This window comes from Apodemus sylvaticus, chromosome 2 (assembly GCF_947179515.1).
Source record: "Apodemus sylvaticus chromosome 2, mApoSyl1.1, whole genome shotgun sequence".
NCBI lineage: Eukaryota > Metazoa > Chordata > Mammalia > Rodentia > Muridae > Apodemus > Apodemus sylvaticus.
Genome location: NC_067473.1, coordinates 148,509,140 through 148,581,228, shown reverse-complemented (window position 1 = coordinate 148,581,228; position 72,089 = coordinate 148,509,140). Strand labels below are relative to the sequence as shown.

Here is a 72,089-nt window from a genome sequence, read left to right as displayed (position 1 = left end):
TTATAAATGGATCCGTGTCTAGTCCCATTCTCTCTACCCCTTGATGCACCACAATATGAACCGCTATTCTCCACGCACAGAGTCCTGCTGACATGATGTCCCACGAGTGCATGGGGCCAGGCACCCGAGGACTGAAGTTTCTAAACCATGAACCAAAATAAAACCTTCCTTCCTTTTCCAGAAATTGTGGTCATATCAACGTCTAGGTAACTAATACAAGTAGCTTCTGGTGTGCTTTGCTCCTTGAAGGTCAGTCCTTGTGCCAGATAAAAGCCTGTGCCAAGAAGGCAATGCCCAGAAAGACCTCAGAGGACTTGTCTCTACAGGGAGTGGCTGGTGTTCATTTGTTCTGCAGAGATTTTCATGAGAAGACAGTTGTTAAACTGATTACTCTGCCTATGTAGAAAATTAGACCATCTACCCATGTGTCTATATCTCACTCAGCTAGGGAAACAACCCTCCTTTTTCTCAAGAGTGGAGAAACCAATCTACCTCTCTGACATCACAAACCTGGAGTTCTGAGGAACCAAAGACACATCTCACTGCCAAGGCAGCCGAGTCTGAAACCCTCCTCAATTTGTACAAGTTACGGGGAGTGCAGAGGAATTGTAGCTTCCCTGGGCACACCTGACACCTGCAGCTGTCCTCTGCAGCCTGTGCCTGGGGACCGAGTATCTAACGCCTTCATCAGAGGCAGGTGTGGGTAGTCTTTTGTTTTGTTTGTGCTTCCCCTTCCCCCCATTTAAGGGTTTTAGGATTTTAAACTATCAGTAACATCAAGTTTTGGAGAAAAGGAAGTACCAGCCCTGACTTCCACACTGACTGGTGTTTTGCCCATTTCCTCCAACTACTGAGGGGCCCATCCCTTCTTTCCATGCCTGACTTCGTTTTCCCGATCCCTCAGATCATGAAGATGGCTCACCAAGGCACTGTTAGGCCTCCATAAGCTAAAGGAAATGCTGTCACTGTGTGTACCTGTGGCCTCATATCGGTGTGTAGCTCCCACAGGCTCTCCCGTTCGGTGCTGTATCGATTGGCTTTCCTCCCTTCCAAGTACACAGTACACTCTCTGAAGACCTTTACATACTTACTCATCTTAGCATTGTGCCTGGTGGTTACTCTGTTCTGAGACTGCAAAGGAGCCAGACTACAAGTAGGGTCAGATCCCAGCCCCCACCCCACCTCACTGGCTTTTCAGGGAAGGAGCTGCAAACTCTCTGTGGCTGTGAGCTGCTTCTGAGTCTGTGCAGTGAGACCTTAGGTAGCAGCTCACACTGAGAACACTTGTTAGGGCCTTGGGTGTGATCCTGATACTATGGACTCTCCCACCATGAATACCTACCTATAAGTGCTCACCCGAGTGCCTCGGCTCCTCTTATAGCCTGTGGTCGGCGTGCTGTGAAGGGGTTGGCCTGCACCCCAGATCCTAAGGTCAGCTCTCATTAGCTTGAGGTAACTGCAAACTCTCAGCTGGTTTAGCACAGACATTGACTGCAGAATAAATTTGACCCGAGCCAGCCCCTCCTCCGGTAGGGTTTGGAGAAAGCCCGAGTACCCCACATTTGATCCCACAAGCAGAACCAAGACTCATTGGTGGCCTGAGAAGGTCTCATTTTTTTTCTGCATTGTTTGATGTGAAGCTAGAACAGCAGCAGGCAGCTGGTTGACTAAGGGACAAGAGTCTGAAAACAAAGCCAAGCCCTAGAGGAGAGAGCCAGAAAACCAGTGACGGTCCCAATCCAGCTGCCAGTCTTCGCGTCTTTATTACCAAGCCGCTGTGACTTCTGTTCTCTGTTTACTTGAAACAAAAAGCTGTGAGGAGTGTCTCAGCCCACAGTCCAAGAAGCGACCACGCTGAGTTTTGAAATCACCAGGGTGGTAAGGGACTTGGAAGAATTAGTTTTAGAACGAGGGAGCGAAGGGAAAGCCCAGGGATGAACCAGAGCACACCGGGCCTCTGCCGCCCTCTAGCGGACACTGCCGCCGCCACAGATCTGCAGCCTAGCTCAAAGTTGACCAAAGCCCTGTTCTTCACAAGTACAACTTTGCAGACCTGGGCCCTAAGGAATTATTTAAGTATCCAAGTGGAGTGAGCCTTGTTTGTACAGTAGGAAACATAAAAGCCCCTGTTACTTGTAAGATTTTAATTAGGTTAAATAGTCAATATGAGGTTAAAAGGACCTGTCTATATGAAATAACAGAAGGGGAAAATAAATGAATTGCTGAAGAAAGACGTTTTGAAAAGTAGCACGGACAAAGAGCCGTGTGATTGATCCATGTCGCTGACTAGAGAGGATCCAGTCCATGCCTTAGAAAGTGTAACTGTGACGAGAAGCTTCTGGCTGAGAAAATCAGAGCACTCACCCAAGCAGGGTAGGACCCTGGAGAGAAGGAGCATTGCTTGTTCCTAGAGATGCAGAGGCCCCTGTGAGCCTCAGAACGATCCACAGATGTGAATGTGGAGACAACCAGGAGAGCTACTGGAAAGGACCGAGGCAAAGAAACTCTGCATTTAGCCAGACACAGAAAGCCAGGGCAGGAACTGAGGTCCTCACCATTATCAGGGCCTCTGAACCAGCAGGAATCCTTGCTTCAGGCAAGGCAGATAGTATTTAGAGTAAACACAGATCCCCCTCAGGAAGTGGTTCTCAACCCCCCCTAATGCTGCAACCCTTTAATACACAGTTCCTCATGTCATGGTGGCCTCCCAACCATAAAATTATTTTTGTTGTTACTTCATAACTATAATGTTGCTGCTGTTATGATAGTGATGTACATATGCAACCCCTGTGAAGGGGGTCACTGTGAAAGTGGGTCACTCCCCAAAAGGGATCACGACCCACAGGTTGCAAACTGCTTCCCTAAGACCTCTTCTTACAGGGAGAACCTAGATAGAGCCATCTTGTCTGCAGCCAGGACAAGAGTGAAGCTCACAGCAAGCTCAGAGGTATATACAAGGAAACAAAAAGTCACCACAAAATCAGAAAAAAAGTAATAATGTATAACACCCAATAAAAAGTGCCTGTGCCTTCCAACAGGCAGGGTGAGACAGATGCCCAGTAAACTGACTGCCAGAGCGCCACGGCACAACACAGTCGGGTGGGAAACAGACCTTGGAAAGAAAGCTCTACCCCAAATTAAGTTCAAAAGCAAGAATGGTCTCCAGTCTATGACTTCAGCTTCCCTTTTAGAAACCAAGACTAAGAACATCAAATTAGAATATAGAAGACACAGGAGGGAAAGACAAAGCAAAATCAGATAATAAACTACTATAGTAGAAGACAGGAAAATAAAAAATTAATAGCTGGAAAATTTTTTAGACAGCCAATAAAATTGACAAACCACAGAGCATGGTAGTGCACACTTTAATCCTAGCCCTCAGGAGGCAGAGGCGGGAGGATCTCTTTGAGTTCGAGGCCAGCCTGGTCTACAGAGTGAGTTCCAGGACAGTCAAGGATGCACAGAGAGATTGTGTCACAAACAAACAACAAACCCTGATAGGCAAGTGGTCAGATTGTTGGAGGAGAGAGAGGGGCAAGGAAGAGGGCAACGGGAAAGGATGGGGGAGAGTGGTCCAGCTGCTCACAGAGCGAGTGCCGGCAGCCTGCAGCCTCTACAGATGTTCAAAGGAAAACAAGACAATGTTATCAAAAAGTTAATATATTGATAAGTTAAAGTGCCAAAGTCCTTGAAGGTAATATGTGTACTTAAAATGAAACACACCGTGTTAAATTATTCTATCTCTGTTCTTATATGTTGTACTTTAAAAAAAATCCCACAAAGAAAATCTCAGCCTCGGGTGGCCTTGTCATCTAACATTGAAAGGATGATTCATATTGATTCCAGTCTTCCAGGAAATTGCACAGAATGCACTACTACTCCTCAGATTGTTGCAAGAAACCATTTTATCCTATCACTCAATCAAAAGTGTTACAAGTAACAGAAACTACAGACAGACACCCCTGGACACAGGCACAGACACATGTGCACAAACACATGTGCATATACAGGTAAAGCCTAATATTATCACATCAAATCCAACACACAGTGCATGATGACCAGCTAGGGTACATCCCAGAAAGCAACGCTGGTTCATTAATGACCTGGAAATCCATCAGTGTCTTTCCCTATGTTCCTCTACTTAAGGAAAAATCATACATATCGCAATCATACATTTGAAGATGAAGAAAAGCATCTTCAAAACATTAACAGCTTTTCTGACAAAAAACAAAAACAAAAGCAAAAAAACAACAACAACATAGGGCTGTCCCTAGTAATGTTGTAGGCGTGGCTGCTGTGTCACGTTCACATTGTCAGTAAGTGGCAGAAAGAGAGGCTGTCTGTATTCAGTGTTCTGACCTATGAATATCTGAATGATAGCCTAATGGTCCCTGGAGGCAATGGGGGGGTGGGGGAGAGTTACAAACCAAAACCCTGAGACAGAGTCCAAGACCATTTGCTCAGACAGGGAGCTAGCCGGAGACAACCACCAGTCTAGTGCCATGCACGCCCTGAGGGCTCCCAGGACTGGGAGCAGGCTGGAGACCTGGAGATCCCTGCCTGGGACTGAGGGCTCAGGAGGTAGTGACCCCGAAACAGATGACCCTCACTTGGGGCCACTTGGGCAGGCTGGATGATGAAGGAGCCAGCAATGAGCACCAGACCAACCAGCGTCATGGGGTCTGAACAGGGAGCTAGCCTAAGACAATCACCACACAGGCCTAGGGGGAGGGGCGGATCATGCCCAAGATGACCCCTGCAGGGTTTAGCACTCTTAAGACCACTCTTGAGATGACCCCAGACGCTCAGAGACTCTAAGTACCTCTAAGAAGAGCAAACAAGTGGTGGAGAAATAGAAGGGAAAGAGAAGCAGAAGGCTGTGGGCACACTGAAGAGGCAGAACTGGAGACTCGAGCATTACGGAAGAACAGCCAGATGTGAGGAGCTGGTGATGCCACCTGGGACCATGGTGGGGTCCTGGCCTGTGCTGCCACAGGAGGGGTACAGGGGCACGTCTAAGTCTGTGACCCTAAAGCATCAGGGTTCTGTTACCATCAAAGGTCAGGCGGATATCTCTGGCCTGGGCTGCCACCTGGAGACATACATGCCAATGTCTGTGGGCTGTGCAGATCTGGCCCCACCCCTCACCTGGGCATCCCAGGAGAGCTTGTTCCAAGGGCATGGGAACAGGAGAGTTGCCCCTGCCCCTTGCCAGCTGCAGTACTCAGGAGAGAGGGGGCCTTAGCAGGGTTGAGTACAGACAGACACATGGGCTGGGGCATGGGGGAGAAGACAGGCAAACCAACCTTAGGGCGTGCGCACAGGAAAGCTGTCCCTACCACTTGTCTGCCATGTGGTGTGACGTGGACACGGACAAGAGAGAGATGACCTCCCACCCTTGACTCTTGCCACCAATGGCAGGCAAAAGAGCTGGCTCTGTCCCTCACCTGCTGCAGCAATTGCGATTGTAGGCTCTCTACTTCACCTGAACAACAGGATAGAGAACTGGCTCTGGTAATGGGACTTGCTGGTGAGCAGGGCTGGTAGAGCCACTAGGCTGACCAAGCAACTCAAATACTTCTCTATTGGCTCACCTCAGCATCTACCCCATTGATGAACTGCTGGAATGCATGAAGAGGCTGGTCCTGCAGACCCAAAGCTGCAGGATCTCCATGACACAGGGCAACCACCAGATATCTGAGAGGAGTCCCAGTATTGAGGGAGAAGTGAAGCCAGAGGCCTCAGACCAGACCAACAGGTCATTTGCAAGCAAAGCAATGCAGACAAAAGAGTATACTGTGGACACACTATGACACACTACTGTTTTCACATTGAGAAAAATTTTTTTTCTCTGTTGCAGGGAAGATTGCAAGGGTGGTGGGGGGCAGGTACAAAGGGGAGGGAGGCTGATCAGGAGTGTGGTGCATGGTGTGAAATTTACAAAGAACCAATAAAAAAGATTTTTAAAAAACTAGAATTAAAGAAACTTTTTGAGCCTAATAAAAACGATTTCTAAGAAGGATCTTTCCAAATTATAATTATTTGTAAAAACAAACAAACAAACAAAAAACTGGAATGCTTTTCCTCTAAGCAGAAGAATAGGTGAGAAGGCAACACCTGCTTTCTATTTAAATCTTGCTGAAGGTTCTAGGACATCAGCTTGGGCTCTCAGTCCAAACTCATGCATTGCGCTCACGTTTCAGATATATCAGAACTGCACATTACACAGGCGTTAGGGAGCAGGAAGGGGCTGGCATCTCTGGTTTTGCTCACGCTCCTCTCTGCTTACCTGGGTAAGCACTTTCTGCCAAGCAGGAGACAGAAAACTGCAGCTTGCCACACTTTCTAACAGCCCTAGCACTATGCATCGTTACTAGTGTCTCCGACAGACTGTGGAGCCTTCGCTCCTTCCTTTCTCCCTTCCTTCTTCCTTCCTCCCTTCCTCCCTCCCTCCCTCTCCTTTCTTCCTTCCTTTCTTCCTTCCTTCCTCCCTTCCTTTCTTTAGGGTATTTCCCGAATCCTGAACTTAGCTCCTTCCTGAAATAATCATCCTGATTGGCTGCAGTTGGTTGTGCTCTCTCTGCTACATTACCATATTCAAAATGAACCAGAAAATAGTCACCCAAACACCAGTGAGCAATACTATCTTCTCGGCGTGCTTCCATGATTAAGTGAAGCCACAGCAGTCATGGCTACACTTCCTGAGCACATACCACAAATCTTGCAGGACTGGCACTTTGAAGAAGCCTCCTAGAACACAGGCATGGTATTACACACCTGTTGGGCCAGCCCTCAGGAGGCTGAGGAAGGAAGACTACAAGTTCAAGGCCTGCCTGAGCAAGTAGCAAGATGCTACCTGAAACAAAGCCAGAAAAAGAAAACACAGAGCTCCACTGACAGGGAAACACAGTTGGTGTGAGATAACTGACTTCCTTGAAGCCATACAGAGGATAGCAACATAAGAATTTCCATTAAAGCCCATCTGGTTTTTCCCTGCCCATTGAAAGCTAGAATTTTTCAATAAAGAGGCTTTAATGAAAAGGAATGATCTACAACCAAATAACTGTTGAAATCGGTTGTATCCATGAAAGGCCAAATCCCTTATTAATTCTCTAAGCCCTAGGTTGAAATTAATTTCCATGTTTGCACTAATTCCTGCCTGTGGACAGCAGCCAGTTGAGGCCCAGCTAGACTCATGTCATGAATTTGAGCTTAGGCAAGTAAGGAGATCTCAGAGATCAGAATCTCATGTTGTCTCCAAAGATCTCCAGGGAAACAGAGCTCCTGGGAAATTCTTGTATGCATTGGGAAGAAAGGAGATGGAGGTGGGGTTACGCACTGTTGGGTCTGGCAAGACCTTGTGAAGCAGAGGACTGGAATGGAGGCTTTGGCAGGAAGTTACCTGCAGTCTTGAACTCCAGGGCAGACTGGGGCAGAAGCCTAGAGGACCACCTCACTTCTGTTAAGTCCTTCCGTGGACTAGACGGGCATTATAAAAAAGTTTTTCTTTAAATCTTAAAAATATATCTTCACAGCAACCTATAAACCAGTGTTTGACCCATCACTAGGGCATTATATCCTAGCCATTTTGATTCATAAAATTATGAATCATCATGCTATCAGAGCCCAGGAAGACAGGGTGGTAAGACCCCTACTCCAGGTTTAACCCACTGTGTACTAAAAATATGTATTTGAAAACCATGTATGTTCTGAGCATGCCCTAGATAATAGAGTACAACTATTTGCATGGCACCTGTATCACATTAGATTATAATTATGATTATATTCAGATGATTTTAAATGTGCATGAGAGTCGGCATGGTTACATTCAAATGTGACGTCATTTTATGTCAATGACTGGAGTCTCTGTGGTGCTTTGATGATAAATGTCCCCCTGGAACTGGGTATTAGAAAACTTGGTTCCTAGTTGATGGTGCTGTTTGGGGAGCTTCAGTGGTCCAGCTTTACAGGATGAGGCACAGCACTGAGTATAGGCCTTGCCCTGCCTCCAGCTCCTTCTCTGCTTCATGCTTACACTTAGAGACGTGAGCTCCCTGCTTCCAGCTCCTGCTCCTGCTCCTGCTCCTACTCCTGCTCCCATGCTTACCCTTTGCTGCTGTGCCTCCCACCATGATGGGTTCAAATCCCTCTGGAACTGTCAGTCAAATGAACCCTTCCTTCTGCAAGGTGCTTTGGGCCATGATGTTTTATCACAGCAACAGAGAAGTAACTAACACAGTGTCTTTGGGTTGGGGTGTTTACTTTCAAGGTCTGAAAAACATCAGAACCAGTCCCCCACAGATACCTAGGGCTGGCTTTATTCCTTTAGCAGCAGTCGTCACATTGAGCTTATATCACACCGTCTGGAGAGCTCTATCCCTAACTTCTGGAATAGATAAGCAGGACAATCTTGGCGAAAAGTTCTCTGTGATGCTTATGGCCTTGGACCAGTGGCTGCACTGAGAACATTCACTGGGTGACATCATCACTCCCTTATCCTGAAAGATGGCGTGCAGCATTATGAACACAGATGCATGTATTTTTATTTGTATCCTCTTTGTGACAGTCTGAAGATTGTCTAACTTCTAAGTTACTAACAAGAGGCAATCTTAAAAAAAAAAAAAGGCAATTTTTTGAGCCCTCGGAGAAATATCCATCCAGATTTGATCTTCTTGAAAGGTTATATTTAAAAAATACTTTTAAAATATATTTTTATTTTCTCTATTCTTTGTTTACAATCCAAAAGCTTTCCCCTTTCCCAGTTCTCCCCTCCCCATATGCCCCATAAGTCCTCTTCTCTCCATCCATTTTCCTATCTTTCCCCCTCCCTTTTCTCTGTCCTGGTATTCCCCTACAATGCTGGATCAAGCCTTTCCAGGAATAGGGCCCTCTTCTTCCTTCTTCATGGGAATCATTTGATATGCTAATTGTATCGTCAGTATTCAGAGCTTCAGGGCTAATTAATATCCACTTATCAATGATTGCATGCCATGTGTATTCTTTTGTGATTGGGTTACCTCGCTTAGGATGATATTTTCCAGTTCCAACCATTTGCCTAAAAAAATTTATGAATTCATTGTTTTTAATTGCTGAATAGTACTCCATTATGTATATATACCACATTTTCTGTATCCATTCCTCCACTGAGGGATATCTGTGTTCTTTCCAGCTTCTGGCTAATATAAATAAGGCTGCTATGAACATAGTGGAGCATGTGTCCTTATTGCATGCTGGGGAATCCTCTGGGTATATGCCCAGGAGAGGTATAGCAGGGTCCTCCAGAAGTGTCATGTCCAGTTTTCTTAGGAACTGCCAGACTGATTTCCAGAGTGGTTGTACCATCTTACAATCCCACCAGCAGTGAAGAACTGTTCCTCTTTCTCCACATCCTCACCAACACCTGCTGTCTCTGGAATAGAATTGAAGACCCAGAAATGAATCCACACACCTATAGTCACTTGATCTTCAACAAAGGAGAGGAAAGCATCCAGTGGAAAAAAAGATAACCTTTTCAACAAATGGTGCTGGTTCAATTGGAGGTCAGCATGCAGAAGAATGCGAATTGATCCATTCTTATCTCCTTGTACTAAGCTCAACTCCAAGTGGATCAAGGACCTCCACATAAAACCAGACACACTGAAACTAATAGAAAACAAACTGGGGAAAACCCATTAGTTATTAGGGAAATGCAAATCAAAACAACCCTGAGATTTCACCTCACCAGTCAGAATGGCTAAGGTTAAAAAATACTTTTTAATGCATTTAAGTTATACCCCAATGTAATAGAGACATGCCATCTTGGTCTGATTAGGAGAGGTTGAATATAATACGTGTCTCTAAGACTTGGGCCATCTGGGTTGGGAGAGTTCTTGATTCTCATAATTGATGCATGTAGGCAAAGTCAGAGCCCTTCATTCCTTTATTCCTACCCATCAGCTGTCAGTATTCACACCTGTGAGATGGGGGCATTAGCTTGAGTTCTTTCCTGCCTAGTTATTCTTCTACATGGGTCTTTTTTTCCTTGTTTCATTCAGTTCCACACAGAACATGTGGACAGTGCTGTCCAAGAATCAAAAACCAGCTGTGTGAGTCCATGATGGGAAAACCGCAGTGGGAATTTCATGGAGAGTGTGCAGTCATTGAGCCCCCACTGTGAAGTTCCATAAGTCCCAAATTGTAGACAAAATCTTTGAGAAATACCTGATGGTGCTATTGTCAGGGTAACTATTATGAACATCTGTTGTGTAGCAATTACCCCTATGTGAAAATTTCCTGAGCTGTGTCATTAAGGTAATTTTGTGGTTTCAGAAAATAAAAGAATGAATAAATCAATAAATACACAATAAAACGGAAAGTCTCTTTAACTTCAGTAAAACCATTCCCATGTCAGTTAATCTGGAACTGAATGTCACCTTGAATTCTTCCAAGCCTGGCAGGGCCCCACATAAGGGATGATTTGCATTCCATGGAGAAAAGCAGCTTTGGGTGCTAGAGAATCAGCCATCTTAGAGCAAAGATCACATGGGATATGAGCTCAGATGGTGCAGGTAAGTGGAGAGTCGCTGATCAGGAGTTCAAAGGCCCTGCTCATTCCTCCGTCAGTAAGAAATGCCACCAGTCTGTGTAAGAACAAAAAACATCACCTCTATAGGCCATGAGACTGATTTGAATCGAACCAGTCAGGACTTAGATCAACGCCAATATCAGTTCTTATCTGGGAGTTAAAGTTCTAAAAATTGTAACCTTCAACTTGAAGTCAGAAAAGAAAAGAGGAGGGCTCTCTACCCTGAGGGCTCTATGATAAGGGGGGACAGGTCTCTGTACTGTATTCTGAGGGCTCTGTGATTTGGCCGGATCTAATTCTTTCTAGAACCTTGATTTCTCCTCAGTAAACAAGGTTACAATTCCCAACCTTGCACTATTATTTTTGTTTAAAAAAGGACCAACAATAGACAAATGGGACCATATAAAATTGAAAATACGTTTCTGTACAGCAAAATACATCCACATAGTCCTATAGCCTCCTAAAGAGGCAGCCTATCTAATGTTAAAAAAAAGTCTGACTAGTTATACATATGTCAAAAAAATCTAAAATATACAAAGAACTCAAAGCACTGGATATCAAAAAATAAACAGCCCACTGTGTAAATATACCACATTTTTTTGTATCCATCCCTCCATTGAGGGAAACCTGGGTTCTTTCCAGCTTCTGGCTACTATAAATAGGGCTGCTATGAACATAGTGGAGCATGTGTCCTTATTGCATGCCGGGGAATCCTCTGGGTATATGCCCAGGAGTGGTATAACAGGGTCCTCAGGAAGTGTCATGCCCAGTTTTCTGAGGAACCGCCAGACTGATTTCCAAAGTGTTTGCACCATCTTGCAATCCCACCAGCAGTGGAGGAGTGTTCCTCTTTCTCCACATCCTCACCAACACCTGCTGTCTCCTGATTTTTTGACCTTAGCCATTCTGACTGGTGTGAGGGGAAATCTCAGGGTTGTTTTGATTTGCATTTCCCTAATGATTAATGATGTTGAACATTTTAAAGGTTTTTCTCAGCCCTCTGAAGTTCTTCATGTGAAAATTCTTTGTTTAGCTCTGTACCCCACTTTTTAATGGGGTTATTTGGTTCTCTGGGTTCTACCTTCTTGAGTTCTTTGAATATATTAGATATTAGCCCTCTGTTGGATTTAGGGTTGGTGAAGGTCCTTCCCCAATCTGTTGGTTGACGTTTTATCCTTTTGACAGTGTCCTTTGCCTTACAGAAACTTTGTAGTTTTATGAGGTCCCATTTGTCAATTCTTGCTCTTAGAGCATAAGCTATTGGTGTTCTATTCAGGAACTTTCCCCCTGTGCCCATGTCCTCAAGGGTCTTCCCCAGTTCTTTTCTATTAGTTTCAGTGTGTCAGGTTTTATGTGGAGGTCCTTGATCCATTTGGAGTTGAGCTTAGTACAAGGAGATAAGAATGGATCGATTCACATTCTTCTGCATGCTGACCTCCAATTGAACCAGCACCATTTGTTGAAAAGGCTCTCTTTTTTCCACCGGATGCTTTCAGCTCCTTTGTCAAAGATCAAGTGACCATAGGTGTGTGGGGTCATTTCTGGGTCTTCAATCCTATTCCATTGATCCACTTGCCTGACATTGTACCAATACCGTGCAGTTTGTATCACTATTGCTCTGTAGTAAAGTTTGAGGTCTGGGATACTGACTCCCCCAGAAGTTCTTTTACTGTTGAAAATAGTTTTAGCGGGGCGGTTCGGCGGCAGCGGCGGCGGCAGCGGCAGCGGCAGCAGTGGCTGCTCCAGCTGAAGGGCCATCAGCAGTGGAACCAAGGCGTCACAGGGACCAGTTAGGACCTGCGCCCACGACCACTGACCTTCGCTGACCAGCCGGGCAGCAAGCAGCTGCAGTTGTGCTGCGCCTGTCCTGCACGGAGGCCACTTCAGAACTCGGCCTCCCACCAGTCAGGAGAGGCGCATCCATCTTGGTTCCGTACTCCACGGATCGGACTGAGGTACACAAACATAATCCGAGGCCAACACCGCGGTGGTCTGAGCCCGACGGGGTTGGCCTGCACCCAGGCCCTGGGCGGGTTGGGGGGCCATCGGGGTGCCAACCCAGGCAGGAGGTTTTTTTTGCACAGGCCTGCAAGCGCGCCGCCGCCATTTTGCCTGCAGGACGACAGAGAGCTCAGGCGGGCAGACCTGTAACAGGCATAGCCTAAGGCTAACAAAGCGGGGGTCCAGGCCCCAAAAGGCACAGGACTGACCCCAAGAACTGGGCGGCTTGGTGGGCCATCTGTGAGTCAACCCGCCCAGGTGATTGTTAGCAAAGCAGACTCTCCCGGCGCTTTCAGGGAGCGCGGGCGCGCACGCCCGCCATCCTAGTCACCTGGCAGACCCAATTAACAGTCATAGCCCTAGGGGAACTTTGCTCGGACCTTGGCCTCCCAGGCTTGTGCCTGGACTCAGGGACTGGGCGGCCAGGCTAACCTTGTGTGCAACAGCCCGGTTGGCGGATCGGCTGCCCAGCGGAGTGAGCGGAACACAGGGGAGGTCACAGTAACATACACCGTCTGCACTCCCTGGGAGTGCACACGGGCTCCATCTGCTCCACAGACACAATCTGGGGCAAAGCCTTAGGCAGAAGCCCTTGGCTCTACTCTCTCCGCTTCCGGATCCAGATCAGTCTGGGCGGCAGCATTACATCTCCAAGTCCTGCAAGTGGCTAGCTGGGCTTCCGGGCGGCCAGCTGGGAGAAGTCAGTGTGCTCCAGTGAATCCAGCGGGCCCCAGCGGGAGCCTTCGGGTGCCTGCTTTGGGATCGGAACAGCCTGGGCAGCAGCACACTGTCTACAAGCAGTGCAGGAGGTAAGCTGTGCACCAGAGGCCAACTGGGAAGGGGCAGCTTGCACTGGTGAGTCCAGCACTGACAATATAAACTAACACCAGTGAGAACTAGATGGCAAAAGGCAAACGCAGGAACGTCACTAACAGAAATCAAGGCAATATGGCAACATCTGAACCCAATTCTCCTCTACCAACATGTCCTGGATACCCCAGCACACCAGTAAAACAAGATTTGGATTTAAAATCACTGGTCATGATGCTGGTACAGGAACACATGAAGGTCATACATAAAGAAATTCAGGAGAAAATGGATCAAAAGTTAGAAGCCCTTGCAAGGGAAACACAAAAATCATTGAAAGAAATCCAGGAGAATACAAAAGCCAACAAGGAGGAAATGCAAAAAACACTTAAAGAAATACAGGAGAACTTTGCTCAACAGGCTGAGGTCATGAAAGACGAAACACAAAAATCTCTTAAAGAAATACAGGAGAACTTTGGTCAACAGGCTGAGCTCATGAAAGAGGAAACACAAAAATCTCTTAAAGAATTACAGGAAAATACAAACATGCAAGTGAAGGAGCTAAGCAAAACCATCCAGGATCTAAAATCAGAAGTAGAAACAACTAAGAAAACTCAAAGGGAGACAACTTTGGAGATAGAAAGCCTTGGGAAGAAATCAGGGGACAGAGATGCAAATATCAACAACAGAATACAAGAGATAGAAGAAAGAATCTCAGATGCTGAAGATTCCATAGAAACCATGGACTCAACAGTTAAAGAAAATGCAAAATGCAAAAAGCTTGTAACCCAAAATATCCAGGAAATCCAGGACACAATGAGAAGACCAAACCTAAGGATTATAGGCATAGATGAGAGTGAAGATTTACAACTAAAAGGGCCAGCAAACATCTTCAATAAAATTATGGAAGAAAACTTCCCTAACCTAAAGAGAGAGATGCCCATGAATATACAAGAAGCCTACAGAACTCCAAACAGACTGGACCAGAACAGAAATACTTCCTGTCACATAATAATCAAAACACCAAATGTTCTAAACAAAGAAAGAATACTAAAGGCAGCAAGAGAAAAAGGCCAAGTAACATATAAAGGAAGACCTATCAGAATCACAGCAGACTTTTCACCTGAGACTATGAAGGCTAGAAGGTCCTGGGCAGATCTCATGCAGACTCTAAGAGAACACAAATGCCAACCAAAACTACTATATCCAGCAAAACTCTCAATCACCATAGATGGAGAAACTAAGATATTTCATGACAAAACCAAGTTTACCCAATATCTATCCACAAACCCGGCCCTAAAAAGGATAATAGGAGGACAACACCAATACAAGGAGGGAAACTTCACCCTGGAAAAAGCAAGATAGTAACCTTTCATCAAACCCAAAAGAAGTTAAGCATTAAAATTTAAAAAATAACGTCAAAAATGATAGGAAGTAACAATCACTATTCCTTAATATCTCTTAACATCAATGGACTTAATGCCCCAATAAAAAGACACAGACTAACTGAATGGATACGTAAACAGGACCCTACATTTTGCTGCTTACAGGAAACACACCTCAGGGTCAACGACAAACACTACCTTAGAGTAAAAGGCTGGAAGACAATTTTACAAGCAAATGGTCTCAGGAAACAAGCTGGAGTAGCCATTTTAATATCAGATAAAATTGACTTTCAACCCAAAGTCATCAAAAGAGACCCTGAGGGACACTTCTTGCTGGTCAAAGGAAAAATACAAAAAGAAGAACTGTCAATCCTGAACATCTATGCCCCAAATGCAAGGGCACCCTCTTTCGTAAAAGAAACTTTATTAAAACTAAAAGCACACATTGCACCTAACACAATAATTGTGGGTGACTTCAACACTGCACTTTCCTCAATGGACCGATCAGGAAAACAGAAACTAAACAGGGACACAATGAAACTAATTGAAGCTTTGGACCAATTAGATTTAACAGATATATATAGAACATTCTATCCTAAAACAAAAGAATATACCTTTTTCTCAGCACCTCATGGTACCTTCTCCAAAATCGACCATATAATTGGTCACAAGACAGACCTCAACAAATATAAGAAGATCAAACTAATCCCATGCCTCCTATCTGATCACTATGGAGTAAAAGTGGTCTTCAATAGCAACAGAAACAACAGAAAGCCCACATACACGTGGAAACTGAACAATACTCTACTCAATGATACCTTGGTCAAGGAAGAAATAAAGAAAGAAATTAAAGACTTTTTAGAACACAATGAAAATGAAAACACAACATACCCAAACCTATGGGACACAATGAAAGCAGTGCTAAGAGGAAAACTCATAGCCCTGAGTGCCTCCAAAAAGAAAATGGAGAGAGCATACATTACCAGCTTAATGACACACCTGAAAGCCTTAGAACAAAAAGAAGCTATTTCGCCCAGGAGGCGTAGAAGGCAGGAAATCATCAAACTCAGGGCCTGAATCAATCAAGTAGAAACAAAGAGAACCATACAAAAAATCAACAATACCAGGAGCTGGTTCTTTGAGAAAATCAACAAGATAGATAAACCCTTAGCCAGAATGACCAAAGGGCACAGAGAAAGTATCCAAATTAAGAAACTTAGAAATGAAAAGGGAGATATAACAACGGAAACTGAGGAAATCCAAAAAATCATCAGATCCTACTACAAGAGCCTATACTCAACTCAACTGGAGAATCTGGAGGAAATGGACAATTTCCTTGACAGATACCAAATACCAAAATTAAATCAGGACCAACTAGACCATCTAAACAGTCCCATAATGCCTAAAGAAATAGAAGGAGTCATAGAAAGTCTTCCAACCAAAAAAAGCACAGGACCAGATGGCTTCAGTGCAGAATTCTACCAGACCTTCAAAGAAGAGTTAACACCAATACTCTTCAAACTATTCCACAAAATAGAAACAGAAGGAACACTACCCAATTCCTTCTACGAAGCCACAATTACACTGATACCAAAGCCACACAAAGATCCAACAAAGAAAGAGAACTTCAGACCAATTTCCCTTATGAACATCGATGCAAAAATACTCAATAAAATTCTTGCCAACCGAATCCAAGAACACATCAAAACGATCATCCACCATGATCAAGTAGGCTTTATCCCGGGAATGCAGGGTTGGTTCAATATACGGAAATCCATCAATACAATCCACTACATAAACAAACTCAAAGAACAAAACCACATGGTCATTTCATTGGATGCTGAAAAAGCATTTGACAAAATTCAGCATCCCTTCATGCTTAAAGTCTTGGAGAGAACAGGAATTCAAGGCCCATACCTAAATATAGTAAAAGCAATATACAGCAAACCGGTAGCCAGCATCAAACTAAATGGAGAGAAACTTGAAGCAATCCCACTGAAATCAGGGACCAGACAAGGCTGCCCCCTTTCTCCTTATCTTTTCAATATTGTACTTGAGGTACTAGCTCGGGCAATTCGACAACATAAGGAGATCAAAGGGATACAAATTGGAAAGGAAGAAGTCAAACTATCATTATTTGCAGACGACATGATCGTCTACCTAAGTGACCCAAAGAACTCCACTAGAGAGCTCCTACAGCTGATAAACAACTTCAGCAAAGTGGCAGGTTATAAAATCAACTCAAGCAAATCAGTGGCCTTCCTATACTCAAAGGATAAGCAGGCTGAGAAAGAAATTAGGGAAATGACCCCCTTCACAATAGCCACAAACAGTATAAAGTATCTTGGGGTGACTCTTACCAAACATGTGAAAGATCTGTATGACAAGAACTTCAAGACTCTGAAGAAGGAAATGGAAGAAGACCTCAAAAAATGGGAAAAACTCCCATGCTCATGGATCGGTAGAATCAATATAGTTAAAATGGCCATTTTGCCTAAAGCACTATACAGATTCAATGCAATACCCATCAAAATCCCAACTCAATTCTTCACAGAGTTAGAAAGAGCAATTATCAAATTCATCTGGAACAACAAAAAACACAGGATAGCTAAAACTATTCTCAGCAACAAAAGAAAATCTGGGGGAATCAGTATCCCTGACCTCAAGCAATACTACAGAGCAATAGTGTTAAAAACTGCATGGTATTGGTACAGTGACAGGCAGGAGGATCAATGGAACAGGATTGAAGATCCAGAAATGAACCCACACACCTATGGCCACTTGATCCTCGACAAAGAGGCTGAAAACATCCAATGGAAAAAAGATAGCCTTTTCAACAAATGGTGCTGGTTCAACTGGAGGTCAGCATGCAGAAGAATGCGAATTGATCCATCCTTGTCTCCTTGTACTAAGCTCAAATTCAAATGGATCAAGGACCTCCACATAAAGCCAGACACTCTGAAGCTAATAGAAAAGAAATTGGGGAAGACCCTTGAGGACATCGGTACAGGGAGAAAGTTTCTGAACAGAACACCAATAGCGTATGCTCTAAGAGCAAGAATTGACAAATGGGACCTCATAAAATTACAAAGTTTCTGTAAGGCAAAGGACACCATCAAGAGGACAAATCGGCAACCAACAAATTGGGAAAAGATCTTCACCAATCCTACATCAGATAGAGGGCTAATATCCAATATATATAAAGAACTCAAGAAGTTAGACTCCAGAAAACCAAACAACCCTATTAAAAAAATGGGGTACAGAGTTAAACAAAGAATTCTCACCTGAAGAACTTCGGATGGCGGAGAAACATCTTAAAAAATGCTCAACTTCATTAGTCATTAGGGAAATGCAAATCAAAACAACCCTAAGATTTCATCTTACACCAGTCAGAATGGCTAAGATTAAAAATTCAGGAGACAGCAGGTGTTGGAGAGGGTGTGGAGAAAGAGGAACACTCCTCCACTGCTGGTGGGGTTGCAAATTGGTACAACCACTCTGGAAATCAGTCTGGCGGTTCCTCCGAAAACTGGGTACCTTACTTCCAGAAGATCCTGCTATACCACTCCTGGGCATATACCCAGAAGACTCCCCACCATGTAATAAGGATACATGTTCTACTATGTTCATAGCAGCCCTATTTGTAATTGCCAGATGCTGGAAAGAACCCAGGTATCCCTCAACAGAAGAGTGGATGCAAAAAATGTGGTATATCTACACAATGGAGTACTATTCAGCCATTAGAAACAATGAATTTATGAAATTCTTAGGCAAATGGATGGAGCTAGAGAATATCATACTAAGTGAGATAACCCAGACTCAAAAGGTGAATCATGGTATGCACTCACTAATAAGTGGATATTAACCTAGAAAACTGGAATACCCAAAACATAATCCACACATCAAATGAGGTACAAGAAGAAAGGCGGAGTGGCCCCTGGTTCTGGAAAGACTCAGTGAAACAGTATTCAGCAAAACCAGAACGGGGAAGTGGGAAGGGGTGGGTGGGAGGACAGGGGAAGAGAAGGGGGTTTGCGGGACTTTCGGGGAGTGGGGGGGCTAGAAAAGGGGAAATCATTTGAAATGTAAATAAATTATATCGAATAAAAAAAAAGACAGTGAAAAAAAAAAAGAAAATAGTTTTAGCTATCCTGGGTTTTTTGTTATTCCAGATGAATTTGAGAATTGCTCTTTCTAGCTCTATGAAGAACTGAGTTGGGATTTTGATGGGGATTGCATTAAATCTGTAGATTGCCTTTGGCAAGATGGCCATTTTAACTATATTAATCCTTCCAAGCCAAGAGCCATTAGAAACAATGAATTCATGAAGTTCTTAGACAAATGGATGGAGCTGGAGAACATCATACTAAGTGAGGTAACCCAGTCTCAAAAGATTACTCATGCTATGCACTCACTAATAAGTGGATATTAGCCTAGAAACTTTGAATACCCAAGACATAATCCACATATTAAATGATGTCCAAGAAGAACGGAGGAGTAGCCCCTGGTTCTGGAAAGACTCAGTGCAGCAGTATAGGGGAATACCAGAACAGGGAAGTGGGAAGGAGTAGATGGAAGAACAGGGGGAGGGAAGAGGGCTTATGGGACTTTCAGGGAGTGGGGAGCTAGAAAAGGGGAAATCATTTGAAATGTAAATAAAGAATATATCGAATAAAAAAAGCTCGTTGAATTATTTTTCTCAAAAATAAATAAATAAACAGCCCAATTATAATATGGAACACAGAACTAAACAAAGAGTTTTCAAACTATGCTGGTTAGTTTTTACATTAACTTAATATACGCTGGGGTCATCTTGAAAGAAAAAAATTTAAATGAGAAAATACCTCCATGGAAGTGACCTGTAGGGTATTTTTTAATTGATTATTGATGTACAAGGGAGCAACTCATTATAGACTGTGCCACCCCAAGACAGAAGGTCCTGAGATGTATAAGACAACAAACTGAGCAAACCAGGAGTAATCCAATAAGCAGCACTCGTACATGGCCTCTGCACAAACTCTGGCCTTGAGTTCTTGCCCTGACTTCTTTCATGAATGAACTGTGACATAGAACTTTAAGCTAAAATAAACTTTTCCTACAAAGTTGCTTTTGGTCTTATCACAGCAACAGAAACCCATTATTAAGACATAAAAGATGAAATATGAATGTGTAGCTTAATTTTTCAAAAACAACTTTTAATAAGGGTTCTTAAATGCTTTAACCTCCCTTCTAGCCCACCACCCACAAGAGGTAGTAGAGAGGAAAGGTTAATAGGGAAAACAGGGTTATAGACCTTGTTTATAAATATTTCTTTGGAACGAATCCAATCTGTGTTGTCAGGGTATCCGTAATTTGGTTCACATGAATTAGCAACAGTAGCTTGATCCACTCACAGACACCATTCACAAATCAACAACAGTAATTTAATCCAAAACAAACTGAGATACTCTGCCAATCGGCCCAAGAAGCCACCAGAACACCACCACAAGTTCTTTGGTGCCTCTATGAAGTCACAATAGATGATGGCCTGCAAAGAGTGGCAAGGCGAACCAATACCATATAGCATCATCCACTATCGGTTATATTTATACCCTTTCCAAACATCACATGTTCTCTTAAGTGTCTGCTCTAGCAAAACATCACACGCCCCTTTTCCAGGCTGCTTGCAGAAAAACACCACATGTTTATTCTCAGCAAAACATCCTTCCACATGTCCAAAACATCCTTTCATAAGACAGTTTCCAGAAAAACATTACATGGCACAACTGAGTCTCCAAAGAAACAAGAAACTTCCACTTCATGAATGGTTAAGAAATATTGGAAAACATGTTTAGCAAATTAAATCTCACCTCATTCAGAATGGCCAAGATTAAAGAAACAAATGGTACCAGGTGCTGGTGAAGATGTGTGGAGGGAGCCCCTAGTCACTGCTGGTGGGCTTCAAATTAGTACAGCTACTGTGAAAAATCAGTGTGAAGATTCCTCAAAAAAAAAGAAAACCTAGAAATATATCTATTTCATGGTCCAACTATTGCTGCACAGATCTACACCAAGTTCTCTGCGTATAGACCCTGGCTTCCAATTTTAGAGCTTTTATGGATTCCTCAACATGTGAATTGTGCCTTCTCTTTATCTCTTTTTCTTTTATTTCTTTGTTTGTTTTCTCTAATTCCAGTATGCTAGTTTGTTTTATCATATAATGATATATAATATTATACTCCCATAGAAGTCTTTTTTTAAAATGAGAGACAGAAAAGGAATGGATTAGGATGGGTTGGGAGGTGGGGGAGGGACTGGAGGAGTAGAAGAAAAGCAAACCATAATTATATTATGCAAGAAAAACATCTAGTCTCAATAAATGCAGAAAAGATATTGAGGGAAAGAGGGAGAGAGAGAGAGAAAGAGAGAGAGAGAAAGAGAGAGAGAGAGAGAGAGAGAGAGAGAGAGAGAGAGAGAGAGAGAGAGAGCACCATTTGGAAACCTACTATTGTAGAAGTTTCCTAAAATATAAACATATATTAAAAAGAAGTTTAATGAATCTAACCAAAAATGAACCAATAGACATCCCCCAAACATTTACAGTTATTGGCAATACACCTGATTGGCCTCTAGAACTTGTCAATAAGATGATATTGACAAAGACACCATATTTTGGACTCAGGGAACTTGGAGAAATAAAACTAGTACTCATTTGGAAGCTTTAGCTCTGCTTTCCTTGTGTGGGAAGGGAGTATTCATGCCACAAAGTGAGAAAAGTAAACTTCAGTCTCATCCAGCTGCAAACCATGCAAGCTACAGCAATGACTGGCCTAATATGATAGATAGGTCTACCCAGTGCCGTAATGGCATGGACGTTATGGGAGTAACCCAACACTCTGATCAGATATAAAGCCTGCTTCATGAGATGGAACCCATTTCTGCCACTGTTGGTGGGGCCCAAACCATGTGGCTAAATAGGTTAGTAGCCCTAGTCCTAAGGTGAATGCACCGCTACTATTCTGCCAAATGAACATAGAACTAAAATGGCTCCAAATGATGTATTGCTTTTCTCCCATAGAGGGATGCAGCCCTAAACCCTCACCAGAGAAGCTTCTTGTGGGAGATGGCAATTATCACAGAAATGTTTAATAGGAAAATACACAGAGAATAAGAAACTATGCTGTGAAGGAACTACATAGACAAATATCTCCCAAGACCAAGTTCTCAGCAAAAAGGAGATTTATTTGCCCCAGGAAGACAATGGGCAGAAAATAAAAAAACAAAGGAGATAGAGGATGAGGAAGAAGGGGAACCAAACAAGTGAAGGGGAAGTTATTTGTCCCCAGGGACAAAGGACTGCCTCTGGATAGAGAAGAAGCAGATGTGGCCCATAGGCAAATCGCAGTTTATAAAGGTAAAAAGGGAATCCCTGTGTAGGGATGAGGTGTTTAATTTTGATTGGGCAGGTTTCCAGGCACAATGGGGGCTTTTGATTGCTGGATTTCAATACTTTGATAACTAGACTTTGATGGTCAGCCTCAGGAGGATGGAGTGGCCACATAAGGGAATAAATAGAACTTGGTGGCTAGCTTTGGGAATTAAATCTAGTGGGTTTTTAGCCAGGCAATGGGAATAGAAGAGAACAGCATGGCTAGAATCCCTTCACAGAGCATTCAGCCCTAATTAGGGCATATATCTCAAAATGTCCCCCCAATCTTCCTGTCCAAAGCTCCTGGAACGTCACAGAAGAGAAGGTATAAAGATCATAAGAGCGATACGTGGAGGGTTACTTAAAGGAAATAGCATTTTCCAGACACAGTAGGACAGGTGCATGTATGAATGAACTCACAGCAATTGTGATGACATTCACAAAAATTCAAGCTCTAGCCAGTCACTCTAAGCATGCAGTGATGGAGGTGGGCTAAAAATCCCACCAGTAGCTATGGAGCTATTGGTATTTGATAGCATCCGAGAAGTATAATAATGTGATACTTGGTAGATCAATCGCACTTCAGGCAGGTCTTACTTCCAAGAGTAGGTAGCTAGGTTACACAAACTAGACTCGATAGGAGAAAAAAAATCAAAGAAAACTCAAAAATGCATGGGTAAGGAGGTGAATGTGGAGTTTGTAGACAAGGGAGGAGTTTGGTGGTGAATATGATCAAAATGTGCTGCATGAAATTTTCAAAGATTTAATAAAATATTATATATATTCAAGTATATACATATATATGTATATACTTGTTTCAAAGCAGAAGGCAAATTTGACACGGTGTCCTCTCCAATTTCTACCAGAGACAACTCTAGACTCAGTCCAGAGACAGGAAGAGCAGAATCCACACAGGGAATGCTGCTAAAAGCTGTCTTCAACTTCCCCTTGCCTTGGCTGCATTGACCTCTCCCCTGTTCATCACTCTGGCTCAAATCCCACCCCTCTAAAGTTGACTCCTCTTTTGTTAAGATGCAGTGTGAAGACCTGGCCCCTACTCTGTGCCTTCAGTGGCTTATGTTGAGGAGCCAGCACCTGATTCCCATCGCCAGGTGTCAAAGGTAGAAGGGTTCTGTAAATGGGAGGGGGAAAATGAGGTCCTCTGGCCTCTGGAGTACTATCCTGTTGATGCAGTAGCATTATCAGGAGGAAGAGGGAGACTTTTGAAACACTTTATCTTCTACTGCTAACACCATGGAGAGATGGAAGGTCCCCCTCCGGTGACCAGAAGCCCCCACTGAGCCAGACACCTTGAGCTGCACTGGGTGGTCCTTAGCCCTAACTTCCTTAAAATGAGTCAGAATAAGATTAAGGTGAGAAACAGTCTGCCCCATGGTGTCTGTCACAGTCTAATGCAAACAACAACCAAACAACACAAGAAACAGAACAGGCAAACAGACATTCACAAGATAGCCGCTCACTGAAAACAAAGATGAATCCAAAGACTCAGACTCACAGATTTCTGCTTTGGAAACTGAAAGCAGCATGGAAGGAATCAAATTGGTGATGGAGATCTTTATCTTCCACCAAAAATTCTTCCTGCTGACAGGTAGGTACCTCATCCACCCTGGGGGCAGGAGTGGGGGCAGGACTATCTCCCTGACTCCTGTGGTTGTGACCCTCTAAGTCACTCTCTGCCACATATACTCACACCTCAAGTCCTTTTTTACACACAAAAAAGAAAGTAAGAACAGATCAGACAGATAATACACAAAGACACTAGACAGACCCTCCAGGAAATCGGGGGTCCTGGAAGTCTAGGGGTTCCCGGCCAATGCACCAAATGTTATGGCCAGATCTCGAAAACCCCAGAGCCCACTAGGAACTACAACTCTGATACAAACACATGAGAGCCTTTTTTCAAGCTTGAGCTCAGGCCACAAACCTTCTTGATGTAACAAGATAGGAGAGTATCCCTGGGATCTAGGGGAAGGAGGTTTATAAAGGAAAAAATTCACAACAAGGGTTCCAGACCTTGGCATTACAAGAGAGGGTAAAGGAATGCTGGCCTTTAAGCTAATTGGTTTACAGCACCTGGTTAACCACTAGGAGGGACAAACATCAAGAAGGAGCATCTTGACCTGGGAACAACTTATGTTTTCTCAGCCCACTCTACTATCAGCCAGCTGCAGCCGCTGTGTCTATTTTGTAACTGTCATGGACATTTTGTGATTTTCTCAGAACTCAAGAGTGGGGCCCATGCCTCTCTAAGAGGAATGGAGTTTTAAAACTTAGAATGGAGTCTTAAAAACAAAATGGCACTCTTTCTGTCACTTTAATTCCTACAATTTGTCTGTCCGCTTACAGAAACAAGTGGAAAACACCTCTGCAGACATCAGAGAGACCTATGGATGTGACGGTGTAGATTGACACCCAAAGCCTGGGGAGGTCATATGGGCCGGTGTGTAACTCATTGTTAAATCCTCAGGAACCAAGAGGAGAAACTGAGGTCCTGGGTTTTACTACTCGCCTTATGAAAACCATTCTGGAAGAGCAAAAGCAACATGTTCTGAGACCTCCTTTCTCTTTCTAGCCACACAAAAACATCAATGCTCAGCTTTGTCTCTTATTCCTTTCAGAGTCACACTTTCTTTTCTCTCCGGAAATTCAGATGTGAATCTAAGTTGAGGAAGTCTGAATATAGGCAGGCATGCTCTGGTCCCTGCACCTTGGGGACTGAGAAGACTGAGCAGGATCAAGCATGGTCTCTTCTGAACCAGGGAGAGTCCTCAGACCCCAGTATGATGTCATACTGGAGATAATGGGAACACAATAATAATACAGTGTCAACTGCTCCTGATGTCACTGGAAATGGCACCACTGTCCAGAGCAAGGTGAGGCTGCCAGTGCTCCCAGTACTCAGGGGACACACTAGCCATCCTTGTGCTGAGACATGTGTTCAATGTGTGAGATCCTTTTTTCTAAGCCCCAATAAAGACTGTAGAAAATGGCAGCACATAGTCTAGAGCTAGCTGGATTCTTTCCAACAGGACAAAGGGAATATGGTCCTTGGATGATCAAGGACGAACACAAAATAGAGATGCCAATGATCTGAAACACCAGAGTTGGAAAAGATCTAAAGTGGGTCATCACTGTGACACTAAGATAAGGCCAACCACCTGGACCCAAAGTAAGGCAGAATGTGCTGCAGACTCTATCACATGTTGGCTCTCCCTGGCCTTCCTCCCGCCAGTTTGACCTTGACCAGAGAGAGCTTTCTTCACTGCACCTACGAATGTTTTCTTCTATTCCATGGGATCTTTCTCTTCCTAGCTTTCCTTTGCAGAGGTGAAGTCAGCTGCTGAAGTCAGCTGGATGTCATGCCATCCTACAACACTGAGCACCAAATACCCAAAGAGATGTGGTTCTCACACTCGAACAGGAGATCAGCTTGACTTATGCAAGGATTTAAGCTTGGAACTCAGCTTCTCATCTGCCAACAAGTGGAGAAACAGACAGTGGGGAGATACTTCTTACAAAAATCTATGGAACTGGATGCCCCAGATGTCCAACCTCCAACAGTTCCTGGCAGGTGCTGTGTTTCTGAGTGGGCTCAGTACCTCAAATCCTCATTACTGCTTTCTATAGCAGAGCAGATAAAGGACTGTGTTAGGAGCTCAGTGTCCCTGATGAAGTCAGCTGGATGTCATGCCATTCACAGACCTTGGGCTCAGCAAACATATCTCTAGAAAACATATGCAAAATTTCCACATGACCATATTGTTCATTCTGTCTAAATAATGAGACCTAAATAGGGACTGTACTTTTTAATCATATTGTAAAACACACAAACAAAACTCACCAAATCTCTCCAATTATCACTCCAGGAACATTTAGTCCTGCTCGTTTCTGATATTTACATGTCTGTTAGTCTTTGTTCAGGACTTTTCCCATGTCATATCTTTCTGCTCACAGCTGGCAATGTATATTTTCCATGTCTGCCTCTTTGGCTTTGTTGACACATTTTGGAATTTAGACTTTGTGTGTGCCCTAAGACAATTTATAGAGGGTTTTAGCAAATGCAGAGACTTCTAGCTCACAGCCCAAGGTGGTTGCATCTACACAAGCACCAGCACATTTCTCATGGTCTCTGGAGCCCTAATGGTGGTACTTCTGCTTGTACAAAGGACCACACAGCTATAGTCTCACAGGAGCAGAATGGTGGAGAAGCCTATAGCTCAGGGTCAATTCATAAAGTTTCCCTGATGCAAACACCAGTTCTCTTGACACTAAATGAGTGGCTTTAGTTGCATACTGACACTAATTGCCCAGAGACTGTACAGAACCCTTGTTCTAGGAAGTCAATCACAAGACTGCTCCCACTTCAGACATAAAGGATATCCCCAGGTAGGTATGCACTTCTGGTCAGACAACTACACATTTAGGTGCTTCTATGGTTCTTAAGTTTGAAAAGTTTCTAGAATGACTGACAAATGTTTCAATACAATGACTACACTTAATCATAAATTTTAGGTTTGAGGGTACAAATGAACAAGCAATTGGGAGAGATGTGCATTGCCAGGAACAAAGGAAACTCCAATAGGCGGTCCAAAAAATGGACCAGAAAATATCCAGAAATGAGCTCTCCATGGAATATATGAGGACTTCTGATGGTTAAATATAAGCACATATCTCAGGAACTTATGAAGGTGGTTCCCCTTCCCAGAAGGAGTTATTTCCCTTACCTCTGGCAAAAGGGACACATGGCTACCTGTGATGACTATTAGCAGAGCAAAGCTCAGCTGGTCTTCAGGATTCCTCAGAACCACAAGTACCTGTTACACATTTCAAAATCTGTGCTAGCATCCTAGCCCTTCTCACCTCCTCCCCCACCCTAAACTCCACCCAGTTCATGGACTTCCCTTCCCCAGCTGCTAATTCTCCTTATAACCCTGCTATTCTCTCTCTGTCTCTCTGTCTGTCTCTCTCTGTCTGACTCTATCTCTGTCTGTCTCTGTCTCTCTGGCTCTGGCTCTGTCTCTCTCTCTCTGTGTCTCTGTCTCTCTCCTACTTCTCTCGCTGTGCTTTCTCTATTTTCTCTCCCCCACTTTTCTTCCCACGTTCACAGACAGCCCTGGCATGTGCAGTCAGCTGGCCATGTTCATTGTATTTCTTTCCCTGCTCTGGACTCTTCTGGACTCTTCTAGATGCCTCTGGCTGTCCTCTGTTTTGTATGTAATAAAAACCTTCCCCTTAACCATAACACAAAACAGTCATGTCATCAGTTTACATGTGCATAGTGAGTTATGAAAGGGAGGTGTTCTCACAGAGATTCTAGGCCCTCACGAGGCACCAACCTCCCCAGAAAGGACCTTCTGCACAGCTGTGTTCACCAACACAGATGAGCTTTATAGCCTAGGCCTGCTTGATGAGATCACTATGGTTGATGCAATCACTCTGACTGATGAAATTGCTGGGAATGGACCCCTGTCTCCAGTACTGGAAAGACACATGTTGAAGCTGCTTTTGCTAAAATATGTTGACTCCTTGCTTAGGCCCCGGGGTAATTGCCTTCATTTTGTATCCTTCTGCCTCCTTTATTTTAGCTAAAGGCATAAACATAATATTCCCCTAAACCTCTCTTGAGTAACCTTGGGTTCCTGGACTTCAAAGGACATACCCTATCTCCCAGGTAAGGACAGACATCCACAAGGCTGAGACTGTAACCCAGAAGAAAAGTAATAATCCCAGAAAAGTGCCTTGCCTCTTAAAGGAACAAGAATTTTCTCAAACCACCTTCAAGATCTTGCAGGACCCGGATGTGGTACAATGATCAACAGACTGCAAGTAGGTCAAGATTGTAATTGTGGGTACCTCTTGCTCCTGGCCCCAGTTCTCTCTTTATTTTAGCCAAAGCTCATGTTAGTGGCACAGTGATGGACTTGGGCACTAGACTTATTTATTTGTTCCTCTTCCCCAAATCGCCGCATTAAATAAATCTCTCTGCTTCTTGCCATTATTTGCTTTTGTAATTGTGTACTAGAACAAGTGACTGAGCCTAACTTTTGGGAGCTGCTGGAGTCCAGGTTTTTGTCTTAATAATGCTAGTTACAGGGAAGCCTCAGAGGTTCCCAAGTATAGGCTATTGCTATGGCTACTGACTACCCACTAGAATTAGATGATAAAAATGTTTAAGACACTACATACTTCAGTTACAGAACACGCGCGCGCACGCGCACACACGCACACACACACACACACAAAATGAAGCTGTAATTGAGCAGAAAGCTGTTTCCTGTTGGCTAGGTGTTCTTAGTGCCTGAAGGTGCTATGTAAGCTACTGGAAGAGAAAAGCCATTAACAGTTCTACCCAGCTAGGAACCGGACATGCAACAACCTGGCTGGCAAGCCAAGATATTTTCACTGGTGCAATCATGGCATGACCCATTGGTGGGAGATGACCAACCAGGTTTTGACTGGATTTGAGGCACACTTCATAAGAGGATTCTTTGGTCTGATAAACATGATCAAAGGCCTATATCTGGAAAGGTCACCAACCATGGAGAGAATTTGCTACTGAGGCTTTGCTAAGTGGACATGGAATTGACCTGCCTTCTACATATTTATGTTAACACAGATGGACTGGTGCTACTCTCCGCCTTCGTCAGTTAAGCTCCTTTTATAATGAGCAGTGACTGATTAATGCAAACACTCATAACTGGTCAAAGTACTAAAACCAGGTGGCTGCTGAATGTCCAGTCAGGAAATATACAGCATTCCTTCTAAGGCCCAGGGAATACAGGGCAAGAAGGATCAGAAAAGAATGTCCCAAGAGCAATGGTGGCGGGAGAGAACTGGACTTCTCTTACCAGGAAACAAAGAGAAAACAAGCCAAAGCCTCTTGGGGGTGTGGAAAGTATAGAAATGAGGAAACTGTTAGAATGATCGATTCTGTCTCTTTTCTCTCCTCTCTCTTCTTTTTTTCTTCTCTCCCCCCTCTCTCTTTCTCTCTCTCTTCCCCCCTTCATATCTCCATTCACTCACTTATCTTTCCCCTTTCCTTTCCTATGAGAAAAATCATAACCATGTATGGAATTATGTGAAATTATTTACTTAAACATCCACACAAAGTTCCCTTTCATCCATCTTTCTTTCAGATTTTAAATAAATAATTTCTCCAACGTTTCTTTTGCGAAGAGGAGAGAGAAGTAGGAAGGTTGTAACTCTTGCTTCAGAGACACGGATCCAAAGGCCTGTTCAGCAAACCCTAGAAATTCTCTAATATAGGTCGAGGCTAATGTTCCCTGTCTGAGTCCCAGCAGCCCTCAACAACTTGAAGAAGACCCTTTGGGGCAGGAGAAACACACACTGGCAAACACCCCCAGCTTTTGCTATGACTAGTTTAAATGTGTTCCTTCCAAAAGTAGTGTGTTGGAAGCAAAGCAAAATGTCCTGGGAGGTGGGGCCTTGGGGAGGCGGGCCCTTGGGGAGGTGGGCCCTTAGGGAGGTGGGCCCTTGGGGAGGTGGGGCCTTGGGGAGGTGCTTCAGTCATTCTGCCTCTGAGAAGGGCTTGTAAGATTGGGCTCTTCGAGAACATAACATTCCTCCTCTAGAGAACTGAAAAACAAAGCTATTGAGGTTTGGTCTGTTGCTATGTATTGTAATGCTAAGTGTGGGCTCCAAGACCTGGCTGTCCCAGAGAGAGTCTGTACATAGACCTGCTATGTGACCTTGTCCCAAAGTTATTTCTGATTGGTAAATAAAGATGCCTACTGCCTATAGCCGGGCAGAACTGAGATTAGCAATACTTCGTATTCCTGGCTGGAGGTGGGTGGGGGATGGGGTCAGAGGAGACCTTGAGGAAAGAGAGAAGAGAGTGAATAGAGGAAAAATACTTGATGGGTTAAGAGTCAAGAAAACGTAGCCCTGAGAGCTAGCCAATTGGAGTTAAGAGCAGCCCAGATGAAACATAGTAAGTCAGGGTTATCAATAGGAAAGTGGACTCTAATGGCAGAGATACCTGTCCAGCTCTTGTGCTGTTTAAGGTTTATAGTAAATAACAAAAGTTGATGTCTTTTATCTACGAACTAAATGTTAAAGGTGAGGTAAGAACCCCAGGTTGGGATTAAATTTTTCCTGAACACAAAGCAGCACCTTGAAAATACAGACTGTTTTAAACACCTGTCATTTTCTTCTTGAACTTCTCCATCTCCATATCTACAAGAAATACAGTGCTGTTCTTGATCGCAGTCTGGAGCCATCTCTCTGAGAATCAACAATACACCTGAACATTTAAAAACACAATAGAGCACTTAGGGCTGGAAGAGCAGCGACAGGGGTACATTTTCAGTCACGAAGTAAAAGATTATTTCTTCCACATGGATTGTGGAGATATATGGAGATAGTTTTTAATAACTTTAGAGTATTTAAACCTAGACTCTGCAGTTTGAGTCCCTACTTATGACATCCAAAAATATGAGTTAACATTTAAGATTCTCCAAAAATCAGGTTGGAACTTAATCCTGAAGGCAATAGCATAAAGAAGGTGACCTTTGGGGATGCTTGGATCATGAGAGTGCCACCTTCATAAATAGGGTCAGAAACCATATGAAGATATTTGAAGGACCTTTTTAGCACTCTTTGTAACCTTTACCATGAGAGGGTACAAGCCTCAGCCCTTCCTTCTTCCGGGCAAGGGTGAAGCTGAAAGATGTCATTTGGAAGCAGACAGTAGGCCTTGTCAGACACTGAATCTGCCCACATCTTGATATTGTACTTTACAGCATGTGAGACTATGAAGAATAAAGTTCTGTTCTCTGTTAAATCATCAGTCAAAGGTATTTTGTTATGGCAATAGGAGTAGACTAATGACCCACTTAGGATGATGATTATGGAAGGCTAATCTCTGGGCTGCTTGAAGGAGAGCCTGTGTGACCCAATGGCAGTTCCCTGGGTCAGGAGGGTCCCTGTACATGAAGGAGCTTCTGGTTACAACTGTCCAGTGCGTCCTCAGTTCTTAGTCCAATAGAAAAGCAAGGGCAGCTGAGTTCACCTGAAAACCTAAGCAACTGTCCTGTAGATATTTTTCATTTATTATGGGAGGGTAGGCTTCCAAAAGAAATATAGGCGGGCTTACAAAAGATAAATGACTAAAACAAATTTAATTCAATGGTTTGATTGTGTAAATGCCATGGTTACAGATTTATTTATGCAACTTCTTCTAATGAGTATTCTCAGGACACTCATCACAAATCTAACTTCTGTTGACTTGGACCTGGTAAACAATGAGGATTCAGGTGCATTAAACATGGTCCCTGCCCGCCATGTGCTCAGAGAACAAAAGAGAATGGCATACAGAGCTATTGAGCCTGTGTTTAGCTTCTTATATCTAGAAATATTTATGTCTCTGCTACTACTGTCCTATTGGTAGACAGTAGGCTGTTGTCTAGTTGGTTTTTTATTGCTGTGCTAAACACCATGACCAGAAGCAACTTAGGGGAGGAAAAGGTTGGTTTGACTTATATGTTCCAGTCATAGTTGACTTTTGAGGGAAATCAAGACAGAAAGTCAAGCAAGAGCTGAGGGAGGGGCTGTGAAGGAGCACTGCTTACCGGCTTGCTCCCTGTCTTATGTTGATATCTTTCTTATAGCTGCTAGCAAGCCATGGCACCACCCACAGTAGACTGGGACTCCTACACCAACCAACATTCATGGAAATGCCATACAGACTTGACTACAGGCCAAATCTGATAGATATTTTCTTCATTGAGGTTCCCTCCTTCCAGGTAACTCTAATTTGCGCCAAGTTGACCAAAAATTAAATAAATAAAACCTAACCAGCACACCTACTTTGAGATAAGTGATCACATAGCTATGGACAAGGTCCTCTGGTAACATAGAAGATAAAAACATTGACTCTGGAGTAGCCTGAGAAGGGCTCAGAGGTGTCCAGCTGTGGGAAATGATGCAAAATACAGAGAAAATGGACATGTCTACCTTAAAGAAAAGAGACTGCAAAGTCTCCTAAGGGTCAGAATTCTCTGGAGCACTAAGGATATGTGCTAAGGACTCAATCCTGTCCCCAAGGTCAAGCCAAGTCACAGACTTACACTGCCATACTTACTCTTAAAACAAAACAAAGCAAAACAAAAAAAAAAATCTGTTATTTCTTCCTTCAGCAAGATATTCTGCTCCCATTTCAACTCTGTGTCCTTGAAATGAATAACAGAGACAGTCAATTGATTACAAAGAAAAATTCTTTGGCAATGATCTTCGTATTGTCTACCATAAATCTTACCAGTTCCTCAGATTTCTCATGATGGAAAACCAAAGAACAATTATTGAATGACATTTTATCAGACTCCAGGAGCCATCTGTTCTCTGGCTTCCTTAAATGAAAAAGATGCTTGGATTCAAGGTACAACGTTGAGCATGTGGTGCTCTCAATTTCAACTCCATGGAAAGCTATATTCACTCTGACCTTGAAAAAAATGGTCTCTTGTAGATTCTCAGACTCTGGATGTTCCCCTGGCTCTCTCTGTGCTCTAAATCCAAATCAAAGTATGGCTTCCCCACATGTGGGCAAACATAAGGTAGATCAGGGAGCAGTGCTGTTTAGTGGATTTAATCCCCCTTGAACTTAAATGGTGTAAATGTCACTAGGACCGTCTATCCTGACTCCACAGATAAGCATCACTTTTTTCCAAGAAGCTGATACTATAAACAGGTACAATGGTGTAGATGGGCCTCTCCTTCCTTCTTACATCTCTCCAGCCATTCATTTTTCTGTCATTCTTCAAATTCTTGGCCTCCTGGATGGCAGCCTATCTTGATGTGCCAACTCAATGCTTCTTTTCTTTGGGTGAGTTTGGGTTTGGTTTCAGATGTTCTTTCCGTGTTCCTTCTGAGAATAGGTGAGGTTAGGTATTATGTGTGCTACGCTGCAGGATGCCACGAGACACTGAGCTCAGGCCCCAGCTGTTCTGACCATGCTGCTGGATGCAGTGCAGAGTTCCTGATTCCCAGCTCTGGAGGAATAAGGGCAGGAGAAATGCTGGGCCAAGCACCACAGAACCATTAGGATGTACATACATTGTACTCTTTGTAGAAGCTTACCAAAGATGAGATATAGTCCCAGGGAACAACATCTTTCATCGAAATCATACATGCTCAGGTTCCCCTGCTGTTTCCATGGCAAGAGCTAAGGCAGGGTAAGGTTAAGATGCAGGTGAGATGCTGAGTGGAGTTCCAGCCAAGAACACAGGGTGATCTCAAGAAGGGCCCCAATGCTCCAACCACAGAAGTTCAGGGGCCATTTGCCCTGGATTGGAGCTTAAAGAAACTTCACATTTGTGGAATTCCTCACCCACCCTGAAGACAAGGAGCAGAAGAATGATTCAGAGCTTCTACTTGTCAGCTCAAAAAAACTAGCTGAGTGAGAAAGGTCATTTGTTCTCATCCAGTGCAAATATTTTGTGCATGCCATGCCTTAGGAATACAGTCATGAATGGGAGCCCAAGTCTTTGCCCAGGGAAAACTGCTTATACCACTGGGAGTCAAGTAATAGGAGACAAACAAAATGCTTATGCATTTGCACAAAGAAAGGAAATGGGGATGATAGACTAAGAGGCGGAGTCCCTGAACCTTTATGAATGTCTCTCTAAAACGTAGCCAATGGTATTACTGAGCATTATCTACCTGAGCATACCATTATCTCATGGTATCATAGGGAGCAGACACAGAATGAGCTAGAGACTGCTTCAAGGAGTGGTGAATGAGCCCATGTACTTTGACTTTTCTTGAAAATACTGAGGCAAGATAGCACAAATGTGTCGTCTCAACCTCACAGTCAGCTAGCATTTTAACACATGCAGTGCCACAGCGCCACATCTGTTCACACTGTGCATTACAACACCCATTCTACCCTTCAACCATCCCACCTTTCCACCGCATTGCACAGTTCCACCCTTCCACCCTTCTACCAGTCCACCCTTCTACCAGTCCACCATTCCACCCTTCTACCATTCCACAATTCCACCATTCCACCGCATTCCACCATTCCACCTCATTCCACCCTTCCACCATTCCACCCTTCCACCATTCCACCATTCTACCATTACATCAATATACCACCCACATCCAGAACTCCACTCTCAAAGGATCTCTGTGCCCACTAGACATAAGCCTACCTTACAAATTTCCAGAAAACCCCATTATATTTTCTTTCTCTATGAATGTCCCTCTTTTAGAAGGGTCAGGTAAGTCTGCTCATGCAGTTACTTGAACGTAACTACATTCAAGTCTACAGCATTTCTCATTTAGTTTCTTCTGAGTGTGGAATTGTTCAGGGCCACGGTAATTTTACAGTTGGCTTTTGGGGAAACCACCATACTCTTTCATAGTGACTGTGCCATTTTTCATTCCCACCCACAAATGTACAAGAGCCTTGATTTCTCCACATTCCAACACGCTATTTCCCATTTTCCTGATGACTATACTAATGGCTGTAGAGTTATGTTTTTTATTTTTGAATGCAGTTGAATATATTTCTGTTGTATTCCATAGCTGCCTGCAGCTATTACGAACTGGGTTGCTGGAACAGAAGCTGCGGGATAGACGGGGAAGGGGCGAAAAGAAAGAAGGCCAGAACAATATTTTACTGATCAAGGCCCCAACTTCAATGGCGGTCAGACCTTTTAACAGTTTGGGCAAGCCCTTCCCCTCCAGAGGTCCTTGTCTCAGGCAGCTGGGTGGGTCACCTGCTTAATTCAGGAATTCGTAGACCTGGAGGAACAATGAGCTCAACCTTCACTCTGAGCTTCTCCACCCTAGGATAAAAATTCCTGCTGTAACCTACTTCCCTATTGTCCTAAAGTCAGATTCCTGCCTGAAGCCAGGAATTGCCCTTGGCCAATGTCAAGTTCCTACCATGTGGTATGACTCCCAATACGGCTCTGTACACATTTCTAGGTTGCATCTTACATATGTTTCCATTTAGTACATACATGGCTTTGTTGGTTAGTTTTTTTCTCAACTTGATACAAGCTAGAGTCCTCTGGAAGAGGGAGCCTCAATAGCAACAACAAAATGTCTCCACCAGACTGGCTTCTAGGCAAGTTTGTTAGGCATTTCTTTGATACTGATTGAAGTGAGGTCAAACTCACTCTGTATAGTGCCACCCTTGGGAAGGTGGTCCTGAAAAAAAAAAAAGCAGGCTGAGCAAGCCCAGTGTTCCTCCAAATCTCTGCTTCAGTTCCTGCCTTAAGGTTCCTGGTTATGATCCTGCCCTGACTTCCTTTAGTAATGGGCTGTGACATACAAGTATAAGTCAAATAAAGTCTCTCCCACCCTAGTTGCTTTTGGTCATAGTGTTTTGTCACAGTATACTGGCTGTTTTTGTGTGTCAACTTGATACTAGATGGAGTTATCACAGAGAAAGGAGCGTCCCTTAAGGAAATGCCTCCAGGAGATACAGCTGTAGGACATTTTCTCAATTAGTGATCAAGGTGGGAGGGCCCATTGTGGATAGTACCATCTGAGTGCTGGTATTCTTGGGTTCTTTAAGAGAGCTGGCTGAGCAACCCAGGGGAAGCAAGCAAGTAAGTAGCATCTCTCCATGGCCTCTGCATCAGCTCCTGCTTCCTGACCTGCTTGAGTTCCAGTCCTCACTTCCTTTGGTGATGAACAGCAATGTAGAAGTGTACACTGAATAAACCCTTTCCCCCATAATTGCTTCTTGGTCATGATGTTTTGTGCAAGAATAAAAAACCCTGACTAAGACATACAGCCATAGAAAACAATGAGAACAACTGTTCTGAGTCTTTGTCATACTTTGTCATGGGATAGAGAGGCTTATTTGTTTCAAGATTCAGGTAGCTAAAAGGTCCAATATTACAACACTATCATATTGTTGAGGGTTTCTTGCTATCAGAGAAACATCAATGGGAACGCCACATACAGGGGAGACAGAGCCCTGAATTTTCATAGCTCTCATGAGAACATATTAATCTATTTAAGATATAGAGCCTCCATGAGCTAATTGCTTCCCAGTTTCCCCACAACCAAAAATCCCCACGACCCCAATACCACTCTGGAGACTAAGCTTCTAGCATATGAACCTTCAGGGGCAAATTATATCTGCCCACTCTCTGCATTGCCCTGTGTAATACATATTTGTGTGCTGTGAACATTTATGTATCATGCACCAGACTATGTCATCTATTCTTTATGGAAAATTATGAACATTGCCAAATATAGTCTCAACAAATATATAGATAGCTGTCTATATGTCTCCTTCCATAGAAACAGAGGCTGCCAGCCTGTCTACAAACCTTGCTCATTTGTTGCCATAGAAGCCCAACAATGAATCCCAGAGCTAGGCCACACTAGCCTACCTATCCCAATCTGCTATACCTCCATGCATCCCAGACCCGAAGACCCTAACAGAGCCAAGGAGGACAACAAGGCTAAAAATACCAGGCTCTGTAAAATATCCCTGACCAGACTCATATAGTTCCCCACATCTGATCTTCCACATAGCATAACCTCAAACAATAAATTACCTAACTCCTGGAGCAGGACACACTCAAAAGTATAATTTACAACGTGAAATCCAAGCAAGGGCCAAGTGGCGGTCAACACAGTGGACATAAATCCAAGCTTGTTCTTATGTTGACATTCTACCATCTGAAAAGAATAAGCAGGAAGGTGTTTTTTCCTTGGTTAATGAGTTACATGCCAACAAATCTCAAAATATCGTGAAGGAGGGCCCATAGGGACTTCAGGAAAGGTTCAGAAGCGATTCAGAGAAAGTTGCTAGAGCCTTGCTAATGGATTATTTGCCCTGCTCTGTAGGTGTTCACCTTAATTTTATCAGTGAGAGGGGTCAGGGCTAGAGGACACTTGTAAGCTTCACTGCACTGTGAGCCCAAGGCCCATGGGTCTCATCTTTCCACACTAAGAACTGCACCTGCCCTTCCTCAAATGTGGGACTTTATTTTGAGATTTCAATCGACAGGTCTGTTCACAGACTGACATCTGAATCCCAGTTTATTTACTCGGCAGAAACAAAACGTAAGTCTGCCAACACAGGAACTCATCTGGGCTGCCCCTGCAGAAGAAATATGAACACACCATCGTATCCCAGTAGTCTCCGAGAGGGAAACCAAACATTGTGACCTCAATGGAAAGTCGGGTAGGATTAGCAAGGCGTGAGAAACTTGCCCTGAAGAAGTCCTCACAGCCAGAGCACACAACCCCTGCTCACCTGTGCACACACATATTCACACCTCAAGTTTCTTTTATACCCTTGTATATTAAACATACCATGTCCTTAATGTTTCATTATTTTTCTTTTTTTTTTCAATTTTTTTATTCGATATATTTTTTATTTACATTTCAAATGATTTCCCCTTTTCTAGACCCCCACTCCCCGAAAGTCCCATCAGCCCCCTTCCCTCCCCCTGTTTTCCCACCCAACCCTTCCCACTTCCCTGTTCTGGTTTTGCCCTATACTGCTTCACTGAGTCTTTCCAGAACAAGGGGCCACTCCTCCATTCTTCTTGTACCTCATTTGATGTGTGGATTATGTTTTGGGTATTCCAGTTTTCTAGGTTAATATCCACTTATTAGTGAGTGCATACCATGATTCATCTTTTGAGTCTGGGTTACCTCACTTAGTATGATGTTCTCCAGCTCCATCCATTTGCCTAAGAATTTCATGAATTCATTGTTTCTAATGGCTGAATAGTACTCCATTGTGTATATATACCACATTTTTTGCAGCCACTCTTCTGTTGAGGGATACCTGGGTTCTTTCCAGCTTCTGGCAATTATAAATAGGGCTGCTATGAACATAGTGGAGCATATATCCTTATTACATGCTGGGAATCCTCTGGGTATATGCCCAGGAGTGGTATAGCAGGGTCTTCTGGAAGTGACACCTCAAGTTTTTTACACATGGGAAATGATAGAGATCCCCACCCAGAAGGGCCTCAGAGGACCATGCCTATTACTCTAAGAAGCTGTGCCTCATAGGAAGAAGCTCATTGGGTAAACTCCCCATCATCCACTTAGACCCCGTGTTCTCCCTTTGCCAAGCTGTGGGCTTCTAGAAGCAGTTCCACTGTCCATTGTTTTGGTTGCCCATAGTTAACCGCAGGCCAAAATAGTACATAGAAAATTCCAGAAATTAGCAACTCCTGGCCAGTAAATCATGTGCTATTCTGGGTTACATCCTGAAGTCCTAGCCATCCTTATCAGTTCCTCCTAAGATAAAATGCTCATATCTTTGCCCTGTGTGTTCGAATTTATGCACTGCTACCCCATGAGTCAGTTAGCAGCCATCTTAGGTATCAGATGGACTGCCATGGTATTAGTCACTTTGTTCAAGTCAGTTTCATTGTACTTATTAATACCTCTGGGCCTTGAAAAATAATTGCCATGCTGGCTATTTTATCTTAGTGCATTATTATTAATGTTTTGTTTTAGTATTTATAAATTAAATGTTATATGTATGTATGTATGTATGTATGTGTAGGTATGTATAGGAAAGAATCATAGCATGCATTGGGTTCTGTATTGTCTATAGATTTAGAGATATGTGGGGGGGTCTCGATAATCTTTTCACACCCAATTGTAAGGGATGTACCCCCAAGTTTATCTGGAGATGATAGGGAATTATTTTGAGTCAGTGACATAGAGAAGCACTTATTCCCCAAGAATATCAGGACCCTCCTGCAGGAAGTGAATTTGGACCTAGCTCCATCCCCTAAGTGGGCAGAGTTCCTGAGCCCTGTTCATTCTTTATCTGATTCCAGGAGGAGATTACATTGTTCCCTGCCACTGAGGCACCAGCCAGGAGCCCTGGGAAATTTTGTATGAACAGATCAGCAGTGAGAAGAACAAAGGCCCTGAGTCACCTGTCCCCAGGACAGTCACACTTCACCAGCCAACTCCACGCGGGCACGATGCCCTGCTTTATCTGCAGCAGTTGTATTTTATTTCACACAGTAGGACTACAGGGTAGGAGCACTATGATGTCCCTTACCCTGAGAGGGTAGCCACTCCTTGTACTCTGACCAGGGAACAACAACCAAGTCCCACAAAATCCAGAGGAAAGACAGAACTTCTCAGCTCCAGTTGGCTCACAGCAACCTAGACTGAGAGTAAATAAGGGGTCCTGTAAGGAAAGAATGGGGGTACACGCTTCTGTGGGTAGATGGGACTTCTTTCTACAAGGCTTAGCAGCTATGTAATCTCTCCTATGCCAAGCCTGGAGAGGTAAAAGTCCCTATGTCTACCTTGCCTGAATAACAAATACTCCAAAGCTGTATGACATAAAACACAGTTGTAATTAGTGGTCTGTATCCTCACACTCCACATTTGTACATTAAACTGTATATATCCCTTCAAAAGACTGGAGTCTGTGCTGGACACATAGACTTTCTTACTGTTACTCCCTGAATGATGTGGTATAAGACTTTATGTGCATTGCAAATAGTCTACAATGGTGTAAAGTCTAAAAATAATGTAAAGACTCCGATGTCCATAGGTCAGAGTCAAGCACATCACCACACTACGCAGGTACTTTAGCCTCCAGAGATGTGGAGATCATCAGAGAGTCTGACTTTTAGAGCCAACTCCCCAAGGATGCTAAGGGACAATTTCACTCTTAATTGCATCAACCGCGGTTGACGATCGTAGCTTTGCTCTGCTGTGTGGTGATTCCGGCAATATCTGCTGCTGAGTCAGCATCAACTCAGGCCTAGAGAGTCCAGCATAAGCTCACAGAGGGGCAAACTCATTGCTTCCTCTTATCCTATAGTTTGTATATTAAATACCCGCCCCATGCCCCATCCTTCAGGTGTGAAGGCTTGGTCCCTATGCTCTGTCACTATTGGGAAGTGGTGACACACTTCACAGGCCGGGACTAATGGGAAGAAGTTAGGTCATTTGGGACTGTATCTTTAAAAGGGATCTTGAAACTCTAGAATCCTCCACTCTTCCACTTTCATTTCGTTTCCTGGATCCTGTAGAGTACACAGACTTCCCCCACCTTACACCTCCACCGTGATGCTATGCTGCTACAGAACCAAAACAGTGGGGTTAAGTGGTTGCCGGTTGAATTCCTACAATTGGGAGCCAAAATAAACCTTTCTTCCTTTGAAGGTGGTTATCTCAGCTATTCATTACAGTGAGAGAAAGGTATTTCCTCAAGCAGCCTAGTCTGGATTTACTACACTAGCTGCTGGGTGAGGTTTGAGAGGAAGAAAGTTCCAAGAATCTTCCTCCATTCATTTACAAGAGAACAAGGGGCCACTCTTGCTAGACCAGAATATCCCTTACTACATTTTAAGTTTTATCCTTATGCGACAGATAAATATAGCTCTCACTCCTCATCAAAGAAGCCTCTCTGTGGGGAATAGAGGCCACGCCACAAAGCACAGCTCAGCAGATCATGAGGACCCACGCCCCAGAGAGGAATACATCTACAGCACAGCTTCTGTATCTAAGGCTTGGAGAGTTTCGTGGAAGAAGTAGCAGAAAGATTCTAAGAGCCGGAGAACCGAGATGTCAGCTGTGAAATAGCAGAAATGGCTGCAGAACCAAGCTCAAGATCCAAACAACAGCAATATAGACTCGTTAATATGGGGGGGGGGGGAATCTCATGGCTTCCCTCCCTAGACAAAGAACTGCAGGCAGCTAATGGCTTCAGAGAGAGGAGAATTAGCCTCTCCCGGCATGATCACCTAATTGGATGTGCAACGTGTAGGGATTGTCCATGGTGTGATGCCTTATCAAAGGCCCCAAAACGTTGATTCCAGCCACAAAATAGGGCTCCCAGAACTGTGAGCAAAACTAAAGGCTTTCCAAGTTAATTACATCAACTTCATTATTATAGTGATAGAGGGCTGCTAACAAACCTACTCCGTATAAAATTTTTTAAAAAGACACCTTTTAGACACACCAGAGACTAACAGCCCATCCGCAAAGACATTCTATTTAATCAGAAACCTGGAAGCAGGGACTTTCTGCTGGAATGTTCTAAAGGAAGCTTCTGCTTCACTTCAACCAGCCAAGTCATTTCTTTGCCTCCTTCCCAGGTCCAGTAATGAAGGCCTTCTCCTCCTCCTCCCTTCCCTTCCCCCCTTCTCTTCTCCTCTCCCCCTTCTTCTCCTCCCCACCTCCTCCTCCTCTTTGACCCTTGGCCGCTTTCAACTTTGTGCTTGCCAATTCCTAAGTCGGACCCTTCAATATGTCAATCAAGTGGTATCTCCGCTGCTCTTTAGACACCTGGCCAGTATTTCCTCTGAGTGAGATATACAAATTCAACTGAGTGGAAAGAGAAAAAGATACTCGATTTGAAATCTATTAAAATATTTATTGCTGGACATTCCTCCTCAGAAAATCTCCAGGAAGGCAGAGCATTCACAGCCGCTCAGCGGTGGAGCAGAGTACTTTCCTAGAAGACTCAAAACCCTGGGGCTTGGTCTCCAGCACCAAAATAAAAATAAAATAAGAAAACAAATTCTTCATGTGGAATGTAGTGACATGATATCCATAATGCCAGCACATGGGATGCTGACACCAGGAAATCTCAAATGTGAAGCCAGCCTAGACTGCATGGTAAGTTCCTGAGGAGCCTGAGCTATGTAATGAAATTCTGACTCAAACTAAATTAAATGCCCAGAGGCAAGATCAGCTACCCAGGCCCCCTGTGCCATGACTCTCAGAAACCAATCCTTCTTCCTGCTTTTAATTGCTGGACACAGTTAAGATCCAGAGGCAAGTATTGCCAGATACTGGAATTTAAAATGACTGCCCAAACTCTGCATGGTGGGGACTGTACACAGCCACAGGAGACAGCTTCTCATCCCATTACCCTGGAGAATTTCAAGGCTGGCTTGACCTCGGGCCAGGGATGTAAGTAAGACTCAAGCCTTCCTCCTTCCAACTCTGCCTCATGGATCAGGCAAGTTCTTCATTTAACTTTTCTTTTTAATGTTTCCCACTTGATTTTCAGATGCAGCAGGATTAGGCACCATTGTTAGACAAGTTATTTGTAATGTTGCCTTGGCATTGTGTATAGCCTGAAGTATCTAGAGAGGCTGAAAAATGGTCCTGAGACTGGCCCCACCCCTGACACTGATTGAATTAGATGCTGGTGGAATCTGGACATGAGGATTTGTGAGAGATGATTCCTAGGTGTGGACAGGAATAAGATACAATGTTTGGGGTGACATTTCAGGAAAGAGTGAGTCTCTGGAAGGTCAAAGGACTTAATACCTTCTAGGCCTGCTTAATTTCATGCATACTGTTCTCTAGAGTCAGCACTTCTGCCCTGGGGCATGGACTTATGAAGAGAGATCCTGACTGGGGCCCTGAAGAAATCTACTGAACTCATTCATGCTGGGGACAAGAGGCTTCAGAGTTTCATGCTGACACACCACTTCTGGCTTCCTTCTGAAAGAATAGTTGCTCCTTCTGCCTCTAGGGCAATGATTCTCAACCTGTGGGCTGTGATCCCTTTTTGGGATGTCACACATCAGATATTTACAATTCATGATAGTAGTAAAATTGCAACAAAAGTAGTTTTGTGTCTGGGGGGTCACCACAACATGAGGAACTGTACTAGAGGGTTTCAGCATTGGGAAGGGTGAGAACCACTGCTCCAAGGATTCTGAAAGCAGCAATGACCTGGCTTGCTCAGCGTGCCTGCACTCCAGGGAATCGGTGCTGCAGGTACATGCAACCCCATGGGGGGTGGGGGGGGAGAGAAGAGAGAGGAGAGAGAACATTTCTAAATTTCCAGCCTGCTACTGGGGTTGGTAAAGTATGAACTACATAGCAACAGCTAACTAATGCATCACAGGCACTCTTCTTTCTGCCACATGGGTCATACAGCACAACCTTGGCACAGAAAACGAGAGGGGACCATGGAAGGAAATGCGGAGATAGCCAGCTACAGAGCAGGGACACTCAGAGGACTCCATAATGAACACCAAATGTTCAGATAATACCAAATACAAAACACAAAAGGACAGTGTGATGGAGGTGAGTTTCCGGGGGGTGGGGGTATGGGGGAAACCTGGGAGATTTCATATGCTAATAAGTCTAAAGTCTAAAAGGGGGAGGGGCCAAATGAACACATGATTCAGCAACTGGGCTTCTGCTGCATTTCCACTTTCTTCTGCTGACACCCGGCTGTGGGTCCCGGAAATAAAATCCGAGGAAGGATATGAAATATCAAGGGGTTATCTACAGCAGCCCAGACACCACCCCCGGGACATCTCTGAATTTGAGTTATGCCCGTGATCTTCCCACTGCTTTCCGGAGGCTTCGTCAAGCCCAGTGGCTAATGAGTAGCACATACATTTCATCTTCTCCTCACTCCTCAAGATCCCCAGAGCCATTCCTAACATCTGGAAACTCTGTGCCCCTGTCAGTGGTGTGCAATTTATGTCCATCCCATATGGCTGGGATGTCTGAAAAACACCCCTTTATAGTAACAAACAGAAGCCCCAGACGAAGCCATGAGGGAACCCCATCCCGACTGCTGGGGCATTACTCCTGTGGACCACCTCCAGAGAAGATGTGAATCCCCACTGAATCAACCTCCAACTCCTCAATTCTAGGAGCAGAGAGGCTCCCAATGATGATTTCAGACAAAATCTTCCTGAATCATCTCCGCTGTTCTGTGAAAAGTTCCTTCTCACAAGGCAGCTCTATAATAAAGCATCTATAAATCAAACGCCGAGAAAGCAGCCGAGGCTCTGAGCCAGAGGCCTGACCAGACTCAGCGCCCCCTCGTTTCCTTCCTTTGTGACCTTGAGAAGGTCACCTAGTCCAACACAAATCTGAGTGTAGGAATGGGGTTTCGTATGTGCACAGCGCTGACTCTGGAATGCATCGACTCTCACGATGAAAACAAACATTGCTGCTTCGTTCACAGGCCCTGGAGCCAGGACGGCTTTGTGCCAAGTGTTTAGATTACAATGAGAATGATTTTAAAATCTATGACCATCACGGCTCAATTTCACCACACTGCTTTTCTTCCTTGCCTGGCATCCGGGGGTCATTGACAGACCAGGAGAGAGAAGTCAGACATAAGACAGAAAGCTCCAGATCTACTCCTTGGACTATTTCAAGGACCCTGAAGAAAAGTGCCTTATGGAAGTCCTCCCAGCATTCACCTGTGAGGAAACAGGCGAATCACAGATTTTTAGAATCACAGATTTTTCACTCCAAGTGATCCAGAGACTTCAAATTGTCCACACTTCCCTACCCTAGGATTCATATGGGCTTCAGGCCATTCATCAATTCCCACAATGCCTACCTACTCCTGGATGATCAGTTGCTAGAATATATTTCACTGCTCAACGCTCATAGCTCTCCATTTCAATGTCTGTCCATTATACTTCACAGGACAAAAATCAAAATTGGCATTGACCTTTTTCTTTAACATGCTACTACTATCCTGGGCAGTGGGGTCCCTACCTGGCACACTCCACGTGACTCCCTGCTGTAATAAGACTCTCCATTACCAGGAGGATTTTCCCAGACTCTACATGGGTTCCCCAATCCTTCTCCACTTTAAGTTTGCTGCCTTCCTTCTGTCCCTCCCCCTCTGCCTCTTGGTAGCCTGTCATAAGTGAAACTCCTGGGCCTTCCGCTAAGAGCTGTTTTCTGCTGGGCGCATTAGTGATGCGGGGTCAGATGTGCATGTCTAGGCCTTCACTTCCTTCTCCTCCAAGTCCTATTTTAAGGTCTAGCCACTGCTTCCCAGCAGACTCTTCTCTAGACTGTAAGATATCTGGGGAACTTTGCCAAGACAGACTTCTCTCTGCCCCGTGGGACTCTACAAATGGGGTTAATGGTCCTATGCCCGCTTTGTGGTTTCTTCTAAAGGGGCTCACACTGGGATTCCTCTTCCCTCTGCCTCTGAAATGGACTCTGCCTTCCTCACATCATCAGTTCAATGCCATTTCCCAGATCCCTGTAAAGGGCAGATCGGTCAAACAGGGCACCCCTGGGTTTGAGGAATGCCCTAACTTTATAATCTAGTTCTCTAACTGTTCCACTGTGAGCTGAGAGCACAAAGAAAATCCTCATTAGGAAAGAAGCTAGGAACTGAGTCCATTCAGACACAACCCACCAAGTCATCTCACTGTTGCTTGTTGTCTCGTGAGACAGAGCCCGCCAGCCACTCCTCGTCCTGACCAGGAGATCCACAGAGGCATAGCTCAGCCTGTCCTTGAGCCCCTCGTTAGAAGTAAGGGGGACTTCTCCAAAAGCATGTGCCCCCTCTGAGCTATTGGCCAAAGATTTGACAGGAAGGGGAAGCCATGGCCGTGTCTTCTGAGCATTTGAGCACACCTAGGGCCGGGCACAGAGGTTAAGTACCAGCAGGCGCTCTTCTGTTTTGAGAACACCAGGACAGTCAGTCACATTTCTTCTTTCTGCCACAGTTACTGGGGCTCTCAGGCACCTCTGGATTTCTCCAAGGTCACCCAGTTAATTGTTCACACAATATGCATGGTGATTTCCCACATCTCATATCCTGGATGCCCGTAAGGAACAGAAAAGGGTCTCTATGTGCTGTGGTCTGAACTAAGGTCAGAATTCAAATCTACTGGATTCGGAAATCTTTTCAGTCCACCTATACACAGAAGGAAAGGGTCTGGAACTAAAGCTGCTCTCACTGGAGATTTTAAAACACATTTGTCCTATCTTTATTCTTCTCCCCGCAGCCCAGATCTGGTTCTCCTCTAGGACCCCAGCAGGTGTGAGGTGTGGGTGTGACTTTCTTGGCACAGCCTCCTAAGGAAGGGCTTGGCCTCTAGTTCTCCTGTTCCCTCCTCCCAGCCAGAAACAGTTAATTGCCAGCTCCAGGCTGCCTCCTGCCCAACCCTAATCGGTCTGATCTCAGGCAGCTGCACCAGAGCTGAAGCAGCTCCAGGCTAGGCCAAGGCTGAGGGGAGCAAGGAGAGCATTCTTCCAAGATAATGATTAAACTGAGCAGCACTTGAAAAGGCTGCTCAGCCAGGGAGGTGAGCCCTGTTCACACCTCAACCAGGCTGTGGAGGCCAGAGCTAGTTCAGGGAGGCTGAGCCCAGAGGCCCAGGGGCCCCCAGCCAGCCCCTGCAGCTGCCTGCTTGTGAGGAACGCCCAGAGCATCTCAGATACAGAGGAATCTTTGCAGCCTGCCTTTCTGGGACTCTGTTCACACCCCTGGCACCATGAAGCTCCAGCTCTTCTGGACTGGACTGGAGTATACCTGCCGGCTCTTGGGCATCACCACGGCTGCAGGTAAGATCCTACCTCTCATCTACCGCCTCCTTGCTCAGAGGCACAACAGGGAAAACTCCTAAAGAGATGGCTTCTAGCCGGGAGATGGTGGGCACATCTGGCCACATCTGCCCTTCAGTTTCTCTTTTTGAGTCCCTCAGAAAACCTTGAACTTTGGGAAAAGAGGAGGTGTGGAGTGACCCTTGGGTCTGGTGCCGATACTCACTGGCATCCCACCCTCACAAGACCTTGAGAACCTTCAGCATCCCTAACACTGCAATGAGCTGACAGGTCTGCCCCTTGTCCTCAGAGGGTTGTGAGGTGGGGACTAGAGGTGAAGGTATATAAGGTTGGGAAAATGTGAGAATGTTACCATTGTGTAGTTAATTTAAACCATCAGCTAAGTTCACCTTGCTTTCTTCGCCAATAGTCCTATCTTATGCATAGAGAATCCCCATTGTCAGGGGCAGCTCTCTCCTCGGGAGACCTGATAGGTATAAAGATGGCAAGCTTCCACTCCATGGGGCCCTCCCCACACCCTGCTGGAAAAAATGCATTGCTGGAAACCAGTCCCTTTGGTATGAGCCTTCTACAAGAGCATGTTATGAGGCTTAGAGGACCAGAAATCACCTGAGCTGCTCAGCTGACTGGAATTTCAGATAGTAAGCAAAGAATTGACCCTAACCCTGAGCCCCACCAATGCAGAAGGGGCAGAGCCTACACTGAGGAACTGAATAGCAATATTCTGAGCTCTTAGCTCTCTACACCAAATCTCTTGGGGAAATTTATATATATATATATATAATCCTTCTTTGCATTTGGACAAAATCTTTCTCAAGAGTCTCTCCCAACTGAAAGGCTTCTCTCCAGTTCAAACCAAAGCAATGTGACCCAAGCCTCAGGTTTCTCATGGTCCAGCCCTGTGGAGCTTTGAAGTTGTGCTTCCTGGCCTCTGTGATGGATGGATCTGGGAGATGCAGAGCTTAGACAAGCAACATGTGAGTGGCAGTTCTTGGTAGATGCCCTTGGGATAAATCTGTGGTCAGTGGGGATCCAGATCATTTCTGGGCTACTAGGTTGAGCTCATAGTCAACCAGCTATTCTGCTTTTCTGGCACCATGGCTGTGAATCAGAGTAGACAAGGTCAAATTCCAACCTTCCTGCTGTGAGATGGAGCAAATGAACTCAGACTGGAGTCACGACCTTGTCAAGGTCACACAAGAGATTGGAGTAGCTGTACCCTGGAATCTCAGTTCCTGGATTTTTCCAACAGCACTGGACAAAGTTTTTCCTGTTTTCCTAGGCAAAAGAATTGGTAGGCTCAGACCTGTGTAGATAGGCTAGTGGAAAGGCCAGCTCCAGCTTCCTTCAGGACCCCAACACCTTTTACTTGTAGGCAATGATCACAAAGGCCCCCAAGGTGACCCTAAATCTATCTCCATGATGAGAGTGTGAGTTACTGTTTACCATTGCTGGTCCAAGTCTACTTACTGTGTTCCTTCTACACCATGAGTTTTAAATGCATACATTGTACCAGGAATCCTACAACTAGAACTCAGCCGTACTCCACCAGGGCAACTACCTCCCTCCTGCCTGGAAGCAGCTTAAGGTGCACATATCTATCTTCCTAATGGATTAGTGGGTCTACCTCATCTCAGCCCTAGGATGGCCTTTCATTCCACACCCCTCCGCACATGTGCGCACCAAGGCATACTGCACATCTTCACCACAACCTTCATCTCTGCTAGGAAGCTGCTGTTAATGCTGAAGATGAGCCTCCTCCTGCTTGGCTGTGATACAAGAGCCAAGCTAAAAATAGACCACAGTTGCCTTCTAAAGGCCAAGCTTTCAAAGAATATCCCTTGGGCTGTCCAGAGTGCGGGCAAGTGGGAAGCCAGAGAGGGGCCCGAATGCTCTTTGGCAGATCTCGGGTTTCTCTTGACATCACTGGCCTTTGGGCCTCTGTCCAGCACATAAGATTTACAGATTCCTTGTTCCCTTAAGCATATTTTTTGTTGAAATCCTCTGTTGAAAAGTCTGAAACCCATTGTAGGAACATTGCTGCTACAGGGGAAATGAGCCTTGAAACCAAGACCGGCACTTTGCAGAAACCCAGGGCCGTGGGGCATATGAGGTGTCCCTTGTACATAGACAGCATAGCTTGTCCCAATGCTAGGCAGGGATATGAACAAGGGCTTCCAGCGTGTCACCTGCAGGGAATGTGTAGCTCCTGGGCAGTGGCAGTCTCTGCCCCAGAAACTTCCTTTGTGGAGTCTGGAATCAGGCTCAGGGCTGTGAGGCTCAGGTGCTCTCCTGACACAACAGTTTCCTGTGTGACTGCAGTGAGCCCTGCAGAGAGGGCTGCCCACTACGCTGCTTCCTCCCACCTAACTCCATTCATGAAGTGTCTTGGTCAGGGTTTCTATTCGTGCACAAACATCATGACCAGGAAGTAAGCTGGGAAGGAAAGGGTTTATTCAGCTTACACTTCTACATCACTGTTCATCACCAAAGGAAGTCAGGACTGGAATTCAAGCAGGTCAGGAAGCAGGAGCTGATGCAGAGGCCATGAAGGGATGTTACTTATTGGCTTGCTTCCCTTGGCTTGCTAAGCTTGCTTTCTTATAGAACCCAAGACTACCAGCCCAGAGATGGCACCACCCACAATGGGCCTTTCTCCCCTTGATCACTAATTAGGAAAATACCTTACAGCTGGATCTAATAAAGGCCTTTCCTCAAGGGAGTCTCCTTTCTCTGTGATAACTCCAGCTGGTGTCAAGTTGACACACAAAACCGGCCAGTACATGAAATATCATGGACCAGTACATGAAACATCATGGACCAGTACATGAAACATCATGGGTTCTCTGCCCCCACACAGAGTTCAGGCCCTAGACTCTAAATCAATGGTTCTCAACCTGTGGGCTGAGACCCCTTTAAGGATCACACAGTCCTTTCTCAGGGTTGGCCTAAGAACACTGGAAATATTTACAATTCATAGCAGTAACAAAATTACAGTTAGGAAGCAGCAACAAAAATGTTATGGTTGAGAGTCAGCAAAACAGGAGGAACTGTATTAAAGGGTTGCAGCACCAGGAATGTTGAGGACCACTGCTCTAAGTGATTTTGGGGACAGATGCTCTGACCAACCCAGAGTAAAAGCCAGAGTATTCTCAAAATGAGCAATTCTATCCCTTGAAACAGTCGTGTTGTTCCTTGGTCCCCTTTCTCCCCTCCTCTCTCTCTCTCTCTCTCTCTCTCTCTCTCTCTCTCTCACACACACACACACACAAATACACACACAAACACACACACCCTACTCTAACATGATCTTACAAAATGCTTCTTCCCTGGTGTTTGAGGTCATAGGGTCATGAGGGCTGTGTGCACAATGTGTGAATCCATGAGTAATTCTCTTGCCAAGATGTAGCACAAGACCCTGCCCACAATTAGACACACCGAGAAACTGTGCACAGGCCATGGGGTCTTCCCTGTTCTGTACAGGGGTGAGAGCATCTGGTTATCCCTCACTGAAAACAGACTCTTCCTGCATTCTCCTGAGGCATGGCAAACATCCTGTGTGAGAACTCGAGGCGCAGTGGTGGCAATTATAATTAGTTCTGTTTTGGTTGGTTGGGATTTTGTTTTAATGCTGGATCTATATTTATCCCAGGCTAACCTCAAATCTACTACCTTACCATCTTAGTCTCTGGGACTATAGATGTGGACCATCTCACCAAACTTAGAATTGCTTTTAATACAGACTGGGCATCAGCAAGGATCTGGAAAATGGATGCTAACTGGTCAGGGCTCAGCCATACAGGGCACTCTTTTGCCTCATGAGAAATGTCCTGTCTAATAAGATTAGTTCTCAGTCCCCAAGGAATTCAGGGAAGATGGAGAATCCTGTCTTTGGACCTTTATCTGGAAAGGAAGTCCTTCTCTTACTGTCTCTACACACAAAAAGCAAGGGCTTTCTCAAGAGTGATCTGTCCCCTAGGAAGGAAAAGTGTCATCAATGCTTCTTGCTAGGGCCTCCTACCCTCCCTCACAACAAAAGGTTTATGATGGAAACTTCTCTGTGCAACTTCGGCTCCCATTCAACCTCCCCACTCCCCACTCTGACCTCCACCACACACACACACACACACACACACACACAGACACACATGCACACACACACACACACACACAAACACACTTGCTCTCACCTCAATTTGATTCCTCCCACCTCTGTTTAATAGTAGCTGGCCATTAACATCTTTGTTGAAGTCTTCATAATGGGCCACACCCTGCGCTACTTGTCTTCAGTGCAAAACCTCATTCTATCCTCTGTCCTATCCCTGAAGTCCTCACTATGCTTAGCACTTCAACATTGTCCAATGAGGGAAACTAAGGCACACTTGGTAAATTAAAGCACTCTACTCAAAATCTGCCGCCAAGGAAGCAGGGAGGCAGGGTACAACTGATGGGTAACTATTCTTGAGACCCCACTTTTAATCAGTGCCCTCTGCCTGAATCAGGATTAAAGTGTAATGCAGGAAATGGAATGCAAGAAGCCAGGTGCCACTGCTCAGAAGAGGTACCAGACACTGGGTAGAGAAGCAGAAGAACTTATTCATATGACACATGCCGGGGAATAACCTCTGCAAAGCCCAGTCATCCAGCTGTGGTCTCCTGGGATACAGTCAAGCAGAACGGCATCATTCTTGACTTTTCACTGATAGGTTCAAGTTTTACAAGTAGCTGTGATTCAAGATAAGGTACCATGGTGTTTCCCAACCAATTTTAGTCTTCCATCCCAAAGGGACATGTTTCTCTGTATTTTAATGAAGCTAAGATGCTACATTAAAATAAAATAAAATAAAATAAAATAAAATAAAATAAAATAAAATAAAATAAAATAAAATAAAATAAAAACAGAAAGAGTAGTAGAGAGGCCCAGTTGGAGCCACTCCATAATTTACTCTTCTAACTCAGCCCTGGGCCAGTCCTGGCTGTGCACAGGCTCAGTCAGGGTGTGGAGCTGCATTGAGCATAGGTGTGACAGTATTGCAGCAAACAATACAGTCAAGTACACCGTGTACTTGTGAAGCTGAAGACACTGGCATTTAAGATGTCTGCTGGTTCTCTGAATAACCTACATGCATAACTCATCTGGTCATTCCAGAGAACTCCAGCAGAGTCCACTCTTATGTCCTGTCTGCCAGTGTTTCCAGAAAGAAGGATCATAGTAGAACCTCCCATTTATATGTCCAGAAGTGCATAACTAACAGCAAACTTCATTGTTATTATCTTTTCGACAACCATAAAAGCCTGAAGACTGTAGTGTTGAATTTAATGGGGAAATAGGGCTTTACTATCCAATTGGGTTGCCTACCTCGACACACAGTAACAATGCAGGGCATCCTAAGGACTGGGCATAGCAAAATAACTGAAAGATGATGCCCAAGCAGGGCTGTGGTGGGCAACTTGCTTGCCAAGCTAGTGTCCTGTTTCTCCTAAATCAAGTGCTTGAAGTCAGTCTGGGATCACTTATGGATTGTTTTGTTTGTTTGCTTCTTTTTTTTTTTTTTTTTGGTTTGGTTTGGTTTGGTTCCCTACCCCATACCCTTTAAACACACTAAGGACTTGCAAACACTAAGGATTAAATGTATAGTCTCACCTCAGCCATGGTCAATGCCTTCACAAAAGTGCTTTCTAAATAACTGTCTGGGGCCCTGCATCCTAATTTCCTTTTTTCTAATTGTGTATGTTCATTTGGTTTTATTGTATGAACATTTTGCCTTGCATACATGTCTGTTCGCCACCTGTGTGCCTGGTCCCTGTGGAGTTCAGAAAAAGCTATCACATCCTCAGAACAGGAACCACAGGAGGCTGTGAGCTACTAGGTAGGTGCTGGGACTCTAGTGGACAACCTCTACTAGAGCTCCCAGTGTCTTTAACCACCGAGCCATCTCTCCAGTCTTCCAGTCTCCACTGTATGCTAATTTCAACCACTCTTAAATGCATGACTACCTTTTGCCATTGAAGAAATCATGTACTCTAACATGTCTGCGGGGGATTTTTGTCCCAATGAGGTTACAAAGTTTTTCCGGTTTTGTTGTGTTTTGTTTTCTAGTCTGATGATTCTTCTTGCTGCACCATTTCCTCCCTCCTGCCTCACAACAGGTTGGGTCAAACATTTCTTTCTTTATTCTTTATATCTGTGTCTTCCTTTTTAGATTTAGAATTGGAATGCAGGAGGCGAATTATAGTTCATTTCCTTTGCAACATTTTGGTGTTTCCATCTTGTGCAGTATGTACCCACATATTAAGAAGCCAAGACCTCCACCTCAGGGCACTGCATGTGATCTGACCAAGTAGTAAACACATTCCACCGCCTCGTGCTCCCGTGACCTGTACTACCCCTATCTTACCCCTTCCCACATAAACATTTAAGTTTCAGTCTTCTTGTCAACAGAACAGGGACAACCACTGGCCCTACCCTGAGACTTCACAGAACCAATGATTCAAAATGAAAACTGCTGCCATGGATTCCCGCTCAGAACAGGCTAACTCCAGAGTCTGTTCAGTCTGTGAGACATGAACAACTAGTACCTCTTGAAGGATGAGGAGGGATCAGAATAAGGGGAGAAGACAACAAGTGCTCTCCCCCAGAGATTAGGATGGGGAGTGGGGTGGTGGGACTTTGAAAGGCCTGATCCAGTTGTATGAGTCCCATCACTTTCAAGCTGGGGTGGCTGCAGCAGCAGTGGGAGTTTTAAGACAGGATCTCACTCAGTAGTCCAGGCTGTTCTGGAACTTTCTGTGTAGTCTGAGCTGGACTTGAATGTCTGGTGGTTGCCTGGCTCAGTCCCCTGTGTGCTGGAATTTCAGGAGTGACCACCACTCCCTCACAGAGCATAACTGTTTCTATACTGTGTGCAGTGTGCAAACCAGAAAGAAGAGAGCAGTTCTGATCTATTTTTTCATAGGCTTACAGTTCTATCCTCTTTGAATATATTTGTTGCACAAAATGATAGTTTCATCATAACAATTTATATATCCATATACTTATATATACAGACATATATACATATGTGTAGATATATACACATGTATTATATATGCATATACACACATAAATATACATATACACACAAACACACATAAACATACATATGTATATGTATATGTATAGTCCATCTCCATCGCCTATTAGTCTTTCTTGTCTTCCCCTCTCTGTCCTCACTGGATCCCTACCATAGTTGTGTGTGTGTGTGTGTGTGTGTGTGTGTATGTGTGTGTGTTTTTCCCATATAAAAGACAACATATTTTTCTCTTTATGCCTGGTTTATTTAACTTGACATTATAGTCTCCAACAAATGACATAATTAATTCTTTAAAGTTGAGTAAAAGCCCATTGTGTATATGTGCCAAGCTTTATTTATATGTTCATCTATGGATGGACACCTAGGCTGGTTTCATATCTTGGCTTCTGTGAGTAGCTCAGTAACAGGCATGCCTGGACAGGTTCCTCTGTGAAATGCTACCGCCATTTCTTTGCTTGTAGACCCAGCAGTGTATCTGAATAGATCCTGCGGTGTTCTCGTTGGGGTTTCGGGAGGAACCTGCACACAGATCTCCATAGTGGCCCCACTGCTTTGCATCCCACTGGCAGTGTGAAGCCTGTCTCTCTCCCCACATCCTCATCAGTGTTATCTGCTTCCCTGGTGAAGGTCCTTCTCTCCGGGTGAGACAGAATCTTTCTGTGGTTTGGATTTGCATCTCCTGTGCTGGCAGTTCTTTCCGTTGTCTGAATAAAACAGGTGTGCAGCTACACAGCAGCACCCAAGGTTTCAGGGAGCACAGGAATTCCTGTGACGGGCAAGGTGGAGGTTGGGTGAAGAAGTGTGGCGTCTATGCTGCAGAATCATACACATTATTTTCTAGCACCAAGAAAATTGTCATTCAGAACAAGAAATACACACATTGATTTTGTACACTGAGATTGAATAAATAAGAAGCATGTATATTCCTAGCTAATATCAAGAAGAAAATGTTTTCTGAACGCTCCCAAGGAAGATGCTGTTCTAACGGGAGACAATTTCCTCAGGAGTACCAAGGAATTTCATAGCATTTCATACAGCAGTCTCCAAAAACTGATAAATTTTGTATTCTACCAAAATTTGATGAAGAAATGCTGTGTAAACAACTACAGAAATTTGAAAGCAGGGAGTGATTTCTAACTTACTGCAAAGACTCAGCATTTACATATGTGACAACTGATCTCAGTTGTCAGCTTGACACACTGGGAAGAGGGAACCTCAGTTGAAGAAATGCCTCCCTCTGATTGGCCTGTGGACATGTCTATGGGGGCAACTTCTTGATTGTTGATAGATTTAGGAAGACCCAGACCACGAGGTCGTGCCATCCTCAGGCAGGTAAGCCTGGGCTGTATAAGACAGGCAAGAACAAGAGTCAAAAGGCAAGTCCGTCAGCAGCCTTGCTCCATGCTCCCTGCTTCACTTCCTGCCTCAGCTTCCCTCAGTGATGGTACATAAACCTGAAGACAAAACAAACCTTTCCTTCCCCCTCAAGTTCCTTTGGAGGCTTGCTTTAAAAACAGCATCAAAAAGCAAGCTAGAACAACATAGACAACAACATTAGACAACGATGTTGTAAGAAAACCAGACACTAATTCCCTGAACAATTGCAGCAAACAAGTGTACATGTATGTGAGAAAGATGGCGGGCCATGAGCAGTGACATTTGTGGCAGATATTTGCTGCTCGTTGTTTTAAGCTTTAAATCTTCTGTTTATGAACAGAGATCTGCGGTTTGTGCTCCCCCTGTTAATTCTTATGATTTTTTTATTAGATTAGATCTTTGAGAATTTCCTAAGTGTTTTGGTCATTTTCACTTCCCCCACCCCTGTCCTGTCACCAACAACTTTGTATCTTTTTTCCCCCACCAGTTAAGGCCAATTTGTATTCCATAATTATTCACGAATGTGTGGCCTTTCATTACAGCATTGTTGATTTATCAGGGGCTACACTTTTAGAGAAAACTGACCCATCCTCTCCCAGAAACCAAGAACTTTGTCACGAACTCCTAGGCTAGGTCTAGAACTTCATGCCCAGCTTCCCTCTCTGTGCTGAGATGTGTGGGTTTAAGCTCACACGTGACTAGTGCATGGTGTGGCAACTGCTGTGAATTTATATGTGCAGCTACTCTGCTGTGTCCCGAAGATGCTGGTTCCTTATATCTGACATCTCTGGCTCTTGTCATTCCTGACAGTTCTTCTACAATGATCCCTGCATCTTTAGAGGAGGGGTTGTGGTATGTACGCTACATTTAGGGAGGGACATTCTGAAATCTATTATTCTCTGCCCCTTGAAAGTTGTGGGTCTCTGTGCTGATCATCATCTATTATAAGCAGAAGCTGCCCTGAAGAGGGCCAAAATTTTTTTTTAATCTATGGGAATAATAATAGGCCATTAGAAATTGGTTATACTACTCCTGTGCATATACCCAGAGGATTCCCCAGCATGCAATAAGGACACATGCTCCACTATGTTCATAGCAGCCTTATTTATAATGGCCAGAAGCTGGAAAGAACCCAGATGTCCCTCAGTGGAGGAACTGATACAGAAATTGTGGTATATTTACACAATGAAATACTATTCAGCAATTAAAAACAATAAATTCATGAAAGTCTTAGGCAAATGCTTGGAACTGGAAAATATCATCCTAAGTGAGGTAACCTATTCATAAAAGAACACACATGGAAAGCTCTGAATACCCAAGACACAATTCACATATCAAATCATTCCCAAGAAGAAGGAAGGAGAGGGCCCTGATCTTGGAAAGGCTTGATGTAACAATGTAGGGGATTATCAGGACAGAGAAGTAGTTGATTGGGGAATGGGCAGAGGGAAGAGGGCTTATGGGACTTATGGGGAGAACAGAGAAAGGGGAAATCATTTGGAATGTAAACAAAGAATACATAAAATTAAAAAAAGAAATTGGTTTACTGTTTTTTCTATTTTTCAAAATAATAGTTGTAGGCTTTTTCCTAAGGTTTATGATCTCTCTAGCCATATGTTCTTGGCCTGATGATGAAGTCAGGTATGGGTTTCACCTTGTGGAGTAGACCTTTAATCAAATCAAAAGGTGGTTGGTTACTCCTGGGACATTCCTGCCACTATTGGAACAATGAGTGTGCTGTGCCAGACCTGTTGTTGTAGTCCACAGAAATCACACCTACATAAGATTGGTGTTTACTCTCCTCCTTTAGTATCATGCATATTATGAAAACTACCCAGTAAGGATGAAGCTCCCAGATGAGCACCACCTTGATTTATTCATGTTGTGTATGACTCATGTATGTGGTCTCTTCAACAATAGGGTCTTGGTATCAAGTTTTGGGTTTCAAGAGGTAACACAAGAGCACTGGCAATAGCCTGTAATTTTTGGAGACTTGCAGAACCTCAGTTGCCAACAACTGCAAAAGGGATAGATAGATAGATAGATAGATAGATAGATAGATAGATAGATAGATAGATAGATAGATAGACAGACAGACAAAGGATCAGACAGATTTTTTTTAAAGAAGCACTGTGCTTCTTATTCATTGGTCTCTCTTATGTAGCAGGGGCATTGTTTACGCATAAAGGATAACTCCACTTTGATGTGTGTGTGTGTGTGTGTGTGTGTGTGTGTTTCAGAAGGTTTCTGTTGAAGTAGGTTTCCATATGACATTTTTAGTCTTTAGAGTTCTTTATCCATTCCATTTTCTTTCTTCTCTTCTGACGGCCCTTTCCTTCATTCCATAATTCCCCTTTAACCCTTTATATCAGTACAATCTATCTCCTCTTCCCCGAAAGTCACTCCCTGCAGGTCCTTAGTGGTCCGCTGACCCCTGTGTGTATTCCAAATGAAGCACATACATCTAAAGAGAAAGCTAACATCAACAAATGAGAGAAACATACAACATTTGTCTTTCTGGGCCTGGATTACCTCCCTCAAAATTATCATTCCCAGCTTTCCCCATACCTGTGGATTTCATAGTTTTATTTTTAAGAGCTGGGTAATATTTCATTTTGCAAGTACACCACACTTTAATTACCTCCTTGTCAGTTGACTTTATGTGCTCTTTCCATCTCCTGAATATCATGAGCAAAGCAGCAATGAGCAAAGATGAGCAAGCGTCTCTCCGTGGTGCGCTATAGAGTGCTTTGGGTATATGCCCAAAAGTTATACTGCTGGCTCATGTGGTAGATCTATTGTTAGCTTCTTGATGAGTTTCCATGCTGATGCCCATGGTGGCTGCCCCAGATTGCACTCCCAGCAGCAGTAAATAAGTGTTTTCTCTTTCCTCACATTCCTGCCAGACTTTGATGCACTTATTCTTTGGCTCTTGGCCATCCTGGCTGAGGTGAGATAAAATCTCAAATAGGTTTAATTTGTATTTCCTTGATGACTAAGGCTGTTTCTCAGCCATTTTTAGTTCATCTTTTGGGAATTCTCTGTGTAGTTCCATGCCCCGTTTTCAAATGTGTTGTTTGCTTTCTTAATATTTTATTTTGAGTTATCTATATGTTCTAGATATTAGTCCCCTGTCTAGTATATAGCTGAGAAAGATTTTTCCCATTGTGTAGGCTCCCTCTTCACTCTAGTGATGATGTCCTTTTTACATCCTTTCATTCCCGTTTACTAGTTGTTAATCGTCATTCCCACACTGTCATAGTTCTAGTCAGAGAGGCCTTTTTTGTGCCACTGAGTCCAAGCATATTCTCTGCTTCTCTTCTATTGGGTTTTAGGTATTGAGCCTTATGTTGAGGCCCATGATCCATTTGAAGTTATACTTTGTTCAGGATGAGAGATAAGGATCACGTTTCATTCTTCTGCATGAAGCTATCGAGTTTGACCCAGCACTATTCATTTAAGATGATGTCATTTCTCCAATTTGTATTATTGGGTTCTCTGTCAAAAATCAGATGGCTACAGGAATGTGGACTATATGTAAGTTCTCAATTTTATTCCATTGTTCAGCAGGTATTCTTATATGAGTACTATGCTATTTTTTATTATTATCGCTCTGTAAAATAACTTAGTAGCTGGGGTGATGATATCTCCAGCAGGTTGTTGTTGCTGCTATGCTATTGTTGTTGTTGTTGTTGCTGCTGCTGTTGTTATTGTTGTTGTTGTTGCTGCTGTTGTTGCTGAAGATTGTTTTGGCTATACTGGTTTTTTTGTATATATACATGAAAATTTTCAAGCTGTTTCCATTCTTTTGAGTTTCTCTGAAAAATTGAATTGAATTTTTGGTAGGAATTATGTTGAATCTGTAGATTACTTTTGGTAAGATGGATATTTTCTCAATATTGATCCGACCAATCCATGAGAGTGGGAGGTCTTTCCATCTTCTGATGTGTTCTTCAATTTTGTTGTTGTAAAAGCATCTTAAAGCTTTTAGTATATAAGTTTTCTGCTATCTTGGTTAGATTTAGTTCAAGACGTGACTTGAAACTAATATGAATAATATTGTTTCCTTACTTGCTAGTTCTGTGCATTTGTCATTTGCATGAGAGAAAGCTACTGCTTTGTGCATCAATTTTGTTATTTATTTTGCATAATGTATTTATCAGCTGTAGTACTTTTCTAGTAGAATCTTTTTTAACTTAGGAGGTTTTGAATTACTTCTCCTAGCTCACTGGATGTTATGGGTTTACTTAAATTATTAACTTCATCTTTATTTAAATTTGATTATACATATGGGATGAGTTTATATGTGTATAAATATGAAATATAAAATGTGTATATATAAAAACTCATCCATGTTTAGATTTTGTTTAGTTTGGTAAAATATAAATCTTTAAAGTATGCCTTTATACTCTGTGAATTTTCTCAATTCTGTTATAATAGTTCCTTTTTTTCTAATTTGATTAATTTAGACCTCTCTCTTTCTTTTTGTTAATTTGATTAGTTTTGTTGGTTTCTTTCCTTTTAGTTAGTTTGGACAAATGTTTGCCAAACTCTCCATTTCATTGATTCTTTGTATTGTTCTAATCATTTCTTTTTCATTAATTTCATCCCTGATTTTGATTATCTCTTCACACCTACTATTTGGGGGTATTCATTGTTCTTGTTTTTCAAAGGCTTTGGGTGCATCATTAGCTTATTAATTTGAGTTCCCTCTAACATTTTTGTGATGATGCATGATGTAGGTGCTTTCTTCTCAGTCATGTCTTCATTTGTCCCACAGATGTTCAAATGTTGCGTTTTCATTTCATTACACCCTGGGCATCTTTTCATTTCCTCCTTGATGCCCTCCTTAGCCCAATCTTGATTTAGTAGTGTATTATTTAGCTTAAATGAATCTGTGTACTTTCTTTCATTTCTTCTGTTGTTAATATCCAGCACTCATGGTTGTCAGAAAAAATGCAGGACATGATTTCAATTTTCCTTCATTTGTTGAATCTTGTTTTGTGCCCTAATATGTGCTCTCTTTTGTAGAAAGTTCCATGGGCCACTGAGAAAGATTGTATCATCTTTCGGGTTTTGTTGGGATCTTCTGGAGATAAACATTATATCCATTGGATTTATGATGTCACTCCTCAGATTCTCTAGGTTTTTTCCCCCACATGATTTATTGGTGGAAGTAAAGTATTGAAATCATCCACTGTTGTATTGGAATCAATCTGTGATTTTAAATTAAGTTGTCTTTTTTTTTTTTTTTATGAATTTGAGTGCTCCTGTGTTTAGTGCATCTATGTTTAGGATCATAATATCCTGTTGATGGGATTTTTCTTTAATGAGAATCAACTGTCCCCCCCTTATCTCTTATCATTAGTTTGGGCTTGAAGTCCATTTTGCCAAATATTATAATAGCTTGCTTGTTTCTTAGTTCCATTTGCTTGGAATACCCCTTTCCATAAATGTATTATGAAATGCCGTCTATCACTAGTCATAAAGTTTGTTTCTATTTTAAACATTGTTTTATTTATTTTTATTTTGTGGTGTTTTGCCTGCCTTCATGTCTGTATGAGAGTGTTGGACACACTGGAACTAAAGTTACAGGTAGTTGTGAGTTGTCATGTGGATGCTGGCACTTAAATCCCCATTCTCTGGAAGAGTAGCCAGTGCTGTTGAGCCCCAAGGTATGTTTCTTGAAAGCTGGGAAAGAAAGGGGCATCTAAAAACAACAAACTAAAAAAAAAAAAAAAACATGCAGCTTTCTGAAAGTTAGAGGCTAGATGCTTTTCTCCTGAGGTTGGAACAAGCCCAGGATGCCCATCTTCACCACATATAGTCAGCACCATGATTAAGCTGTAGCCAGCACTGGGACTGAGCTCCAGCCAGCACTGTCATGCAGTGAAGAGAAACAGAGCATACAGCTTGTCAAGGGAAAACAAAGAAAATCATAAAGGCAGCTAGTATATATAAAAGGTGCATCTTTAATGCATGAGACATAATTAAATATCCATTTCTACAAAATTATCTATCTCCAATCTTATTCTTCAAAGGCTCAAAATGAATCATAAACCTAAAATGTACATCTTAAATGAATACAACTCCTAGATGATAAGATAAAATCTCTGTGTTGAGTTAGGCTGAGATTTCTTAGTTCAATACGAAAAGTTCTGTCCCTAATAAAAGAATTAATAAGATCCTTCTGATTGGATCCCATCAAGATCTTAAAACATTTCCCTTTAAAATTCCAGTACTGGAAGCCAACACAAAATACAACTGATGGCAAACGTGAAAAGCCATTCAACATCCTTAGTCCTTAGAGAGATGCAAATGAGAAGCACTGTGTATGTGTTAGGATGGCTAGAATTAAAAAGACCAAATTGTTGGCAAGGCACGCACTCCGAGTGAGAATGCAAATACTGCACTCACTTTGAAACAGCTTGACAATTTCTTCAAAAGTTTTACATGCTGCTGCCATATGATCTGGTTATTCCACTGCCAAGCGTCTGCCCAAGAGAAAAGAAGCACGTAACCATGCAAAGAATGCATTTAGTCACTCATGGAAGCCCAGTCTATCATCTCCAACACTGGAAGTGGCCTAGCTGTCCATCAGAGGGTGAGTTATAAACAAGCCAAGCTGCATCCCCCTTAGTCAGCAATAGGAGTCAGCCATAGCTTGGTATGAAACACTGATGCCCACTACAGCTAAACTCAGTCTGGAAATAACTGTCTGAGTGTAACAAACAGCCAACGATGGGTGAGCACTTTCAGTACTACTTATCTTAACTCACAAGAAGCATAAACTAGTCTCTGGCGATAGAAGTGGATCACTAGTTGCTTAAGGGTGGACCACAGAAAGAGAATGTAAGATTTCACTGATGTGATACCTGGAGGCTTTCAGGGTGATAAGAATGCCCATTCTCTTGATGTAGCGATGCTTCCATGGGTGAAGACATATGTCAGTGTTTATCAAACTGCACTTGAAACGTGTGCAGTTTGTCACAGGTCAAGAATGTCTCACGAAAGCTGTCACTGAAAGTGCATGTTATCTTGCTAAGATGGTATCCTTGGATAGCTGAAAACCTCAGTGGCATACAATAAGCTCCTGGTGTTTCCATACAGGGGAGTGAACTAAGCAACTATGCTAATGTAGGCTGGCTAAGCATCCCTATCTGGAGGCCAGGCAACTGGTGACTTATCTAGATTGGCCTTGGCTAGGATGACAGTGCAATTCTGTTCTATGTGTCTCTCATGGTTCAGTGGCAGCAGGAACAGAGAAGGCTCAGGTGTCAAGGCCACTTTATTTGTCACTTGCATTGTGTATTGTTCAAAGAAAGTCATGGTGTTGAGCCAAGAGGCAACTCTTTGCCACAGACAAGGGATGACTAAGTCATATGATGAGAAGTGTGGCTATCAAGAGGTGTGTAGGGCCAGGGGCATGGCAATCTCTCACAGGCACTGCTCCTGAGCTAAACCCAAAACAGACACTTCAAATGGTGCCTTTCATCTATGAGTCACATTTAAAGAATCTAGTAAGGGTTGTTAATGTAGCTCAGTGGCTGAGAGTTCACCTAGCATAAACAAGGCCCAGGATTTGCTCTCCAGCATTGGAAAACAGAGAGAAAATGAAGGTAAAGAAAAGAATCTAATACAAAATGGGTGAATTCTACTGCCTCGAGGAAATTCTCCCCAAACAGACTGATTAGAACTAAAAGATAAATGCCAAGATCTCCTTGAAATCTCTTCCAGAAGTTTCTACCATAAACTCAGACCTTTTCCCATGCCACTTCTCTGTCCTGGCTCACCCATGTCTGTGGCATAGATCTCAGCACACAGGGAGCTTCTGGGCCATGTTAGGAATCTCGGCTTCCTCTGTTAACAACCCTTATTGTTTTAGGGAATGCATACCAACAGGTTCAGCATCTCTGCCCTGTACTGGAAAAAGCAATAGCATGTGTCATGGTGGCAACAGGCATTCTGTTTTAACACCTGATGGAGTGTTGTGAGGACACAGACAATGGCTAATGGAACTCTGATAAGAGCTAGTCTATTCTTACCAGCCCTCTCAAGAGGAAAGAATATGCCTGTTTTCATAGTTTTGCTTCATTAATAATTGTACTTACTGTGGACAAAGAGCCCTTCCACTCAGTCTGATGTTGTTCATTGATTTTCCTATCTCGAGTCCTTCTTGAAGCCTTGTCAGTACACAAGTAACCCTAAAGTCCAATTTTTCTAACTGCATCTTGCCAATCACCCTTTTACTCTTCAAGGAGCTCCTAGGGGCTAAGGCTGAGAAGGGAGTAAATAGCTCCTTATTTTTGCAGTAAGTATCTGTTTCAATTCTGAGTGCTTTTTTGATTATGAGAGTCACCTTCAGAATGAACATCCCCTTAATTCTAGGCTGAGCACCTTCTGAATTTTAGAGTGACTATCTTATTTGATGGAAGCCACATGTCAGCCACAAGCTCAGTGATCCAGGCAAGACAGTATAAAATCTAGGTAACTTTCCCCTGTGGCAAGCCATAAAACACACACTGGCCTGGCCCAGGATGGCAAGCATCTTGGAAGCCACCACGGAGACTAGTCATGAACCTAAAGGGCCGTTGGCTTTCATTCAGGCAGTCTCTAGGGCATGTGGGCCTTGAATGGCTTCTATGCTGTATGGTTAAGGTATTTGGGGTCTCTTTCTGGGATTTTTGGGGACCTCCTGGAAGCCTTCATGCTCTCTTTATTTAGCCATGGCTATCAGCACACATGGAAAGGGACAACCCCAGCTCTCAGACCTCAGGAGAAAAAGCGTATGCCTCAGCCAAGGGTCATCACAGGGCAACACTGTAGAGTGGTCTGCCCAGACCCACTGTCCTGTCTCCTTTTCCCCTGCAGTGTTGATTGGAGTGGGCACCGAGACCTTCCTCCGGGGGCGGTTCAAAAGCCTGGCCTTCTATCTGCTGTGAGTATGAGAACCTGCTCCCCCTGCCTGCATGTTCCAGCTCACCCATGTCTGTCTACTCAGAGTAACCCAGGGTCACCCACTTCCTATGCTAATTTCTCCCCCATCCAGAGGTGGAGCCACAGAAGCTGCTAAGGTAAGTCCTGGTTTGGGAAGATTCCATAAATCAGCCTACATCCTTCCATACACTCATGGGTGCATCTGCATGCCCTTTCACACATCCACCTGCCCATCATCTATCCAAGAATCCACCCCATCCATGCATCCTACCTACTAACACACCTATTCCTCATCAAGTCACTCCTCCATCCACCCACCAATGTTTCCACCTACCCATTCATCCATCTACAGACTTGCCTACTCACCCTCTCACTTAGTCCCCTATCCATCCACCCATCTACCTATCCCACCCACCTACCCACACAACCATCTCTCCACCCTTTATTCACCAACTCTATGCACCATCTGCCCATCCATCCATCCATTTTAACATCTTTGCATTCTTACAATCACTTCCTTATTCAGCCATCACCAATGTGTGTGTGTGTGTGTGTGTGTGTGTGTGTGTATGTGTGTGTGTGTATCCCTTGCATGGCAAGAATAGTTTGTTGTCTTATACCATTTAGCTTAGCACCATGAGAGGTATATACAGTGTCCTAGTTATAGAGATGGTCAAATTCAGGATGAAGCAGCCATCCTAAGTCATCACAGGCCTCATATCAAGGCATGGAACTCTGCCTCCCAAGCTGGCTCTACCTCTCCACCACCAGCTGTGCCAATATACCTTAGCATGAAAGAAATGGCTGTGCAGGGATGTCACAAGAAGTGAGAGAGTTGGGATCCCTGAGCCTATGACTCAATATCTCTGCAACCTTGCCCTAGGCTACTAGATAAAGGAATGTTGGAGGAAGGATCTGTGTCCCATTAGTAGAATGTCTCAGCTGACTCTTTCTGCCCACAAGGTCTCAGGCTGCATCTTCTGCCATTCCCTTCCCCTCACTAACATATCCCATACCTTGGGGGCTTATCTTTGTCCTAGGCAGCATTTATTCCATAACTCAATGGAGGCTCTCTGCTGCTCCTGGAAATTTCACATCTGCCCCTCCCACCTTGACTGCTCATGTCTACACTGCTAACTCTCACATCTGCCCCCTCCCAGCTGTGGTCCATCTTCACAGCTCATGTCTACACTTCTTGACACTTGGTGCCCCTGGGGACTTCTGGCCTTCTCTACTGTCTGGCTTTTATGCTATGTGTACCCATGGAGCACCTGGGTGTACACAACATGTCTCAGTACCCTCGAGGCACTGTCTCCCTGGGTCCCCACAGCAAGGTTGAACCTGTCTTCTCTCCCCCGACACTGGTAGTGCATCAATCAGTGTGCTTCAAGTTAAGTAATGAAGATTCCTTCTGCCCTCAATGCCAGCTCTTCCTTGGGGTTCTGCCCTGTCTTGAGGGGTCTCATTGCCCACACAGTCATCCTTGGGTCCATTCCAGCTTCAAGTCTCCTGTCCCTCACATTCACACAATTTCTCCTCTATTCATGCCTTGCGCTCTGACACCCACAGATCAGCACCAGTCCCCGTCCTGCCATCCACCACCCCCTCACTAACTAACACCTTACAGAGAATCTGCACGAGTCACTTACCCACCAAGTCTCAAATGCCCTCTGCCCAAGGATGTAGGAAATGAAAACGGCTCTGCTGAGAGTTTCTGCAAAACACATGCCTTCAAGTGCTTCTTAGTCTCACAATCTCCAAAATTTGGGGATGGTTCCCATCTGTCCACTGCCACTAATAAGCTGTGTAGTCCTGGGCAAGGGTCTGACCCTCAGTGTTCTCATTCATAACAGACATTAGTATAACTGCTGGTCATAAAAGCATGGTAAAGACCAAAGGAGTTGGTTTCTATAAGGCTTATAGGTTGTGATTGGCACATTTCAATCATTATGCTCCTAGCATTTTAAAACTAAGGGGTAATAATTGGTCAGATGCTGAGGAAAGCAGGAAAAAGATGAGATTAAATACTATAATCACACAGAGATGAAAAAGCATCTATGTAAGGGTAGTTACATTCTAAGCATGGCTCACAGAGACCTGTAGACATCTACTCATCTCATTGGTAATAATTTCATCAGTGAAGCCTTATAGTTACCCCTGGTTTACAGGTGAGAAACTGAGTCACAGGAAGGCCAAGTCTCTACATACATGCACACATCTGGTCAGTAACAGAAGCAGAACCATGACCCTAAGGAGACAATGGTCCTGAGCCCTCTATTGCATCTACTCTCACTACCTTTCACCCTGTGGATATTCACAGGGTACTCTTCCATAAGTTCTACCCAGGGTGGGTCCAGGTGTCACATGCTAATTATATAGACGAATCCTTTAGAAGCTCACAGACTAGTGACTCTGCCATTGTGATAACAAGAGTTCACCAAACAGGTGAGAGAGGGAAGGAGAGGCCTTCAAAAAACCAAACAAACAAAAAAACAAAAGGCCAGCTTGTACAAAGGCCCTGTGCCACCTATGGGTACTCATAAAGGGATTTAAATGACATGCAGTTTCAAGTCTATGGAACAGGAATGTTCTTCAAACAAAAATCAAAGCTTTATTCACAAGAATTCTAATATATAAAACTGAGAGAAATTAGAAAGAAACCTTTGATTTCACATATACCCAAAGAGATTCTGATTTTAGAATGCCCGGAGCATGGGCATTCTGGATCAGAGCAAATGCCTTCAGACTGGTGTGTCCCAGAGGCCTTGCCAGCCTGGCAGTGATAATGAAGGAACGGGAGATGCAGGCCAGTGAGTCAGGAAAGCCAAGGGGCAGAGCCCGAGGCCAGGGTGAATGGAATTGTATCTGAAAGAATTTTAAGAAGGCACTTAGCAGCTCTGGGTGGGTAAAATATTGGAAAAAGGACGGAAAGAGGGGGGATCTTCATCAGGGCCATCCTAGTTGCTTTCTGTTGCTGTGATAAAGAGCAACTTGAGGAGGAATGGGTCTATTTATCTCACCCTTCCATGCACAATCTATTATGAAGGAATACCATGGCAGGAACTCAAGGAAGGAACCCAGGAACTGATGCAGAGACGACGGAAGAAAGCTGTTTGCCACCTTGCTCATCATGGCTTGTGATTTTTTTTTTTTTTAATATAACCCAGAACCATTTACCTGCCCAGGAGGCACCACCCACAATGGGCTGGGCTCTCCCACCTCAATCACTAGTCTAGAAAATGTCCACAGACTTGCCCACAGGTCAGTGTGATGGCGGCATCTTCTCGGTTGAGGTTCCCTCTTCCCAGATAACTGTAGCTTGTGTCAGGTTGACAAAATAACTAAGCAGCACAGTCCTCAAATTCAAGGTTGGGCCAGGAGGCAGAGAACACACCTTCCAGTGTCCACTTAAAATACGGAGTGCAGGCCACCTCACCTGCTGGCCTCAGCCTCTTCCTCACCTCTCCTCCAGACACTCTTGTCAAGACCTGTGTGCCATCCAAGCAGCCCTGAAGGGATGTTTGATGGAGTCATGGATAGCTGGGATCAGGGATCCTGGGCAGAGCTTCAGTGAAGATGTCTGGGAATCAGAGGAGATGAAAGCAATCAGCCTTGATAAGTCCACAGGGGACCAACAGGGATAGCCTCCCTCACTTCTCCCCCCTCACAGGTTCACAGGAGTCACCATCTCTCTGTGTGAAGGGTCCTACTTTGTGGCTCAACTGCTGGCCATCTGCTTCACGTGAGTAGCCTCCTGGAGTGATCTTTACATCCCTACCCAGCCCGGTCCCAGACAGATCGCTCACCTGCAGAACCATGGCTCAGGTTTATCCTGCTTCTGGGGCCTCTGTGGACTGCGTCTCCTTCCAGACGCAAGCAAGCCCAGGCCAGGAGGTGGCTTAGATCAGCACAGCTCAGACACCTGCTTTCTGTTGGTCAGATCCAGTCAGGGCCTGACTCTACCCACACTCCCTGGCAAGGTCAGATTTCCATACCCCAGGACATTCAGTTTCTGGGCCAGACTGTCCACTACAAGTTGAGGACCCCGCAGAAGGCTCCGCTTGCAGGGAACAGAGCTATGTGTAGGATCTGGCTCTACCTCTTCCAGCATTCAGACCGCCAAGGCCCCACTGTTGCCCAGCCAATGCTCACTGTGTGAAAATGGCCATCAGTTCCCTAAGGGCTCAGACCCTGGACTGTGGCTAACAAAGCCCAGATAGCCAGGTCCCCAAATGGTCAGTGAGATCCAGACCTTAGCACCTTGGAGACTAATAACTGCCTCCCAGGCTCAGCCTTTAGGCGGAAGCTCAGAGTCCTCTCTGCATCATCTCCCACTACACAAGGGCAGGTCAGCTTCGTGTGTGCACATGTACATGTACACCCACAGACGGACACCAGATGGCGCCAATGAGCTATACCAGGCAAGGTCCTGCATACAGTGATGCTCTGAAAGCATCAAAGGTCCAAGGGCAGGCATTGTCTTTCTTTGCCTGTCAAGAAACCTGTAGGCCACGTCCCTGAAGAACTCTACTCAGCATCAGAGCTCTGCCTTTACCCTGGATGATCCCTATCTGTCTGAAGCTTTTCCAGGCCTGTTCTGCCCTGGGCCTGGCAAGGTACAGCAAGCATGATACGGCTGAATCCCAGTCTGTTTAATCTTTGTGCAGTATGAAGTGTTCAGTCCACACAGTGGTCCTGGGATGGCGGTTCTTATACTATACTTTTACTTGTACATTAAAGACTCCCCCCAGGGTTGGTGAGATGGCTCAGTGGATAAGAGCACTAACTGCTTTCCCGAAGGTCCTGAGTTCAAATCTCAGCAACCACATAGTGGCTTACAACCATCCCTAATGAGTTCTGACACTCTCTTCTGATGTGTATAAAGACAGCTACAGTGTACTTACATATAATAAATAAATAAATGGGCCAGAGTGAGTGGGGCCAGAGCCAGAAGAGGTCCTGAGTTCAATTCCCAGCAACCACATGATGGTTCACAACCATCTGTACAGCTACACTGTACTCATATACATAAAATAAAATAAATACATCTTTTTTTTTAAAAAAAGAAACAATCATATATTAAAAAACAACTTCCCCCAAATTTCAAACTCTTCCATCTACTTTCTTTTCCTGTTGGTCAAAACCATGGCTAAAAGCTTGCATGGGTTGAGGGAAGCTTTTTAGAAAATCTGTGGACCCTCTGGAGTGGCCCAAGGAAGCCTCATAACCATAGAGCCCGCTGAAAGGCGCCTGGGCTTCTGGGACTCCAACCCCTGCAGATACTCCATCAAGGACCACTGCAGGGATCACAGATACTCCCCACGGATACTCCCACAGGCTCCCATGGCCTCCTGTAGAGCTGGGATTTGGGGGTACTGATTTCTACTAACCGGATACTGCTGAACCCCTCCCGCAGGTGTCAGCCAGGGTCTCTGGCACACAGAGCAAAGGAGAAGGCCCACTGGCTGGGCTGCTTCCAGAAGTTCCTCGCCTACACGCTGCTCTCAGTGGCCTGCTTCCTCCACCCTGTCCTGGTCTGGCATGTGACCATTCCAGGTAGGAGCACCAGGGGTAGTGGACATATGTGGGCCCTGCACAGATGTGATCTAAGTAGGAGGACCAGGTCCTATCTCTCAGAGCCCCCATGAGCCCATCTACCCTTTCTGACCCAGTATGTGAGCAGGACTGTCAGGTGCTGACCAAGCAGCAGGAACATCCTGAGGCGAAGCCCTCCTGTACACAGCCATCCAGAGGTTGGACCTTGGATGGGACCCTGGGTTTTCTTCTCTCTGGCCACTTTCAAAGAATGAGACAGCTAATCCTCAGACCAGAGCCTTACACATCTCCCGGATACCTACCTATTCAGCTCCAAGCTTGGGTTAGGAGGGCACACTAAAGAACACGCCAGCTTATCTTCTGTTCCTCCTCCTAGTGCCCTGCAGGGTGGCTCAATGTCTAAGCCCAGGACTGACACCCTCACCTCTACACTTCTGTCTCTTACCTTCGTTTCTACAACCCTCCTCTTGGCTCCTCCTTATTTATGTATACACTGTCCTCCCAGAGCTGAACTACCGAAAGATTTCCAGAGTAAACTGAAGGAGGCTAAGCTCTCTTCTTTAGCAGACTATGAAGCATACCCCCCCTCAAGAACCTCATAGAAGGATTCACCCTGACATTGAATGAGCCACAAGCCCCGCCCTCTGAAAAGGCAGACTGAAGAGACCGGTGGGCACTGGTGGCCAGGTTCCTGGCTTCCCCTAGGTGGGCTGTGCTCCTTGCAGGAGACTGTAGCAGAGAGCCTGCAGACTGGCTCAGGTGATTCATGCTGTGTTCTCTGTGCCACTTAACATGAGAGGTTCACATCTCCCCAGATTTACTGGGTAGGAACTGGGGAAATCTCCACATTTCTGGGAGTGAGAAGGCATCCAACAAATTCAGCACCCCCATCAGAATCCATATCTAGCAAAGCCACTACATGTATACCCATGATAATCCACCCCAGAGGGCAACTGAGGGTGGTGATGAAGTCAGTACCAACACCAACTGTCCATATGAAGCGGGTGTGGGGCATGGAGAACAGACGGATTCCTTTTTGGTACCCTGGCTCCATATAGCACTGGTCCGCTTTCAGCCTTGTCATGCTGTCCTGTGAGCCCCTGAGTCTGGTGTGGGTGTGTGAAGGCTAGACCCATCAGGGTGCTGAGCATAGCTGCACAGTACGGTACAGCACCACTGTACTGTGGGAGAAGGCCTGCCCACCTCTGGCTTCCTCTGCAGCAGGGCTGGGCTGTGTCTTGACCTCCCAGATCTTTTTCAGGCTCCATGCTAATCGTCACTGGCCTGGCCTACTTCCTGCTGAGCAAGAGAAAGAAAAGAAAGGCAGCTCCAGAGGAGGCGCCCCCCACAGAGCAGTACACAGACCCTTCCAGCAGCGTGGTGAGCACCACAGGCTCTGGGGACACTGAGCAAACCTATACTTTCCACGAGGCCTTCAAGGAGGGGCCTGGCTCCTTCCTCATCCACATGAAGAGCATCCTGAAGGGAGCCAAGAAGCCACGTGTTCTGCAGGCCCAAGATACTCTAACGGAACTGGCTCTGGAGCCAGCTGACTCCTTGGCCAAGAAAAAGCAGGTGCACTTTGAAGACAATGTGGTCAAGATCATCCCGTCCCTCACTGAAGGTCTGGATGATAGTGACAGTGGACCAGAAGAAACCAGCTCTGACACAACCCCCATCATCCCTCCCTCCCAGACCCCACTCTTTCTGCCTTCTCTCATGGCCACTGACCTGTTCTGAGCTTCTCAGCTAGAGGTCTGCAGAAGGGTGGACCTGCCAGAAGACTCCTAAAGCCACAGTCCCTGCAGGGAACTCAGGGTCTCCATTGGTCAGCTGCTCACACGTCCCAGTGGTGGCTAGGCAATCAGAACAATGAGGCAGTGTACTAAGCCAGATCTGTGGTGACTTCCAGCAAGGCACAAGTGAAGCTTTGCCATGTGGAATCAACACAGTCTCCTTCTGGGCAAGGGGTAGGAAGAGACCATGGCTTCATTCTCCACAAGGCTGCTGACCCAAACTTTCTAAGCCCTAAAGGATCAGAAAACATGAGTTCACCCTCTCATCCAACAAAGGGGTCAGCCTTCAGCAAGAACTCTATGGTGTGTTGTGATTGTGATACAGCCTACTGGTGCCAAGGCCCAGGGCTGTACTGGCAGCGTAAGCAAGATTGCTCAGGGTAGATATGAGAAAGGAAGATTCGGATCTCAAATGAGAACAGGCTGGCAGTGGGCTACATTCTCGGCATGCTCTGGAACTGGGCTGGGCAGCTGGCATTTCAAAATCACCAAGGAAAACAATATCAGTCTGTGCTCGCTGCCAGGAAAGCTGACCAGAAGAGCATCTCTCATTCCAGAAAGATGGCTCGGGGCTTCCTGCCCTCCCCTCGCCTACCCCCTATGCAACTGTATGGGCAGTGTTCAGCCTCCAAGTAGATGGTATAAATGGTCCAATCTAAAAGTGTCTGAGAGCCTGTGACCATCTGTAGCAGAGATGGCTAGGACAGCATGGAGTCGTCATTGTAGTTCAGGCCCCGAGGGGACTGCCCCCAGAGAGCCACACTGCACAGGGAGGTACCTCTGCCATGCTTAGACACCTGGGAGTAGAATCTCTGATAAGCAGATGATCACTCAAAATAGACAGGAGGGGAGGAAGCGGAGAGAAGGGCACAGGAG

At 44.4% G+C, this 72,089-nt stretch overlaps 1 protein-coding gene and 1 non-coding gene across 2 annotated transcripts; both read left to right on the top strand.

The window, feature by feature from the left end:
• The first annotated feature begins 4,263 nt into the window (after positions 1-4,263).
• LOC127679568 (small nucleolar RNA SNORA17) lies at positions 4,264-4,389 on the top strand. The gene has a single exon (XR_007976861.1). It is a non-coding gene; the product is annotated as a small nucleolar RNA SNORA17 (small nucleolar RNA).
• A 42,015-nt stretch (positions 4,390-46,404) lies between these two features.
• Tmem72 (transmembrane protein 72) lies at positions 46,405-71,157 on the top strand. The gene is made up of 5 exons (XM_052172647.1): positions 46,405-46,474; positions 63,796-63,862; positions 67,532-67,603; positions 69,278-69,417; positions 70,679-71,157. The coding sequence occupies exons 1-5, from the start codon at positions 46,405-46,407 to the stop codon at positions 71,155-71,157; spliced, it is 828 nt and encodes a 275-aa protein (XP_052028607.1).
• The last annotated feature ends 932 nt before the right edge of the window (positions 71,158-72,089 follow it).

Coding starts and splice junctions, on each gene's coding strand:
- Tmem72 (XM_052172647.1), top strand. CDS start 46,405: ATGAAGCTCCAGCTCTTCTGGACTGGACTGGAGTATACCTGCCGGCTC. Junction 46,475..63,795: donor GGGCATCACCACGGCTGCAG/GTAAGATCCTAC, acceptor TTTCCCCTGCAG/TGTTGATTGGAGTGGGCACC. Junction 69,418..70,678: donor CTGGCATGTGACCATTCCAG/GTAGGAGCACCA, acceptor GATCTTTTTCAG/GCTCCATGCTAATCGTCACT.